Genomic DNA, 72,089 nt, shown 5'->3' on the forward strand with positions numbered 1-72,089 from the left:
TTGCTCTGTCATTCCTCCATCTATTGTCCACCTCTCTAGCTCCTCCTCTGTCCCATTGACAGTTGTGGCCTTCTCTCCTATGGTGTCTGCCTGTATTGCTACCTTGGTGTTAACGATCTCCTCCAAATCCCTGACATCAGTGGCCTTTTGGCAAGAAAGCTCCTTCTGCTTCTTGAGGCTTGCTCCCTTTATTTAGAGGGTTTCCCCATTGGAGAACAACTGAACTTTTAGTTACACTTTTATCCTCCGTTACAGCTCTGTTCTTCCTTATTGGGGTTGTAGCATAGAGGGAGTGTTATGGGAGGGTGCTGAATCAGGTCATAGCTAGGTAGTACCTCATATTGGATATGGAATCACTTTTCCTTGGATTTCCATTCCTTGCTGCATAGTTTCACCTATATTGCCAGACTTCTTCCTTCTGGTACTTTTTTTCCCCCAAGCTCCCCTTTTTTCTCTCCTTCCAAATCAGCTTCTACTGGGGTCTCCAGTCCATTGGATAGGTGTCGACCTACCTATAGTTCATTTATAAGCTGTGTTCAAGTTTCTCACCCATGGGACTTCTGGGCCCTAGACAAGTCAGACATGTGGCTGAACATTTATTTTCACATCCCTGATCATTCTGGTGTCATGAAAAGAAAAAACTGCCAAAATAGACTAAGAGGTGGGAAAATAACCAAGAGTGTGGTATTATAGAAGTCAAATGACATGAAACAATTGTTGGTGAGGATGTGGAGAAAAAGGAAACCTCATGTACTGTTGGTGGGAATGCAAACTGGTGCAGCTACTGTGGAAAACAGTATGGGGTTTCCTCAGAAAGTTAAAAATAGATCTACCTTATGATCCAGTAATTGCACTACTGGGTATTTACCTAAAAAATACACAAACGCAATTCAAAATGATATATGCACCCCTATGATTATTGCAGCATTATTTACAATAGTCAACCTATGGAAACAGCGTTAGGTGTCATCGATTGATGAGTGGATAAAGAAATTGTGATATATATATCACTGGGGATTAAAGACAAGGATAGATCTATCTATACATATATATATAGCTGTCAGTGGAACAGAGGAGGAGCTAGAGAGGTAGACAATAGATGGAGGAATGACAGAGCAAGATGTACCAGCTCTGATTCTCATATAGTCTCTGATATATATATTATTATATATATATATAATGAAATATTATTCAGCCATAAAAAAGAATGAAATCTTGCCATTTGCAACAAGATGGATGGAGCTAGAGAATATAATGCTGAGTGAAATAAGTCAGTCAAAGATAAATACCATATGATTTCACTCATATGTGGGATTTAAGAAACAAAACAAATAAACAAAGGAGGGAAAAAGACAAACCAAGAAATAGACTCTTAACAATAGAGAACAAACTGATGGTTATCAGAGGGCAGTTGGGGGGGGATGGGTGAAATAGGCACTGGGGATTAAAGAGTACACTTATGATGAGCACTGAGTAATGTATAGAATTGTTGAATCCCTCCTATATTGTACATCTGAAACTAATATAACACTGTATATTAACTATACTAGAATTCAAATTTTAAAAGCTTAATAAAAAAAAAAGTCAAGTGAAAATATGTTTAAAAAGAGAGTGATGAAGGAAGGGTGCCTGGGTAGTGGCTCAGTCCATCAAGCAGCCGACTCTGGATTTCAGCTCAGGTCATGATCTCAGGGTTGTGGGATGGAGCCCTGCATTGGGCTCTGTGCTCAGCATGGAGTCGGCTTGTACTTCTCCCTCTGTTCTTCCTCCCACGCCCCCCACCTCTCTAAAATTAAAAAAAAAAAAATCTTTAAAAAAGAGAAAGAGTAATGAACCATGTCACATGTATTGATAGATTAAATAAAATGAGGTCTGAGAATTGATAAAGCTTGGCAAAGTAGAGTTCATTGCTGATCTTGGATATTAGCATTTTCAGTGTTTTGGGCATGAAATCCTTATGAAGTGTGTTCAAATGAGAAAGAAAGAGTGAGAACAGTGCAGTGAGGGAAGAGAGGGAGAGGGAGAAACAGAGATCATTGCCTTTAAGCAGTAGAAGGGAACATGATTGATGACACAAGTGGAGCACTTTGTCTTAGAGAGAAACATGAATTGTTCATCCACTGTAACAGAGAAGGGAAAACAGGAAACAAGTACAGATGTTGGCAGTTTTGTTCTAAGTACTATAGGGATTCTCTACTGATTACTTTCTTTTTCACGGCAAAATAAAAAGCAAGTCACTAGTGTATACTTATGCTTAGGTTGAAGGTATATAGTTTATGACATCATTGGGGTTAAAGTCTTCACAATTTTTCCCTTTTAAGGTCCGAAGTCTTAGTATAAGAAACCACTTCTTATAATGTGAGAATTGCATTTGAATCAGGCGAGCCCAAATTAGATTGCAAATTTGTGACTCACCACCTGCCATTTAAACATCTTAACAGGTTAAACAGATATTTAAACATTTTAAAATTTGCATTTCATTATTTAAATATTGGGAGATTTTATATTAAAATCAAATTTTATATTTCTCTTTTTCTTATTCAAGTATAATTAACACAGTGTTGTATTAGTTTTAGGTAGACAATATAACAGTTCAACAATCCTACACCTTACTCAGTGCTCATCACCATAAGTGTACTCTTAATCCTCCTCACCTATTTTACACATCTCCCCATCCATCTACTTATATTTCTCTTTAAAAAATGGATCACCTACTAGCACTCGATCTATGTTCCTGCATGGTAATAGTAGGATGGAGGTGAATAATACTGACCCTTTAGATAGGGCACTCAAGTTTTCTCCAGTATCCAACACTCTTCATTATTACCTTATAATGGACTTGATTTATTCCTTAATTCATTTTCCTGCCTTCTGTAAAGGATTTGAAATTGAGGCATAAGCTGCAGGGTACAGCTCCAGGGGCACCATTCGTATTGTAGCCTCTACTAGTGGTAATACTGGAATTGTGCCCTGTGGAGATCCCTAGCATAACAAATATTTGCAATTCCTTTCTTGAATCCCACCTTGAGTTATCTATCTGAAGAGCATTCCTAATAGACTGGTTCATTCCTAAGTCTATTTCTATTTGTTATACATTTTTCTTAAGAGAAAGCTCTACTATGTCAGTGCCTGTAATGGGTGAATTGTATCCTTCCAAAAGATATGTTCAAGTTGTAACTCTCAGTACCTGTGAATGTGATCTCATTTGGAAATACGAACTTCATGGATGAAATTAAAATATGTTAAACTTTTTATTTTGATGTAGTTCTAACAGTTTACTTTTGTGTTTGTTTCCCTTGACTCAGGAGACATTCTAGAAAAATGTTGCTATGGCCCATGTCAGAGAAATTACTGCCTGTTCTCTCTTCTAAGATTTTTATGGTTTCAGGTCTCACATTTAGGTCCTTAGTCTGTTTTGAGTTTATTTTTGTGTATGGTGTAAGAAAATGGTCCAGTTTTATTCTTTTGCATGTAGCTGTCCAGTTTTCCTAGCACCATTTGTTGAAGAGACTCTTTTTCCCATTGCATATTCTTTCCTCCTTTGTTAAAGATTAATTGACCATATAAGCATGGGTTTATTTCTGGGGTCTTTATTCTGTTCCATTGATCTCTTTGCCTGTTTTTGTTCCAGTAACATACTGTTTTGTTTACAATAGCTTTGTAGTATATCTTGAAATCTGGGATCATAATACCTCCAGTTTTCTTTTTTCTTTTTGAGATTGCTTTGGCTATTCAGATTATTTGGCTATGAATTCTAGGATTGTTTGTTCTAGTTCTGTGAAAAATGCTGTTGATATTTTGATAGGGATTGCATTAAATCTGTAGATTGTTTTGGGATGTATGGACATTTTAGACAACCTACGAGATGGGAGAAGATATTTGCAAATACCATATTTGATAAAGGGTTAGTATTTAAAATATATAAGGAACTTATACCACTCAACAACCAAAAATCGAATAATCCAATTTAGAAATGGGCAGAAGACACGAACAGGTATTTTTCCAAAGAAGATATACAGATGGCCAACAGACACATGAAAAGATGCTCAACATCACTCATCATCAGGGAAATGGAAATCTAAACCACAATGAGATATCACCTTACACCTATCAGAATGCCTAAAATCAAAAACACAAGAAACAACAAATGTTGGCAAGGATTTGGAAAAAAGGAACCCTTGTGCACTGTTGGTGGGAATGGAAACTGATGCAGCCACTGTGGAAAACAGTATAGAGGTTCCTCAAAAAGTTAAAAATAGATTTATCATATGATCCAGTAATTCCACTACTGGGTATTTACCCAAAGAATACAAAAACACTAATTCAAAAGGATATATGCACCCCTAGGTTTATTGCAGCATTATTTAAAATAGCCAATTTACAGAAGCAACACGTGTTAATCGATAGATGGATGAATGGATAAAGAAGATATAGTACATACATACAATGGAATATTAGCCATAAAAAAGAATGAAATCTTGCCATTTGCAACACATGGATATCTAGAGGTTATATCACTGCTAAGCAAGATAAGTCAGAGAAAGACAAATACCATATGATTTCACTCATACGTGGAATTTAAGAAACAAAACAAAGAAAACAAGAAAAAACCAAGAAACACTCTTAACTATAGAGAACAAACTGATGATTACTAGGGGGAAAGGTAGAGAAGGGGAATGGGTAAAATAGATAAAGGGGATTAAGAGTACACTTATCATGATGAGCACTGAGTAATGTACAGAATTGTTGAATCACTCCACGGTACACTTGAAACTAATATAACACTACACGTTAACTATACTAGAATTAAAATTTTTTAAAAAGATATAAGATGAAATCATACTGGAATAAATCCAGTCACTGATGTCCTTATAAGAAAAAAAAATACATAATGAAAGAGAGAAACAGGCACAGATATTCTTAGGGAGAAAAGACCATAATGAAGACATTGGAGAGATGCAGCCAAAGATTACTGGCAACCACCAGAAACTAGGAAGAGGCAAGGAAGGGTTTTTCTCAATAGCTTCAAGAGGCAACAAGACCTAATGACACACTGCCTTTGGACTTTCAGCTCCCAGAACTCTGAGAGAATAAATTTCTGTTTTTTAAGCTACCCAATTTGTGGTAATTTGTTATGGCAGACCTAGGAGACTAATACACAGTCTACACTTTTAGCATTTTTTCCATTACTTTTCCCCTAAGACTCTTTGGAAGTTCTTTGGCATTTAATATTCATACTTTATTTTCTTATTTGAAAGAGCTTTGATTTGTAGGATTAAATAGGGATCAAGTATTTGAATTATGCTTATTGCCTTTTATCAGTGCTGAAGTCATTTAAACTCCCTAGGCAATCTATATTCACTTATTTTTCTCCAGTGAAATTGATACCTATTTTTAGGTTCCACATTACATACTTGTGGATTCCTGAAAATATGAGGTACCCTGATGTGTTCTTTAACTTTTGGAGCATAAAGTGTATATGATACAATTATGCCATTCAGTGATTAAGAGCAGAGCTTCATTCATTTAGTACATTTAGGGAAGACTAGGAATGACATTATTATTTTTAGTGGATGTAGATGTGGTCTATCAGAATTACCTATTTTGTAAAAATTGAACACTTAAAAGGTGACCTAAGACCATTTCACTAGATGTAGAATTTATACTAGAAGAAAGGATACTATTCTATTCAGAGGAAAGACTTGCAAAAAGATATTCATAAAATGTTTATCAAAAACCTTTATGTGCCAGTTATTTTTTTGGTTTCAAACTTTGGAAGTACCAGGTAGTAGCAACATTTTCTTTCAAATAGTTTGTACTATCACTTACAAAGACAGCAATAGATAAGGTAAAGAGTGAACATAAATATTGTAACAGATGACTTGCTTTAAGTCAAGAAAATAAGAACCATAGAGACCTCCTCACTCTCCAGTGAACAGCATGTTCCTTGAATTACGTGGAACTATACATTCAGAATCAGAAAGTAAATATACATTCCTGGTGCAATCAGCAAGTAAGCCATGCAAAACCAAATGCATTAGACATCAAGCTTTGTGGATTTCACTTACATTATTAATTACATGAAAAAGATATGAACATTTTATTAACATTTTGTTAACTGGAAAATTAATTGTAAGACGAAAGTCTCTTCTTTCAAATGAATGACTCCATTAAAACATTTAATAATCTCTATCTCACTGAAATACATTCCACTGTTAAAAATTAAAGTGTTCTAATGGTTACAAAATTAGATATTTTCTATTATTTTTCTAAATAGATATATTAACTGAAATACTGTAGTTTTAAGTGTATGAATATCTAACCTTAATGGAGAAATGATTTTCCAGAATCTAGTCAGCTTTCTCAAGAAAGGTGATCAAATTATAGACATATCTTTGGTAATGACATGTACAGTTACTTTTCAGAGATGTGTTAATATTCAGTCTAGAGTAATAAATTATTAGTATGGTACAGGGTTGAATTCTTTTATATTTAAAAGCTATTAATATTTCTTTACTATCATAGGGAGAGTTTTTTTTTAAAGCTACATAGACTCTTTTTGCTACTGACTTTCCACAGGGGAAGCAACAATTGAAGAACTATAGAAAAATATTTTTCTGCATGTAGTCTTACCGATATTATTATCTATAACAATTATAATACAATTATATATGATAAAATTATAATACATAACTCTCTCTCCATGGTATGATTGTATGAATCAAAACCAGTCTAATCCATTTAGTCAATTTACTCTAAGTAATTGTGATATGCTACAACTTTAATATGCCACAAACACAAAGGTGATACTTAATGAGAAATTATTTATTCTCTATTTATCAAATATTAACCGAATGCCTACTGTGTTCTCAATACCAGGGATATTGTTGTGAATAAAACCTGCAGCTTTAAAAAGCTTATCATCGGGTCACCTGGGTGCCTCAGTCGGTTAAGTGGCTGCCTTCGGCTCAGGTCATGATCCCAGGGTCCTGGGATTGAGTTCCGCATCCGGCTCCTTGCTCAGCAGGGAGCCTGCTTCTCCCTCTGCCTGCAGCTCCCTCTGCTTGTACTCTCGCTCACTCTCTCTCGCCCACGCTCTCTCTAACAAATAAATAAATAAAATCTTTAAAAAAAAATAAAAAAATAAAAAGCTTATCATCTATGGGAAAATAAATGAATGTTTCTACATAAGAGCTTCTGTTTTTCAGAGTTTTTACTGTACATATTAAGTGGGTGCTATAGACTGAATGCTTGTATCCTCTGCAAATTCATATGTTGAAACCTAATTCTCAATGTGATGGTATTTGGAGGGGAGCTCTTGGGAGATGATTAGGTCATGAGGGTGGAGCCCTCATGAATGGAATTAGTGCCCTTATAAAAAAGGCCCCAGAGAGCTCCCTCATCCCTTCCTCCATGTGAGAAGATGGGCATCACTGAGGAAGCTGGTTTTCACCAGAACCCAATCTGTAGGTGCCTTGATCTTAAGATTTTTCAGCCTCCAGAACTGTGAAAAATAGATTTGTTATAAGCCACCCAGTCTATGGTATTCTGTTACAGCAACCTGAATGGATCAAGACAGTGGGGCAGATATAAGTGCCAGGCCAAGTAAAGACATTCTATGTTCCTTGCTTCTACTGGATCTGACAGGTTAATCATTTTGCCCTTGTGTCAAAAATGCTCTTTACAAAGTCACACTATTACTTAATTCCTGACCCACTCCTCCCATCCCTGATACTGACAATGATAGTACAGGCAGTTTCTGCAGACTCTTTGCCTACTCCCCCTCCCCCCACCCTCCACCCCCCACCGTTAACATTTTACATAAACAGTACATTTGTCAATGTACAATGTACAATGACTATGAAGTCAACTTTGGTACATTACCATTAACTGATATGACTTTATTAGGATCTTACCATTTTTCCACTCATTTCCTTTCTTTTGTTCCAGGATTCAAGCCAGAATATTACACTGACTTTAGTGGGACATCCATTTTGTGATTTCCTTACTTTTAAATCATATATCTTGACTAGAGATAATACAATTTTGCTACTTTTCCTTCTTTCTATTCCTTTCTCGTTTCCTATTCATTTCAATAAAATTGCTGTGATTTAATTTTTTTTATTTTTTTAAGATTTTATTTTATTTATTTGAGAGAGAGAGAATGAGAGACAGAGAGCATGAGAGGGAGGAGGGTCAGAGGGAGAAGCAGACTCCCTGCCGAGCAGGGAGCCCGATGCGGGACTCGATCCTGGGACTCCAGGATCATGACCTGAGCTGAAGGCAGTCGTTTAACCAACTAAGCCACCCAGGCGCCCAAAATTGCTGTGATTTTAAAAAGATTCTTAATACCTGTCAAACCACTCAATAAATTTACAGTTCTGCTGAGTTTCAGGAGGCAGTTTAAAGGCCAAGTCAGAAAGAAAACTTTGGGAAGGGTGAATATGATCAACTCTTCTAAAGTTCATAAGACAAATGAACATCATAAACCCAGTAGAAGAAATTACTTTTCTAAAATTCCAGAAAATCGTTTTATACTTCAAAGTTAGAAATAAATTAATCTGATTGCTGCCTGACCTATAAATTCATATTCTTCACAGAGATTGAATTCCTGTTTGTAGAAAATCAAATTGAAATTACTTAAGAACTGTAAGATCAGTGTTAAAGAGAGGTCATGGTAAAAAAGGTCAGCAAGAGCACTAACTTTTTACAGGACACCTTGCATTGCCTTAGTCTTTTGACATCTGTGAGCACCATAAAGATTAGCAAGATATTGAGTGGCACTGTCTCTCTTATTTTCCCAAACTTCCTTGTGCATCACATAATTTTTGTAGCTTATAGATGAGTTTCTCCTTGATTTTACTTTAACTATGAAGATTTATGATCTATAAAAAATATCTTACTCCATTGAATTTCATTTTCCTAATGATGAACATTTTATATTGTTTTGTTTTATACTTAATTTTCTTCATTTTATTATTATTGTTTTTAAAAATAAGGCAGCTATGCATATGGTAAAAAATTAAATTTTACAATAGAGCTTCTAAGGAAAACAGCAGATACCTTCTCCCTTTTCCAGGCCCATACCCCAGAGATAAACTCTTTTAATCATTTCTCTTTTGCTTCTTCTGGTGGATACATTTGAAAATCTAAACAACATGTTTCTGTATTATTAGCAACTTATCAACTTAACTTTGGAAAATACGGAAATTTACTCTTTACTCAGGCATCTGGCTCTTCTCCAACCTGGTGTTTGTTATCCTTCTGGGTTTGATAGTCATTATCTCTACTTTTCCCACAAGGTACTTCTGTAATTTAATACTATATTAAATACCCAAATTCTTGTTCTACTGCTTTTATTTTTTATTTATTTTTAAAGATTTATTTCTTTTCGAGAGAGAGAGAGAAAGATTGCACCTGAGCTAGTGGGGGTGGGGCAGAGGGAGAGAGAGAAACTCAAGCAGACTCCCCGCTGAGAAGGGAGCCAGACGACACAACTCAGGGCTCGATCTCATGAACCAAGAGATCATGACCTGAGCCGAAATCAAGAGTCAGAGGCTTAACTTACTGAGCCCTACCCAGGCACCCATGTTCCATTGCTTTTAGACAATGGTTTTGTTTTCCTTTTCCCATTATGCATGATAAAGTTATTATACTCCTATTTCTTCCCCACTCCATCTTCTAATTTCTATTAGTGAGGCTTTTTTTATGTTGTTGAGGTTACTAACACTGCATTTTATAACTGTTTTTTATAATTTATATATAGGTTAATTAAAAATATAAAAACCAGTATATAGCATTCACATTATATTCATAAAGTAAATCTTATACCTTGTTGATCTTTGTAGGGGATGCTAGGACTACATTCCATCTTCTTAGGTCCAAAGTAAGGATCCCTGTTTCACTTAAAGGTGAATGTGGAATTTAAGAAACAAAACAGAGGATCATAGGAGAAGAGAGGAAAAAATAAAACAAGATGAAATCAGAGAGGGAGACAAACCATAAGAGACTCTTAATCATAGGAAAAAACAGGGTTGCTGGAGGGGAGGGGGTTTGGGGGGTAGGGTAAGTGGGTGATGAACATTAAGGAGGGCATGTAATGTAATGAGCACTGGGTATTATATAATAATGATGAATTACAGACTTTTACCTCTGAGACCAATCATACATTATATGTTAATTGCATTTAAATTTAAGAAATGAAAAAATAAAATAAAATTTAAAAAAGAGGAAAAAAGGTGAATGTGCTTAGAATTGATATTTTACTACTTATACCCCATGAATCCATTCATAAATTTACTTAACTAATATTTATTGTCCACTCTGTGACAGGTACAGTTTGAAAGCACTGAGGAAACAGTAGTGAATGAAACAAATAGAAATCTCTGTCTCTCATGAAGTAGGAGAGGAAGTGTGACAGGATGGTTGTGACTGGGCTTATAATTTAAAATAGAGTGGATAGAACAGACCTCATTGAGTAGCGGGTATTTGAGCAAGTAATAAAAGACGTAAGGGAAGGAGTGGTGAGTTCGTGGACAGGACATGCCTATCGGCAAACTTCAATTTGAAGTGTGCAGGACACTGAGACTCGTTTGAGTTGTGTTACAGTTAACCTTTTTGTACACAAAACACCCCAGACTCACGGGCTAACAGCCACCACCACCACATCGTACTTCCCATACTCTTTTGCTCATTTCACTGGGCTCACTCTGGTGGATTCATTCATTTGGCAGTTCAGCTGAGATGGATGGTATCGAGTTTTGAGACTCAGCTGGCAAGACTGGAAAGTTGGGAAGCCTGAGCCCCTCTCTTCATGTAGTCTTCCAGGGGGGCTTCTGCATCAGGTGCCAGAGGATTCCACAATGAGGAACACAGGAATTTCAAGAACTTGTACAGTGTCACTTTTGCCATGTTTTTTTGGTCAAAATAGGTCACAAGAAGTCCAGATTCAAGAGATGGGAAAAGAGATTCCCATTGGTTGGTTGGTTGTCTCCCAAATAATAACCTAATAAAAGATATGCACTGGGTATTAACAGTCATGTGAGTTCCTCTAATTTACTGTCACACAGATAGTTCTATTTATTTAGAGAAAAGAAATTAATTTTGGCCAATTTAATAGTTTCTGATTGATGCTATGCATGAGAATGTAGGTATGAGGACGATTGACTCAGTAATTAACAGAAAGACCTTCAGTTAATTTCCGTACCTTTACCTTTTATCCTCTGTATGTGTCCACCCTGAGGCTAATGCCTGTCCATAATTGAGCTCCAAGAATGGGCTACCTCATCCACTACCGATTATTTCCATATTCTAGATGGCTGCCTCTTTCACTGTTTCGTTTACTAGAACATTTCCATCTGATTTACATCTTCTAGAAATATGTTGAAATTTCTAGTTATTGATGACCTCTCGCCCAATCTATTTTTTTGGTTGTGTTATTCATTTCCACTGTTTGCTCTGCTTTGTACTCTGTCTCAGGGGCTGAAGTCTGGGAACTACATTTCTAGAATACTTTTGTTCAAAGTTTTTGATGCCATTTCTGTTCTTTTAATAATATGCACTCGTGGAAGAACTATAAAGAAAGAGAGAAGCAGAAACCATTCTTTGTCCTGCAGTTACATTAAACTCCAGCAGATGTGTGCTTCTGCAGCAGCAGCTGGATTCCATGTTCCACTGCCAGCCATTGGCTTGGGGGTTGGGAGCAACTCTGTGAACCTGTGTGGTAGTTTCCTGACTTCTTGATTGCTGTTTACTGCTGTGTGACCTAAAGAACTAGTAATTTATTCCTGATGTTTGCTTTTTGAACCTTTAGAATTATTTTGTAGACGTCTATTTTTCTGTATCAATTCCCCTTGCGCTTGAAATACCTAGAGTTGTTTCTAACTTCCTGATGGTACTTGGAGTTATTTCTTTAAGTATTCCTTTATTGTAATTTTAATCCAGTCAGAAGGAAAGGAAAGCAAATGTGTGCACTCAGTCTGTTGTCTTGATTTGGAAACCATTTATGTTTCTTTCTCACCTGTTTTGCTCAGTTGTTTGAGGTTTTTATCCTATATACTTTCCCAAGAAAAAAGCTAGGACATATGGAAGGGTATGAAAAGGGAATTTCTTAATTTTTTAAAATAACCTTAGCCTGGTGTCTCAGGGACGTTCCGATAACAGCTCTCTGAGGAGGACATTGTTTCTTCCTCGGTGATGGACAGTTTCTTATGTCAGCTTGGCTAGGTTTTAGTCCCCAGTTATTCAATCAAACGCAATTTGGGTGTTGCTCCGAAGACATTTTGTAGATGTGAAAATAAGTCCATAATTAATTAACTTTAAATAAAGGAGATTATTCTCAGGAATCTGGGAGGGCCTGAAATAATTAGTTGAAAGACCTTAATGAAATCTCCCTGAAGAAGAAATTCCACTTGTTAACTGCAGCTTCAGCTTCTGCCTGAGAATTTCTAGCCCGCCGTTCCTGATGGATTGTCCTCCAGATTTTGGTCTTGCCCAGCCAGGCCCTATACCCCATAATTCTGTAAACCAATTCCTTGCATTAAATAAATCTATCTATCTATCTATCTATCTATCTATCTATCTATCTATCCATCTATTTATCTGTCCAACTATCTAGCTATCTAGGTTCTTATTCCCTGATGGTACCCTGACTGTTACAACCTTCAGGCCCCAAATTGGAAAGTCATTATTTCTCCACATCCCAACCAAACGATGGGATTTTTGTCAAGTTTTAGTCTTTTTTGCACATTTGTTCTCTAGATATATTATAGTTTTATTTTTATTCTTAAATCTTTCATCTATTTAGAGTTTATTATGGAGTACAGAGTGAGGAAAGGTTCAAATTAATCTTTTTTAAGATAACTACTCAATTGCTCAATGATACTCATTAATATCTTAAATCCCTGTATAGATGTATTAGTTATTTTGATTTAAATAATTTCCTCTGTATTTTGTTTTAAGCTTTGAAAAATCTTTGCACAGAAAAATGTGTGAATGATTTAAAATTAGCATCTAAATTTGAAAGGTTAACATTTAAAAATAAAAATCAGGGGTGCTTCAGTGGCTCAGTTGGTTAAGTGACAGCATTCGGCTCAGGTTATGATCCTGGAGTCCTAAGATCCAGTCCCGCATAGGGCTCCCTGCTCAGCGGGGAGTCTGCTCCTCCCTCTGACCCTCCTCCCTCTCATGCTCTCTGTCTCTCATTCTCTGTCTCTTAAATAAATAAATAAAATCTTTAAAAAAATAAAAACAAAAATCAGTACTGATTTGGGTCAGGATGGAGGTAAAATTTTATTTTTTATAGTGACATATGAGAGGAAATATATTTTCAAGTGTTAAAAATCTATTGTCACTTATGTTGTTAAGAATATGCTTCAACCTGCTTGGTTTCTATCTTTTCTATCAATTACAAAACCTCCACCTTGAAAAAAGTTGAGAAAACCTCATTAAGAAATTGATGCTGGTGATAGCTGAGAAAGATGACAAAATCTTTCATTATCATTGTAGAAAAACAGATACAGCAGCCAAATCAAAGATCAGTTTGGAGCAGGTTTAGCAGTAAAGAAATATTGATTAACCATCCACGTTTTAATCAGTAACTTGAAAGGTGACAGAGAAACTATGCTATTAAAGTTTGTTGCTGACAAAAAGCTAGGTGAGAAATAGTTATGATGGGTCATAAAATGAACATTCAAAATGACCTCAATCGAATGGGTGAAGGGGGTCAAAAGGTACAAACATCCATTTATAAGATAAATAAGTCCTGGGGATATAACCTACAGCATGGTGATAATAGTTAATACTGTATTGTATTTTTGGAAGTTACTATGAGGGTAGATCTTAAAAGTTCTCATCACAAGAAAAAAATTGTAACTATGTGTGGTGATGAGTGTTAACTAATCTTACTGTGGTAATCATTTTGTAATATATATACACATCAGATCATTATGTTATACATCTAAAACTGATACAATCATATGACAATTATATCTCAGTAAAAATGATCTCAATAGTTTAGAATACAAGGCTGAGACAAATAAGATGCAATTTAATGGGATGAAAGTCAACATCAGTATTTTGGTATAGATATGAATTGTTACTCTATGGAATGAGACTTAGCACCAGTACAGTGATGCAAGTTTAATTCACCATTACCTGAATTTGAGCCAATGTTGTTTTGTTGGTTTATGCTATTTAAGTTAGCCTGTTCTTAGACTGAACTAATAGAAATGCAAGAAACATAAGAGGGACATATCTGACTAGCCTTTGTACTAGACAGACTCTTCGGGGATTACTGTATTCAATTTTGAGTCATATTTGTTTATTTATTTATTTATTTAAAGATTTTATTTATTTATTTGACAGAGAGAGCGAGCGCACACGCACAAGCAAGGGGAGCAACAAGCAGAGGGAGAGGGAAGCTCAGACTTCCCGCTGAGGAAGGAGCCCCATGTGGGGCTCCATCCCAGGACCCTGCGGTCATGACCTGAGCCAAAAGCAGATGCTCAACCAAATGAGCCACCCAGGTGCTCCTTGAGTCATATTTTAAGAGAGGACTTAAAACTAGAATTTACTGGGGCATCTGGGTGGCTCAGTCGTTAAGCATCTGCCTTCGGCTCAGGTCATGATTCCAGGGTGCTGAGATCGAGCCCCGCATCGGGGCTTCTCCCTCTCCCACTCGCCCTGCTTGTGTTCCCTCTCTCGCTGTGTCTCTCTCTGTCAAATAAATAAATCTTAAATTTTTTTTTTTTTAAATGAAAATTTGCCAAATAGCCATCTGGACTGTGAAGCTGGTCTAGAAACCATATCATGAGACGTACTGGAAGTGTCTGAATTTTTGAGTGTGAAGAATAAGACTGAAGGGAATTTCTCTTCTAGGAAGTCTTACATGAATCCCTGTGTTTGTCCAAAGATCCCTCTTCTGTGCCTGTCCCACATACTGTACGTTTGTTCATTCATTCCACTGAGAATTATATAGAATGCCTACTATATGCCCGTTCTACACTCTAGGGCACATAGTGGTAAGGAAAACAGACAAGATTCCTGCCCTTATGGAACTGACTCTGTGGGAGTCACTGACATTAAACAAGTACACGTTAGTGATTAAGTGCCGTAAGAAAGTAAAACAGGGCATGATAATAAAGAGTAACTAAAGAGGAGGTGCTTTTTTATACCTTAGTTATGAAAGGCTTCTCCAAGGAGGTGACATTTGACATGAAATGAATTACAGGAAGAAATCAGCCAAGATCAAGGATTGGCATCTTCCTTGCTTAGGGATTTGGGAGGGCAAAGGTCTTCTCTTGTAGGAATGAGCTTGGCATGTGGCATGAGCAAGGGATAGAATGGTAGGAGTTGAAACTGGAAACATAAGCAGGGCTATTTTTTTGTAGAAAGTTTAGACTGTAGTTGTAAGTTCAAATTTTATTCTTAGCGCATGAGAAGTTTATGGAAGGTTTAAACAGGGAAGTTCCATGGTCAGATTGGTAAGCGATGAGGCTGCTATAATGTATACTGATTGTAGGGGCAAGTATGAAAGAAAAGAAACACTTAGGAAGCACTTTATTTTTAGCATTTTCCCTATTATGTAGATGTTGTTTGCTTATTCATATTCATTTTTTTCTAAACTATTCTTCCTCAAGAGCAAGAATCATATCTTGTTTATTTTTGTGTAGCCAGCACCTAGAAAAATACCTGGGACCCAAGAGATACTCAGTAAATTCTTTCTTGAAGACTTTAATTTTATGCTCTCTTAAATCAAAGAAAATAATATTTGGAAGTTGATGAGGTTGATTTCTGCCATAGAAATCGAAGCAAAGAAAGCCATTTTGTAACAACAGTACAGTGAAGCAGACATAGAGAGAGAAGCAAAGAATGAGGTATGTCTTTGTCCCCTTTTAATTAGCTCCTTCCAGTTTATTCCTGGTTGTCTTCTGACTTTGAGGGTCCAGAGTCAATACCTGAATCCTTATAATAAATTACTTTTCATCTTTTTAAGTTTCATTAACTGGTATTGATGTCTGTTACTTTCAAGAGAAAAGAATTGTAGGATTAATTTATTTCTACTTATTTGCTAAATGATTTGGGTACGTTATTTAACTTCTTTAAGTTTTAGTTTTATATTTCCTTAAAAGAGGCTTGATAAAATTATAATATCTGATGATACGAGAAATCCAGATAATGCAATCAGCATTGGGTTCTTCTCTGTCTAGCTTCTATTAATCATATTACACATGGAGGGTAGCCATGATGATATTTGGATTGGAATGAAATGCCAGGGGAGTGAATGACAGGCTAGCCCATTTGGATTTCTTCTTCCAAGAAGTAGAGTGAGTCCCCAAGTCCCTAGCATTTTCTCAGCCCAATGTCCCCATATCTCTTTTGCCATATGGGCCCTGAAAGATTCCTGGAACTGATGCTTATCACCTAGGAGTCCAAACGATCATAGTGAGACACATGGAAACATTTAAGCCAGAGTTGAAAGCTGTTACCAGGTGATACTAAGCTATAATTGGGACCAGGATGGTTATATCTTGCATCTCAATCCCTTCCTCTACTTTGGCCCCTGACCCTGCATCAGAAATCTTGTGCAGGCTCAACCTAGTCACTTAATTACACTTGTAATAATATTGCTTCATACATTATGCAGTTTAAATTTTTGTACATCACTTACTACAGGGCTCTGCCATAGTAAAATCTACAAATAAATTATCAAGAGAATTAAATGAGATTGTATATATGAAGTTCTTGGTGTAGGGATTGCACATCCAATAACTATGAAACTAATATCAGTCATTAGTATTATAATGCTCAAAATTACAGTTATTAAAGTTGGAAGATGAGCAGATAAAGGAGCTGAAACTCAATATGGTTAATTCTAATATTTCATATATAGTTAGAGATTAGAGTTAATACAAATGGCTGAAGTGATAATCTGTGAATTTCATTTGTATAAGTTATTCTTTTCCTCTTCTATTCAGACTAATTGTGAGTTGGATACATATTTAATATTTTCAAAAGAGGAACTGGCAGTGAGTTTGTTCTGTTGGCATTTTTGCTCATACATATGCTCTATCTATGCCTAGAGATGGTATTATTTTTACCTTCCTGTCATCACATTGATCTCTTTTATAAGAGCAAACATTTCAAAATATGAACTTTTGGGATTTAGTTTATTCATTTTAAAACAGTCATCTTTTTAACTTGTATTCATTTCCCTTGATATATGAAGTCTGTAGATTCTATGCTACTTAGGATTTGTAAAGCAATTATTAAAAGTCTTTGGTATTTATAAAGGATCTGAAGCTTTCAGAGTGATTAATTATTGATTACCCAAATGAATCAACCTATCAGGCCATGATAAATATTTAATATTTTCTTGGAATGAAGTAATACATTTCATGAAGTTTTTTTATTGTATTGTTATTCTGTGTTTTAAACTTTCTTGCATGTTGTTTTGCAATTAGATGTAATCTACTTTTTGAAAAAAGACATTTTGGGTCTTTCAGCATGTTTAATTTGTTATTTTAAATAAACCAAGAATATAACATAGGTAATAACCATACATTTCTCATTCAAATCTAAATGGTTTTACATATATCTTTGTTTGGGATTTTTTGGAGTCTGATATTTATTAGCAAGCAAAATCAATCTTTCTTTCTTTCTTTCTTTCTTTCTTTCTTTCTTTCTTTCTTTCTTTCTTTCTTTCTTTCTTTCTTTCACACAAAAACAGGTTTGGATGTTTTCACTGTTCTGACTAAAAATGTCACTCAGTACAAAGTTACTTCTCAAAAATTGGTTGGTTCAGATTAATATTTGTAAAAAAAAATTGTTAAGTGCTAACTACAAAGTGCTGTTGCCTGCCTCCACGGAATTGATGTCTCCATAAACAAACTGCTGTTCCATTATGGAAAATGCCAGTCTAGTCAACAATGAACACCTTTGCAACAGCAACTTCATTCAAACAGTAAAACACTTAATGATATACTTTTTGTGTAAACATGTTCGAGAGAGTCATGTTAGCAGCATTACCCATTCATTCAACAATTAAATATTGTATATTCTGTGCACTATGATAGATGCATAGGATGTAACAGCAAAAAGGACATAGTGTCTCTATCTCAGAGCTTGTAGAATGAGAGATAAATGCAAGGCCAATTACATAAAAGTGCCATGATAATGAAAACATCCAGAACTAAGGCAGTGCATAGTGAATATACAATACCCTATATGTATATGTCTACTTGTTTAGAGAGGGGATAAGAAGGAATTTGCAAAGTGAAGAAGTTGGGGGAAAAGCATTTGTAGTAAAAATGAGGGTCCATAAAAATGCTCAGGGTTTTTAAAAAGGTAGTTAGAAGAGTGGGATGAAGGGGAATGAGAAATATGTTAAAGAAACTTAGTAAGCAGTGTAGGTGTTTTAAATATACATTAATGACTAAATAAATAAATGAAATAGTTAAGGGTATTAGAACAAGTAGAGGAATAAGAACTATGAAAAAATGCAAAAAGTTAAAAAAAAAAGGAATGGGAGGGAAACTCAGAAAAACGTAACATTGAAAATTAAAACACAAATTTAATGTCTAAAAGTAAGTGTGATAATGAAAGATAGTGACTGGAAATGTGTTTCTATGGGTGCTGTTGAATAGTACCTTAAAAAACATTTCATTGCAATATAAAGTTTGGGAGAAATTGGGCAGATTTATTTATCACAGGACTTCTCAGAGCCTTTGATATGTGAGTATACCCTGTGATTCTTGCAGAAAGCAATATACTAGGCAGCTTTCCCCATATTTCTTGACTATATATTTTTATTACTAGTATTTAGTAAGCATTTAGGATTAATATCCTGACAAATACAATGGGAAGTATTATGTTAACAGAGATTTATCAAAAATGGGCGGGGGGAGATGGGGAATAAGAAACCAACTTCACTTGTTTTTCCTGAATTTCACATTATTTCTCCCTGGGCAAACCCCTTTCTGTTTTAGTCATATCCCTTCCTACCCAGTTTCCAGTCTGCTGTAATTTATTTTTCAAGCATACAATCCCATGATGTCCTGTATGTATGCATGTGTGTATATATATGTACCTACACGCATACATATGTGTGTACACACATAAAATATTTGGTTCTCCTTAAAAATCAGTTTTCTAGGTTCAAAGGTAAATAGTACATACTTAGCAAAGATATCCAACAAGTCTGAATGCAGTTAAGAGTAGTATATGATACAAAAAGTAGTAATGAAGATCTCTTATGGTTTAAAGTAAAAATGAAAAAAAAAACTACAATAATAGGGAAAAAATGTAATAATGTGGAAAATGCTATAGGAATATTCCCCCAGTCTTCAAACATATTACAGCACAGAAACTCTTAAGGGATCAATAACCAGAGTGTTTATGCATGCCATATGGAAAAAATTCCTCTACAGTGTGCCTGCATTGCCATTTAAGTGGAGAATAAATGTTATGTTAGCAATATTTTTATATAGCCTAGAATTTTTATTTTTTTAATTTTTTTCTCCATGGCATCTGGATGGTGAATAAAAGATAAAGTTCAGCTAGAGAAATAGTTATTTATATAATCTGACACAATAATATGATTTTAAATGAAACTTTTACAATTTTATTCTTGAAAGGATAAGCAGCTTTTTCTTTTTCAAAAATAATAAGTTCAGCTGGTAGGTAAATATGTGCTCCAACAACAAAATAAAAGACTTTGTGGACTATTATTCTATAACTTTAAGCCAATGCTGGACATAACAATGAATCTTATACACTAAAATAGGAAACTTCCTAACTCAAATAGGAAAATTCAGTAACTTTGGAATTTCTAAAGCTATTGTGCTTGGATGTCTATCCAGAGCATTTTGATAATGCACCAATTTCTTTTTATGATTTTTATCTACCAAATAAGAGTAAAGATGAAAATCATCTTAACATTGTTAACTTTTCGTATTATAAAGCATTCTTCTCAACCATAGAAAAATTGGAAAACAGAAAATTATGGAAAGAATATTAAAATTGTACACATCCAGTTACCCAGTGTTAACCACTCCTATTTACCGTATTTGTCTACACATGGATTTGATAGGCACTGCTCTATTTATGATGCCTTCTAGATACACAGTTTTACTTTTCAACATGGCATCACTGTGTATATATTCCAAGCCACATTAATGTTGTTGTTTTTTTCCCTCAGTGGCACTGTAAGGAGATTCTCATGTTTACTCAGATGTGAATCCCACAGTCTACTACTTGGTACCCACAGCTTGTTTCCTTTCCTGACTCTCACAGCCCTTCTGTGCTGTCTGTGACTATCACTTTTCTTAGGTAATGTTATTGCATACTGTGCTGTATTCACACAACAAACCCTACTCCCAACTCCATGGGGCCCCATCAGCACTGATTTCTCTGAAACTCCTGAAGCATGAGCATCCTTCTATACTCTAGGCAGTAGGGAAGAAAAGGTCTTTCTCTAAATCCCTAAAATTATGTTTTCCTCAGTGTATTAAAGTTCTGAGGTCTGGGTTTCGATGTTATACAGAATTTTTTTTTTTTTTTTAGAAAAAAGCTTTTTAATTATGTGTGCAACTTCTTCCCTCCATGAAATGGGAGGGTAGGGCAGGAGTTACATCTAGTTGACAACTGTCACTGTATTGAGTATTGAGAATGGCCTCTCCTCTCGCACACTAAAAACTTTGCGACTTGCCCAAACTTACGATTCTTTGGTACAACCTTACACCTTTGTCAGTTCCGAACCTCCAGGATCTAATATCATGCTTGGCATATAATATGCCTTAAAATGTGTTCTGTGGGGCGCCTGGGTGGCTCTGTCTGTTGAGCGTCTGCCTTGGGCTCAGGTCATGATCCCAGGGTCCTGGGATCAATCCCCACATCGGGCTCCCTGCTCAGAGGGGAGCCTGCTTCGCCCTCTCCCGACACCTTGTGCTCTTTCTCACTATCTCTCTCTCCCTCAAATAAATAAATTCCTAAAAAAAAAAAAATGTTTTGTTTGTGTATATGTATGTGTGTGTTGGGGGTGGTTAGCATTTGTGTATATATATACGTCTATATGTGTGTGTGTGTGTTATTTTTTTATTGGTGATGATTGGTGGCTATTTTTTTCCTGAATAAATGTTGATTATATTGGTAAAGAATGTAGAGAGAAAGGTATATATCAGTTTAGTATAGAGAAGCATTGACTTGCTAGATGTAGTACTAATTTTTTCTCCAGGTAATTTCCATACATATTAAGACACCAAGGCACTCATATCATGGAGAGAAACTCAGTTCCTATTGTTTATCTGAAGACAGAGCTATAGTACAGTGTAGGTGCAAAGTTATGCCACGATAAGAGATATTATATAATAAGAATGTACAACTCCTGCTCAGAGTGAATTACCATTAGGAAAATCCCCAAAGATGCTTTCAGTGATGTTGTCCCATTCATCCTCTGTCTGAGAGTTTAGAAAAGGGGACATTTATTGAAACTTTAGAAAATGGCCAATTTATTTCTTGGAAGATAGAAAAACAGCTCTTAGGGGAACTCCTTTTTTTCTGAAATTTCTACTTCTCTTCAATTTACTTGCATTCTTTTCTGTTGAATAAGTTATACTTCACAGAGATCTTGGAAATTCTTTTAGTGACTTTGGGATATGCAGCTGGGTTCCAACTCATTAAATAGCTCTGTCAACTTCTAACAAATAACTACTTCTAGTCCCTGCCCAAGGAGTGTTGGAAAGTTCTAGAACTATCATACTTCTGGGGGCTACAAATGAAATATGCTTGTTTTCATCCCCAGAGCCACACCAACCAGGGATTTCCAATACTATGCCAAACCCAGCTGCCAACTGTTTGAATGGAAAAAAAAATCAAGCAAATTTCCCTAAATAGCAGACACTGGTCAACTTATTATCTACCATATTTTGAAATTTCCTAAAAGCATAGATGTAGATTTTGTTAGCCGTGATAAAATTAAGTAAAAGATACAATTCACATTTACAAAAGATATAGTTTTCCATATTTAATTAATATGTATATTATTTCTAAGATGTCAAATGTTCATATTTCTAAGTATCACCAAGAGTATTCCAGTTAATCTCATATTATTGCAAAAATTAAATAAAAGTAGAAAAGATAAAAAGATGTAATACCAAAATTTGTTTCAAAATACTCTTTAGAATAACTTTTTTAAAACTTTTTTTGTTATGTTAATCACCATACATTTCATCATTAGTTTTTGATGTAGTGTTCCATGATTCATCATTTGCGTATAACACCCAGTGCTCCATGCAGTATGTGCCCTCCTTAATACCCATCACCAGGCTAACCCATCCCCCCACCCTCTCCCCTCTAGAACCCTCAGTTTGTTTCTCAGAGTCCATAGTCTCTCATGGTTCGTCTCCCCCTCTGATTTCCCCCCTTCATTTTCCCCTTCCTGCTATCTTCTTCTTTTTTTTAAACATAGTAAGTCAATCAGAGAAAGACATGTATCATATGAGCTCACTGATACGAGTAGAATAACTTTTTTTTTTTTAAGATTTTATTTATTTATTTGAGACAGACAGAATGAGAGAGAGAGCATGAGACGGGGGAGGGGCAGAGGGAGAAGCAGACTCCCCGCCAAGTGGATCATGACCTGAGCCTAAGGCAGATACTTAACTGACTGAGCCACCCAGGCATCCCAATGTTTTACTTATCATTGATATTTTTGAAATTTTGACCCATTGTATTTTCATATGGGATAGTTCTCAACTTTATGCCCAAATAATTATGTTGCTTATAAAATGGCTTAGAAGATTTTTTAAATGATATTTTAAGACAATTATTTTTTTTTAAGATTTTATTTATTTGAGAGATAGAGAATGAGAGACAGAGAGCATAAGAGAAAGGAGGGTCAGAGGGAGAAGCAGACCCCCCGCTGAGCAGGGAGCCCGATGTGGGACTCGATCCTGGGACTCCAGGATCATGACCTGAGCCGAAGGCAGTCGCTTAAGCAACTGCGCCACCCAGGCACCCACGAGTAGAATAACTTTTAATCAGTCAAGTCTTGATTACTGAGTTCATACTTAATAAGGATGTTCGTCCTTATTCACTTAAGCTATTCAGTTACGTAGTGGCTACCCCTGAATCATTAGACATCCTTTTGACTTCTCATCAAGTCATCTTATCCAAAGATTTTTTTTCCCCAAAATTAATTTTTGTTCCCCATTATAATCCTTGAATTATCTGTAGGTGAACCTGAAACTCAGCTTTTTGAGGTCAATCCTGTCAGTGTTAGTGTTATCTTGTAAACGTTAAGAAATATAGGAACACATATTATTGTCTAAGTCTAATAAATAGAGCATCGGTGGAGAAACCTTAACTCCAAAAAAAACTTGATGCAGGATGGTCAAAAAAGGGAAGAAGTGATCTTGCTTTGATTCTGGGCTCATGAATGAATTGGCATTATAAAATGAAATAAGTCAATCAGAAAAAGACAATTACCATATGGTTTCTCTCATATGTGGAATATAAGGAATAGCTCAGAGGATCATAGGGACAGGGAGGGAAAACTGAATGGGAAGTAATCAGAAAGGGAGATAAACCATGAGAGACTCTTGATTCTGGGGACACAAACTGAGGGTTGCCCAAAGGGAGGTGGGTGGGGGGATGGAGCACTGGGTGTTATAAGCAACTAATGAATCATTGAACACTACACCAAAACCTAATGATGCATTATATGTTGGCTAATTCACTTGTATGCACCATGCCAGGATCCCCGAGATGGCAACAGTCTGTAGGACCCTAGCCCCAAGTGGGGTGCAACATACATTTCTGCCTGGCCATATTTTGGGGGCCCCCAATCTGAAAGTTGCCAAGCCAAGTTCTCAGGATATAGAAGGAGACAAACAAGGCAATAGCTGTCCGTGGTAGATAAAGAATCAACAACACATAGGTACTCTCTAAAGCTAATTCACGAGTCACAGTTCAAAAATCTAAGTCTTTTTTTTTTTTTTTTAAGATTTTATTTATTTATTTGAGACAGAGAGAATGAGAGACAGAGAGCATGAGAGGGAGGAGGGTCAGAGGGAGAAGCAGACTCCCTGCCGAGCAGGGAGCCCGATGCGGGACTCGATCCCGGGACTCCAGGATCATGACCTGAGCCGAAGGCAGTGGCTTAACCAACTGAGCCACCCAGGCGCCCTCAAAAATCTAAGTCTTACAAACGTGTTTTGCCTAAGAATCTGAATTTGGAAAGGAGGTGACAACGTGAAATTTTACCTTCCTCTGTCAACCAGGCACGCAGTCCACTAGAAATCTAGCAGAGCAGACTTCGGCAATTCTTACCTTTTGTGAGCTTCTGCCTGTTTTCCGAGGATCCTGTCCACAGGCTCTGGCGTGAGTGCAATGTCCCAGCAGGTATTATCCTGGTCAGGAAAAATGTAGAGTAGGAAAAATAATTTTCCCTCTCCCCTTTCTGCCGAGTGCTTGGCTGAGACCCCTTTTTGTCTAGGGCACCTCGTATGTAAATGGATAAACCTATCGAGGTTAAAAGTTCTCCACTGTGACCACTGTAATTCAAGATTATCTTTGGTAAGGTTAACCTGCTTGCTCAGCTTTTGAACAAAGTTTTATTCACCGGGGGCTTTCACGCTGGACCCAGTCCAGCTTAGCTACCACCGCCTCGGGCCGCAGCTGGCCTGGTTTCCGGTTTCCAAGTCGGAGCGGTCGGTCAGCGCACCCGGTCCGGTTTCTAAGTCAGACCCAATCCGGCCCAAAACCCGGTCCGGTGTTTAAGTCGCACCCAGCTTTTCTCGTGCCGGTTTTCAGGCCCAGCCTGGAAAAGGAAATGGTTGAATAAAGTCTAAAGCTCCTAAAGCGGAAGCTGTGGAGGACCGGGACTTAGCACCTCGTAAGGCGGCGAGCAAGCCGCGAGCTCCAAGGGCCCGGCAGGTACGCGGAGTTGGCTGGTTGTTCTCGGTGGGCTGGCGGGAGTTTTGTTAGGTTCCTTTTTACTGACAGAACTGTTAAACGATAAACTGAGTCATACTAAAAACTTTAAGAGTTTATCGGAGCAAAAACTGGGCAACGTCGCAATCCATCAGGTAGAGAGGAGCTCCGAGGAGCTGTACAAAATGAAAGACTTTCAGGCACAAGGGAGCAGGAACAAGGAGGTGTATTAGGCAAAAAAGCGCATTGGTTATTGCAGATTTACTTTCCTTTAGGGACTGGCAGGGGTCTGTGAGACAGAATACTTAAACGACACTGTTGAGGTGAACCCTGATTGGCTTAGGTTTGCATTTCTGGGAAAGCCGGAACTGTAATTGAAAAGTTAGGTCTCCTTTTGATGACGTGGCCTTTAATTAGCATAAGCGGCTCCATTTGGGGCCTGTTGTCTTGTTTTTCAATGAGCGATAACCGCGCCTCGGATGAACCGCATGGGCTGCGATACGGCCACCGCGCGAAATTGTCTTGTTTTAACACCTGTAGGCTAATATACAATGTCTTGCTTAAAAGATCTTCTGAATTACAGTCGCATTAAAAGTGTAGTGCTTTTTTTGTACGTTTCTGACCTTAATTAGTGTATCGGTTTTTCTTTTTCAAATTTACTGTTTTGTGAGAATACAAAAAAGATCGACGCGTATTTTTCCGTAAGACTAACTGATTTTCTCGACACCCTTCATTGATTTATCTGTCTTTTCCCCATCCATTTGTAATACGTATTTTTCAAATTTCCTATTTAACTGGTTCATCTCTGAACACTGTTGTGTTTCATTCATCTATTTGTCTATTACGGTGTTTCTCAAATTGTGTTTTAGAGATGATGTCTCCTTAGCCAACATGATTAGGAATAGTATTTTCTCTGTTAATAATAATTTTAAAAACTGGTTAAAGCAGAAAATAAAAAATATATAGTATCCTAAATATTTTAAATTAAAACATGAATGCACATTTATTTGCAGTCTCAAATTAGATCTTAGGCATTTTCTTTGACTATGGTTTTCTTAATTTTTGTGTCATCAGTTTTGCATTAATAATGTTTGTATCTTTCTCTGAGATGGGGCAAGATCTCAAAGACATTTATGAATAATCTGAGTGACAGTCCTTTTGCTTTTTATGATTTGTGTCCTAATCGGTTTTCTCATACACACTAGTTAAAAAGATTTTTTCCAACAATTTACTTCTATTATGTTTTTCTAAAATATTTATTTTCATAGAAATAATCTTCTTTTTGAACACACATTTCATGAGTTTATATAATGTTTAAATTATGTAATTATTTGGTGTAAATAGGCATAAACAGTTTTGAACACAACTTGTTAGTTGTGTTTTCAGTATGCAGAGGGCATCAGATGGTATGTTTCGTGGTGAAAGTAGAATTCCTTAGTTAAATTGGTAGATTAGTTAAGGAAGGATATTTGTACTTGTGTTATAATCATCTGGGACTCGTCATAAAAAATGCATATTTCCATGCTCTAGTCCTGACCTAGAAAATCAGAATTTTTAATGTTTGACCCACAGGGAAATTTCAGACTTAACATGCACCTTGGTGATTCTTCTGCATTATTTGAGAGGCATGGGTGTATTACTTTACTTATACCAAGCTAATTTATATAACTTTATTATATTTTAATATTCTGTAGGGCACCTCCCTCAATTTTCTTTTCTTAATTTTCTTGGCTAGTTCTACATGTTTATTTTAATAGATCAAACTTAAAATTTTACTTTTAAATATTTTGTTTCTGATCATAACTGCTTTACTAGATTAGAGACAGTATCTTTTTAATGTGAAATTTTGGTTTCCACAAACAAGTTATGTGTTTCTATTTATTCTTTTAACTGTGACTCAGTAGGGTTTTAAAGTTTTCTTTGTATAAGCCCTCTATAATTCTTGTTAAGTTTCTTCCTAAATGTTTTATCTTCTTTTGTTATTTCTATTGAAAATAAGGTCTATTTATCCATTAAATATTCTAACTCACTTTGGTTTATATATGGAAAACTGTTGCTTTTATATTTTGATTTTGTAATCCATCTCCTGATTCACGTTTTTTTCCCATTGTTTCTAACATGTTTTTCAGTTTGTTTTCTTGTGTTTTCCAAATATATAGTCATATCTACTGCAAAAATTGTTTTGTTTTTTTTTTCCTTCTTGCTATGTTTCTTAGTTTTAAGTGTACTGACTTCCAGAATGGCACTCTGTTGTTCTGCTGTATGGAACTGGGTCCCCATAGGGGCCTTGTTTACTCCTCCTGTCTCTGGCACATGACTATGTCTCTTATTAGGCCAAGTGAAGAATGCTGGGACCTTACAGAGCTGCATCATTTACTCCTTGAATATTCTTCCCTGAAATATGGAAGGTTGTATCCACCCTCATTTGCTCCAAAGAGCTTCATGTTTGGCAAATATTTTTCTTAGTTTTAAATTTGTAGCTGTTTATCTTATTTAATTGAAGATGCTGTATTTATTTTATTTTTGATGAGTTTCGTATAGAGTATGATTACTTTTATCTAGCTAATTTGCACAAGAGATCTTCTTCATCAGCTTTTTAAAGACCTAATATATATATTGGATCTTAATTTCTTTTTTCTTTTAACGTAAGTTTACACAGTCAAATATGTAGAATTTTTCTTGTACAGCTTGGTCTGTGAATGTCACAGAAGGTTGCAAAATGTAGTTAATTGCTGAAGTTGGATAATGGAAACAGGAATTTTTTTCATGCTATTCTCACTGCTTTTTGTGTTGATAAATTTTCAAAATTAAAAAAATAAAGGCATTAACTAAAAAGGGTATTTCTCTACTTTGAGCTCTGTCAAATCTTTACCAAATGTATTCTCGTTTTATGATCTTATTTTCAGTTAATACTTTCATCAATTTGGAATTAATCTTTTTGTATATTGTTAGGTGTTGTATGATATTCCCCCCCCCAAGAAGTAACCAATAATCTCAGCATTATATATTGAATAAACTTCCCTCTCTCTCTCTGTCCTCCTTTTCCCCAACAGATTTATGATGCTCCTTTCATTGTTGTCTAACATCATCATGAAGGTCTGTTTCTGGAAATTTTATTTCATTCCATTTATCTACTTTTCTGTCAGTTCTTACATAATAATCTACTGGTAACTCTTGCAGTTTTAATTATTTTTAGTATTGGTCATAGCAAATATCCCTCCTTACTTTCTTTTTAAAACTTTTCTTGTATCTTTTAATCCATTCACTCTTCTTGATAATTTTTGGAACCATCTTGTCAATTTCTAAAACAGTCACTTTGGGATATGATTTAAATAGCATTAAACCTACTTAATAATTAGAGAAAACTCTTATTTAAAGTCTTTCCTTCTCAGCTGAGTGCATAGTATGGTTTTCCAATTACTACAGTCTTGTTTTTAGATGCTTAGTGAAATTTTATAGATCTTTTTTCATATACATCCAGAATGTTTCTTAAGTTTACTTTTTATGTATTTTATAGTTTTTGTTAGCAATTGTGAACTAGATATATATTTTTTCTAATTAAAATTTCTACTTCATTCATTTTTCTTGTCTTACATAGCACCAATGATTTTTGTAGGCTTCTTTAGTGTATACCTCTTCATTGACTCTTCTATCAATTTTCCTTCTGTTTCTAGAAGTGTTTTTTTTTTTATTTATTTACTGGGACGATAACCATTTTCAAGGGATAATTGACTTTTACTTTCTTCTTAGTATTTTCATTGGGGAAGGGTCCCAGAATAATGTCATATTACAGTGATGATACTGGGTAAACTTTTACTGCCTCTAATTTTAATGGACATGTATCTAGTGTTTCACTGTTTTACTGTTAATTATGAGGTTATAGGTTGATTTCATGTTAAAAAATAATTTTAGAATTTTGCTCCCTGTTTCTTGTTTTGAAATTTTAATATTTCAACCTTGTCACATGTCAAAATGTCTTATTTATAATTTCTTACTTTCTCATCAATTTTATATTTATTTTCTCATTCTTAATTTTATATATTTATATTTACCCTTTATCTTGATTAGACTTGTTAGAAATTTGACTGTTTAATGCCTTTTTTTTTTTAAGATTTTATTTATTTGCGAGAGAGAGAATGAGAGACAGAGAGCATGAGAGGGAGGAGGGTCAGAGGGAGGAGGAGGGTCAGGGGGAGAAGCAGACTCCCTGCTGAGCAGGGAGCCCGATGTGGGACTCGATCTCGGGACTCCAGGATCATGACCTGAGCTGAAGGCAGTCGCTTAACCAACTGAGCTACCCAGGTGCCCCGTTTAATGCTTTTTTAATCTGGTCCTTAGATTCACTCTTTATTGCTATTTTTTCATTTATTAATATTTGTGTTCATCTTTATTATTTCTTTCCTTTTGTATTCCTTTTTTTCTTAAAAGTTTTTTTTTTATTTATTAGAGAGAGAGAGTAAGAGAGCATGAGCAGTGGGGGAGGAGCAGAAGGTGAGGGAGAAGCAGGCTCCCCGCTGAGCCAGGGCTTTATCCAGGATCATGACCTGAACAGAAGGCGGCCGCTTAACTGACTGAGCCACCCAGGCGCCCCTCCTCTTCTATTCCTTAGACTTTTTTTATGATCCTCTTTCCACCTTTTTAAGTTGAACATTTTGATACCTGCTTTCATTTTCATTTAACAATGAAAATATTTACTACTCTAAATTTTCCTTTTAGTATAATTTTGGTCGTAAACCATATACTTTGACAGCTTATCAGTTACTATTATATTCAGCCAGTAATTAAAGATAACTTGGCAAGTATTACTTTATTTAAGAAATCCTTATTTGGAATCTTTATTATTAGATTTTTCTCCTGAATGTTATCATTTACATGCATCTGGTATGTAATACCATAGGACCCTCTATCCTTCCATACCCATAGTTAGAGGACCCTCTATCCTTCCATACCCATAGTTAGAAAAACTAGTTATTGTTCTGATAACACACTGCACATTAATCAACTGCAAACTCCTATGATTTTTCAATACAGAGATTTTTTTTTTCCCCCACTCAGGACTTAGAAATCAGCCAAGCAGCTTTGCTTCAGGCTCTAGGTCAGGATCAGCTCTCTGCTCATAGCTGCACACTATCACTTTTACTCAAATTCCACCAGTCAAAGCAGGTTTATGGCCAAGCCCAAATGGGATGGGTAATTATATTCTCTCCACAGGGAAAGTATGGTAAGAACAGGGAAGGAAGGAAGAATTGTGAAACAGTAACATAGTAGACCCCAAGCATGATGATGAAACAAATGCTTTACTTTCCTGGTCTTTAGCAGAGTCCAGTGAGGTACCTGCTTAATATGGAATTAAGGACTAGAGTAATTCTTACCATAGATGTGGTTTAGCAAGGGAAGAGAGTTAAATACGAATTCATGCCAGAACCCTAGATAAAGTAACCAGAATGAATGTTAATTTATAAACTCAGGTGTGAAAGAAATACCGCATTTATTTCCACAAATTAAACTGTATTAGGGTCTGAGTTCCTATGCCACTTTGGGATTTACATCACAATCATATTCCATGTTTCCCCATTCCCTCACTGAAGATTACAAACAATCTGGGAAATTTATGTGGTTCCCAGAAAGTATGGTGAGGGTCTTTGATTACTAAGCCATCAAAATTGCTCCAGATATTCCTATTCTTCCACAAGCATAGCAAAGAGTCAGGAGGAAAATACAGCAAAAGGTTAATAATGTTTACATATAGGGTAGGGGTGCACAGGTGGAAGATGAGATTGGAGGGAGAGGGGACATCTTTTTCTTTTCTATGTATTTATAAGTAATGAGTTTATGGGTAGTTTTATTAATCATTTTTGTGTTTTCAGTATTTTTCAAGTAAAAAATAAAGATAAATATTACACTAATTTCATAATGTTGCTATGAAGTTTAAATAAATAATACATATAAAAGGTTTAGCACAGTGTATGCCTCATAATAAACTCCTTAACCTGATGTGTGGAGTTTTCCTACTGTTAACATGGTTATATCAGAAATTGTATTTCTTAGACCTAGAGTCTCCTTCCTTGTGTTCTGCCAGATTAGAGTTGGCTAAAAGTGAATTTGCCTGATATTTGAGAGGCAGAATCTGCAGCTATGCTCTGAAGGTCATTGGGTTAGAGATTATGAGGGATTGATGCACTGGTGTGGATCCATTTTTGTCCTTGCTCCTACCTAGTCCATGTCTAGACTCTCCCCAACTCTCGACCACCCTCTTAACCCAGAGCAGCTAGGCTCACCATAACATGCTTGATTATGAACTCACAAAGGTGGTGGCCACCGAAAGTCCCGCTCCTTTGATAGGCTTGTACTAGTTTCTCTTTTTGGTACTTCTCCAGTTTCAGGCTTTCATCCATCTCTCCGAGCTTCAGCTTGTTCCGCTGTGTCACAATTAGTTAGGGAACACATTTGTTGATTCCTTAATTTGTCTTTTCAGACTTTTCCTTCCCCAGCTCCTCCTGCAATTGTGTGAAGTATAATGTTTATAATAATTTCCTAGTTACATAATATTCATGGTGGACCTGTATCTCTAATTAAACTGTAACTGATATAAGTTATTGGTATCAGAAGTGGTTTTAGGGCTACAGAACTTTAAGATTGAGAGGAATTGCTTCTCTGATATAATCAGATTAAAGGCACTAATGAATCCTTTCCCCATGGTGAAGGATCGCTGGTGTTACGTGGCATGTGGTAACAAAATGGTTACTTAAATTATCACCTGTGGACACCTATAACCTAGTGCCTATAGAAATTTTGTCTTTGTGTGAACATGTAATTGTTGCAATAGAACATTTTAGTATAAATAAGGAATATAATGGGGATAGTTGATTTCTCCTAAGTATGCAGGAGAACTTGTAAAAAAAAAAAAAAAAAAAAGGTGACCTGAGGGCTTTAAATTTCCAGGCCAAGGGTATAGGACAAAGAAGTTTGTATAATTTCTCTAAAAGAATCTCTTATCAGGGCACCTGGGTGGTTCAGTCAGTTAAGCATCTGATTCTTGATTTCTGCTCCGGTTATGATCTCAGGGTAGTGAGATCAAGCCCTGAGTTGCGCTCTGCACTCAATGGGGAGTCTGCTTGAGATTCTCTCTCTCTCCCTCTCCCTCTGCCCCTCTCCACCCTCTTAAATCAATCAATCAATATTAAAAAAAAAAAAAGGACTCTTATCTCCTGTAACTGCAGGATGGTATTTTTGAAAAGAAAATCCAAAGTCTAATCCTGTATGTGGTTGAATTACAACACAAATTTAATTCACATTCTCAAAAAGTATCTTTTGTTATATATAGGGGATCAGTTGGGAAGGAGTGGGACACTGAAAATTAAGTCGAGGATTTCTAACAGATTACAATGAAATGGGTTACCTTGAACCCATAATGTCTGTTAAGCCCTCTTCTCCAGTAAAAGTAGCCTTTCCTCCCTGGTCTGAAGAGTTTATTCTTCCTTTCCTTAAAAAACTAAAATGGTTTTCCCTGTTATAGTTGCACTGTAGGAGACTGTTGATTCTTTTAAGGATCTACCTCTACCACTTCTCATTGCTTCTAGACCTATAACTGGGCTCAAGTTCTGGCAGTCTCCTGTGAATAATGTGAATACCAAAAGATGTGCTAGATTTTGCCAATTTACATCAACAAAAGCCTGAGGAATATGCATGAGAATGGAAGGAATGTACTATTTAATTTGGCATAAGTTAATATGGGTGCACTAAGCACAGAGTCTGGATTCAGTGTGTTAGCTTGAGTATCTGGGAGTAGCTTTAAGAGCTTCTTTTGTTGACTGATACCTGGACCTCAAATTGGACTTTACTGAAATGTACTTAAAATACCAGAATTTCCTAGGAATAATATAGAGGAAGGTATCAAAAGGCTGAGAGAGATCAGGGTGTTACAGTGGATTTCTATAAGATATGCTTACCAATTCCTTAAATGTATTTTTTGGAAGGTCAGGTGGACCCCCATTCTCTTAGACTTTGAGAAGTATACATATGAAGGGAGCACTGACATCCTTGATATCCCTTGGCACTTTGTCTGTAACTATTGATCTACTAATGCTTCTTTCTCTATACCTGTTAGCAAAGAACAGTAGTTTACTTTCAGCTGTCAAGGACAGTAAACACTTTCACTGTCCTACCTCAGGACTATTTCAATTATTTAACCCTCTGTCATAATCTAGCACACAGGGAACTTGATTGCTTCTCTCTTCAACTGTACATTACTTTGGTCCACTGAATTGATGATATTCTGTTTGGACCTGGTAGGCAGGAAGTAGCAACTACTCTATACATTGTGGTAAAACAAAATGTGACAGTAAAGTGGGAAGTAAATCTCATAGGAATTCATGGGCCTGAAGCTTTGGTGAAATTTTTAGAGGTCTAGTGTTTAGGGCATGTCAAAATATTCCATTTGAGGTAAAGGACAAATGTTGCATCTAGCTCTTACTACCACTAAGAGGTACAATGCATACAATGTTCAATATATTAGTTATAAATTTGCCGTTATATCAATAGAATTTCTTCATATTCCTAAGAGTATGTTAGTGATGCTACATTGTATAAGTGTACTACAATTGCTTAATGACTTTTTTAATGAACTACTTATGCTGTCTTTGCCTATTATAAAATAACTGAATGCACATATAAGTATTAAATTAAAAAAAAATCAATTGTCACCTTTCAGAATCACTCTTCATTAGGCCAGATAACCCCTACATAAATTCTCAGAGTGTCACATGTCTCCTTCCCTTTCTTGACTTTTGCTTTTCTAAGCTTTGTAGGACATTTTTTTTTTTTTTTAAGATTTTATTTTTAAGTAATGTCTAAAGCCAATGTGGGGCTTGAACTCCCAACCTGGAGGTCAAGAGTCACATGCCTACCAACTGAGCCAGCCAGGTGCCCCTTGGTAGGACATCCTAATTCTAAACCTTAAGGATATTTTTCATCTGTTATTGCTAAAAGTGAAGATGCTGATAAAATTTTATTTCAAGAGTATATTATAGAAAATATACAGAATTTATATTGATGTTGTCAGTAATGTGATGTGGAACACTATGGAATGTGATTGGATTATCATTCCAGATCAAAATTGATAAAAGTGTGGAACATCTTTATAATTTATCACATTTGTGTAATCTTTTGTTGGATTTGTAGGAATAATAAACATTCCTAAATTAGTGATAGAATAATACTGTGGTCAGTTATTATAGCTACATTATCAAGTGTTACTAGAGCTTAATTACCCATTTCCTAAAATTATTGTATTTTCTGCTTACAACTGCTTGGCTTAGAGCAAAAAGATTCTTCCTGTCTTTGAAAAGAAATCAAAGCATTCACATTAGGCATTCAAAACTTGAGAACCTGCACTTTTTCATGTGTCTGTTGGCCATTTGGATGTCTTCTTTGGAAAAATGTCTGTTCATGTCTTCTGCCCATTTCTTGATTGGATCATTTGTTCTTTGGGTGTTGAGTTTGATAAGTTCTTTATAGATTTTGGATACTAGCCCTTTATCTGATATGTCATTTGCAAATATCTTCTCCCATTCTGTCGGTTGTCTTTTGGTTTTGTGGACTATTTCTTTTGCTGTGCAAAAGCTTTTTATCTTGATGAAGTCCCAATAGTTCATTTTTGCCCTTGCTTCCCTTGCCTTTGGTGATGTTTCTAGGAAGAAGTTGCTGCGGCTGAGGTTGAAGAGGTTGCTGCCTGTGTTCTCCTTTAGGATTTTGATGGACTCCTGTCTCACATTGAGGTCTTTCAACCATTTTGAGTCTATTTTTGTGTGTGGTGTAAGGAAATGGTCCAGTTTCATTCTTCTGCATGTGGCTGCCCAATTTTCCCAGCACCATTTGTTGAAGAGACTGTCTTTTTGCCATTGGACATTCTTTCCTGCTTTGTAGAAGATTAGTTGACCATAGAGTTGAGGGTCCATTCCTGGGCTCTCTAGCCTGGTGATGGGTATTAAAGAGGGCACGTTCTGCATGGAGCACTGGGTGTTATGCACAAACAATGAATCATGGAACACTACATCTAAAACTAATGATGTAATGTATGGGGATTAACATAACAATAAAAAACCCCCAAAAAACCCTTGAGAACCTGCAGTGAGAGAATCACATCAACTTAATAAGAAAATATCCTCTGACAAGTAAGATTTCACCCACACAATTGAATGATCATGACCAGCTGTGATCAATAATACCAAGTATCCCTGGGAGTGTTTCTTATCTATTGTTCTATTTCTGAAAAATGATTTATAGTTCAGAATTCACTGACTTCAAAAGCAGATTTGAGGATCTTGATGAAGAAGCAAGAGATGGACTTAACTTATATCTCTTAGGGCATTAATACCTAAATATAATCTGTATGGCATTTGGCATTTCTGTGGACATTAATATGTATTTAATTAGCAGATACTAGATAGGTAATTAATATAGATTTTCTATGATTATCATTTAATGAATACTGCAAATTTATATGAAAAAAATCAAAGAAAAAAACCTTAGAATCTGAAATCCACTGGTTTTGTAAAACATGCTCCTTCACTCCTAACATTAAGAAAAATATATCATTGGCATAAGATAAACTTACATCATCACCTGTAAAAAATATTAAACTACACCAATATTAATGATCTGTAATATCTCTATAAATGGAGAAGAGCAGGGAAAATACAATCAAAATATATAGTATCCTAATAAAATATATTAAGGCACATCAGGATTTCAGTCACCAAGATAATGGCTTCATATGGAGTCATAATTAATTCATGTTCTGTCTCTTCTGTGCACATAAAAAGTACATAAACAAGAGGAGTTTTCATTCACAACTCCTCTTCTGCCAAATTCCAAAGGAAATGAAACCAAAGCAAGCACACTACAAAATTTGATTCAAAGGAAACCTCAGACACTGAAGCCATTAAGCACACATTTCCTAAATAAAAAATGAGTTGTCTGCAAGCTGTCTTGACACGGTCTGCAAAGTCTCACTGCATAAAACAACAGCTCAGCAGACTGTCAGAGAGCTCCTGAGATAAACAAAAACCAAATCAAACTTCCCCTTCCTGTCTTTCCACCATTTCAGCTTCATTTTGACAGAAGAAAAATGCTCCTCCACTCTCTAAGATCCCCAAATATCGCTGCACAGCGTATGGGCATTGCCTTTGATTTGGAATAGGTTTTCAAAAACTGGGAGGTAATGCCCTGATTGTATGCAAAAGATGCATGATTAATGATTCATGTAGGAGTTTAAAAATTAATTACTTTTATTAGATTTGTCAACTCCTGACAATGAAAACTCAGATTTCAGAAAAGACTTTAGAGTGATTGTAGTTGTTAAGAGCAAAGAATTTGGAATTGAACAGTTGGGTTTGAATACTTACATGTATTATCTTCATCTTTAGACAATATACTTGACCTGTCTAGGTCTCCGCTTCTTTATCTTCAGTGGGAATAATGATGATCTTTACCTCACAGAATTGTCTTAAGAGTTACATTAGTTAATACATATTATTTTAGAACAACAGTTCATGCCATGTAGTAAATTATATATGTGCTAACTCGAGCATGGTAATTATATTATTATTATAGTTTTGCATGTTTTAAAATTCCTAGGTGTTTTCAGTAACCTGTAACCCCTGCCACTGTACAGCCATCTGAATATCATTTAGCCATGCTGTATCATTAACATATTTTATAAATCTCTCTCTGGCTTTCTAGACCTATGATAAACAATTGTGTATATTCAGAGAGAAGAGATGGGATGGAAAGTGAGCAGCAGTTGGTGCCCTTAGCTTTTAAAATGTGCTAGAAATAAAAACTCTGTGTTTCTCTTTCTTAAGACTGTTCATAGGAAAAACTGTGAAGTTAGCAGATTGTTTCAGATTTTCTTCTGTGGTTGCTGCTCTTCGCTATACCCCTGCAACCAAGGTCTGAGAGGTGCTCCTGTCTTCATAAAGCCTGTTATGGGTTCAGCATCTTGACACAGTGGTTCTGCATCTTTCTCTTGTTCTTCAATTCATTTGCTACTATCCCATTCCCAGTGGAACATGCCCAAGTTCCATGTCTCTCATAATCTTGCCCTCTCTTAGAGAATGCTGGAATATAATGTGTTTGCCAAAAAAAATGAATCCATACTGGAACATTAGCTAAGTAATATGTTACCATTTCCAAATATTGCCTCAAACTCTTTTTGCTTTGGATGTCTCTTACACATAAGTAACACATATTCACTCATTTTTTAATTTTTTTGCATCAATTTTAAGGTTCATATATAAAAGATAATGTTTTATCATATACCTTTTGCATAAATATCTGAGTTTAGTTTTATTATTTCTTATTAATTTTTTATTAATTCTTGAACTTGTAAGTTTATCGTCTGTTGCAGAAATGGAAGAGACCTGGCCCATTCTTATATATTTTAAGATGAAATTGTCTTATTCAGCATTTCCCAATTCATGATCAGTGGTCCTTTAAAAGATTAATGATAAAAAGAGGATATTGTTGCCAAATTAAGTTGAGAAACACTTTTTACTCCACTTTTAAAGATTCATAATACACACTATCATATTAAACATGATGAGAATTTTCATTAAAAAGAAGCACATTTAACTTTATTTTAATCTAACATTTCCATTGTGCTTTGTATAGTATCCACCAGCATATTATGAAACAAGTGTTCCGTGGAATATCCTTTGGAAAAGACTGTTTCAGATGAGAAGTAGTGGAGTATATTCAGATGATTTAAGTGATTACATTTACAGAAAAACTTGCTATAAATGGATAACAGACATGAAACTAGAATTAACTTATCCTATAAATTGTTTAAAAATATTTGAACTAACCATTTATCAAACTCTCCTTCTAATGTGCACACTTGACTCTATAAATAGGCAGATTTTGATTTTAATAAGTGATAAATGAGAGTGAATTAAGATCCATACGCTAAGAGAATGGCAAATGGCTCATGGCACAGCCTCTATGTAGCTAACTGCATGAAGTGAGAAAATTAGTTTGTCTTATTCTACTGACTGTACAGTAGCTCATGCTGTGCTGGGAATTAGCCTAAATTAAATCTAGATCACAGAAAAGCTTTATATGCTATTAGCAAAACTGTAGTTATCAATCCTTTCTCTAATGAGAAGTCAGAATAATTGAAACTGAACTGGACTAACGTATCTCCAACTCTTAGTGCAACTGGTGAACACAGAAGCAGAAAGTCTACAATGACTATTATTTTTATTGTTTAGCAACTGCCAATTGTGCATTATGTTGGGAAAAAATGGGATTCTATTAAATGCTTTAGTTCCCCATTAGAGGCTGAAAGAATGTTAATTTACCTTCTTTTTATGCAGGGTCACAATTACTCTGAGCCTGAATCAAGTGGAAACAAGTTGTCCCCACATATCAATACCTACTGGAAAACTCCTCATGCTTCCTCTCATTCCCCTCCCAGAATATTTAGGGGCACCACATGCTTAAATGGAATAACATAATCATACCAACTAAACATGTTTTTGCATTTCCCCGAGTAATCATTTCCCAGTTTTTACATGTCTCCTACTGTCAGAAGTACCAGGTAGAATTGTGCTTCCAATGTCTTCTCTAATTTGTTCACCTTGGAATGCTCATCTTTCTCACTATTAGTCTAAATGACTAATTTGTAGCAAATTAGCCTGGTGTTAAGATTCATCCCAGATCCCCAAGAGTTGAAACCATATTTTCCTTTCCTGCTCCTGAATATATTCTCAGGGCACAGGAGAGACAAGAAAACAGAAATTTATTGGTTACAGAGCTTTCTGTTAACCATTATTATTATTATTATTTTTAAAGATTTTATTTATTTATTTGACAGAGAGAGACACAGCGAGAGAGGGAACACAAGCAGGGGGAGTGGGAGAGGGAGAAGCAGGCTTCCCGCTGAGCAGGGAGCCCGATGCGGGGCTCGATCCCAGGACCCTGGGATCATGACCTGAGCCGAAGGCAGACGCCCAACAACTGAGCCACCCAGGCGCCCCTCTGTTAACCATTATTTACTCATTTTCTTTTTCCTTTCTATTGTCTTTGTTAAAAAGTGAGCATTGGAATATTGAAAGCTTGAGAAATTTATGGTGAGATTAAAAAGAGGGACATGATGGGTATGAGGAGTGTGTAGAAACAGGGAAGACAATGGTGAGTAGAAAATTTCCTCAGTTTTAAGTGTGCTTCCAGGAGCTTTTCCAGCATATAACAAAAATCTGATTGAAGTTGATAGTTAAAAAAAAACAAAAACAAAACAAAAACAGTGAGATAGGATAAACTGTGAAGGAAATCATTGTCTAAAAATTGTGGGGAAAAAACTGATAGTAAAATAGACGTAAGTAGATAGAAGAATAAAGTGAGTACAAATGAGAAAGGAATGGATGCAGTAATAAGGAGTACCAACGAGGAAGGTTGAAAATATACTCACATTTTTTTGGACATTAAAAATTTTATAAAGTTATTTGCGAGTTGATAGTTTTAGAGTTTTGAGGAACACGATTTCATTTGAAGTTCAAAAATATTTGAGATGAAGGAGATATCCATGCGTAAGATATATAAGGAAAAGGATTATTAGTAAAGGTCTAGAAATTCATATAAATTTGCTATATTACCTTGAAATAACCAATTAACACCTAAACATATTTTTTCTAAGATAAAGCAGGTTAATGATAAAATATCATCCCCTTCCCTTTAAAAAGCACTTTGACTTTAAAAGCCTTCAGATAATATCAACTCATTTTCTTAAGCTTCCAAGCAATACAGAGGGGTGAGAAGTGGTGTAGAAGTGTATATACTTTCCCAAGCAATAAGATGGGTAAACTGAGTGACAGAACTTTAAGAACAAATGAAACTAGTCCAATCAAATTAAGATCATGATGGAAAGATATATCCAGGAGAAAATGCCAAAGGAACACTTGGAATTAAAGGGCTGAAGAAATGGGCCAAGAAATCAGTAATGGATTAGCTTTGAGCCAGTGCACACCAGATGGGAACCATACGGCATGTTATACTTACAGATATTTTCTTGAGGAAGAACTAGATCTGTAGACTTCTGAATTAGTTATTTTCCTTAATGCTATTACATCTGTCATATCAAATAGTTACAAGGAATGAGAATGATGATTATGACTTCCAGCTTCCTATAGGTAATGGCAGTTGCCTAAATTAAAATTTCTAAAAAAAAGGAAAATCCCCAAATTCCCCCCAAAACTATGCATGCAGGTCAAAGAGAAGAGCAAATAAAATACCCATAATTGATACTTAAGGCATAATTAGAACACCAAGACTATTAAAAATTTCAAATTATCTATAGGTAGTAAAGTAAACATTCAAATTCAGTGGCTTCATTCTCAAAACACATAACTGTGTAGGAATCAGTTAAAGATTAAACAAAAAGTAGAAAAAGTAGATAGGGACCTAAAAGTGATAAACACTGATAAAATCACAAGCAGTAAGAGTCAACACCCTGAGTAGAGTAATACGGAGAACAGGTCAGAGACCATATTGGTCAGAGCTCTGGCTACTGGAGGATAAAAAGGAAAAGAAATGGAAATGCATAGAACCAATAGTGGAAGTTTTAGAAAAGCACCAGTTTCTGGGGGTAGAGTGGGGAGACTTGGAGTAGGGAAGCATCCCTTGCAGTCTTGGTGAAAGAAAAGAAGGGTGCAAGCAGTGAGAGTTGAAGGTTCTACAGAAATAAAAAGACCTACAAAATCAGAAAAAACACCAGCCATTCTGACTTTCAGTACCTGCCAAAATAAATGGCACTGTCAATTAAAGACACTTCACTATAATAACAGAGGATGATGATCTTGATCTAAAAATTCTAGTAAACAACCCAAACTCAACATTGGCCCAGATAAACCTATTACTTTTGTGTATGAAAAGAAGAGATGAACAGAGCTGAACAAAACAGAAGACTGCATACAATATCCATATAAAGCTACTATAAAAAGAAAATTGAAAATAAAAATGGTGTATTTAGTTCTGGCTGCCAGAATAAAATACCATAGACTGGTGGCTGAAACAACAGAAATTTGCTTATCACAGTTCTGAAGGCTGGAAGTCTTGAGATCAGTGTGCCAGCATGATCAGGTACTGGTGCAGCTCTTTTCCTGGCTTGCAGATGGCCAGCTTCTTATATGTGATCATGTGACTTTTCCTCGGTGTGTGTTTATGGAAAATATGGGAGAAATCTCTCTCTCTTTTTCTTCTTATGAGGCCACCAGTCCTATTGGGTTAGACCCCACTTTTATGAACTCATTTAACCTTAATAACCTCCTAAAACCCCTATCTCCAAATACAGTCACACTGGAGATTAGACATAACATACGAACTTGGAGGAGACACTATTCGGTCCCTAGTAAGTGGAAATCTTTTTAACTGCTGCAGTCTTTCCTCAAAACCAACAATGAAGCGGGAGTCAATCACCTAACACTTAATCTTAATTAAATAGCCTAAGCAAGTGTTTGCAGGTATGAACAAGCACATCACATTAGAAATACAAAATCTTGAAATAAAAGTGGACAGAAAACAGGAATATATGAAATGAGAGTCAGAAATAAATAGAAGATAAAATCATCTCAGAAGTAAAAACAAAAGAGAAATCATCTCAGAATAACTTATGAAAAGCTCAAGGAAAAATTGATTTGACTGAAAATTTTATAAAGTTTAATAAGGAATTAAATAAAAATTGAACACGGAATACATTTAATTGCAGCTTTAAGACTAAAAGATGGGGACAAGGATGGAAGAAGCACATGTAATTACAAAGTAGAGATAAGGTAACAAAAAATGGGAGAAGGGTGAAATAAAAAGTTGAATAAGCTTATTGCTTGTCACATAAGTATTAGGGGTATAATTACATTTGATAAATCAAATAGTTGAAGCCTAGGTAAGGAAACAAAGTAATAAAAACATTTAAAAAGTACTAGCATATTAGAAATTTGCTAGGAGAGTAAATCTTCTTTTTTTTTTTTTTAGATTTTATTTATTTATTTGACAGAGAGAGACACAGCGAGAGAGGGAACACAAGCAGGGGGAGTGGGAGCGGGAGAAGCAGGCTTCCCGCCAAGCAGGGAGCCCGATGTGGGACTCGATCCCAGGACCCTGGGATCATGACCTGAGCTGAAGGCAGACGCTTAATGACTGAACCACCCAGGCGCCCCAGGAGAGTAAATCTTAAAAGTTCTCATCATAAGAACAAAATTTGTAATTATGTGTGGTGAAGGAATATTAACTAGACTTACTGTGATCATTTCACAATATATAAAAATATGGAATTATTATGTTGTACAAGCAAAATTAATATGTGTGCCAGTGAGATCTTGATTTTTAAAAAGTATTAGCATAAAGATAACCAGTAAGGATAAAAATACAAACCTTCCTGTACATCATAGGAAATACAAAAGAAGAGCAAAAGAGACTACTACCTAGAGACAAAAAAACAGGGTAAATATTACGTAATGCACTATAACATAGTAGTATGAAGCTATATAATATAAATGGCCTTAGGTCACATAGTAAAAGATTTTTCAGAATAGCTCATTATGAAAATCCAACTGTTTCCTGAATATAAAAGATGCCTGCAACAAGTGATTGAAAACAATTACAATAAAATAAAGTTTTATCAGATAAATGCAAACAATGAGAAGATAATGGTTTTAATCCTTACATCGGAAAAGTATATATCAGGTTAAAAGCCATAAAATAATGATAAAGAAGGTACTTAAGTTTCCAGGCCAAAATTCGCAATGAAGATACAATAGTAGTGAATCTATATCAAGTAATACAGCATTTGCCTTTAAAAACAGATATGGAATCATTTCTAGGATATATTATTAAGTGAAGAAAATGGTACAAAATAGCAAATACAGCATGTTGTCTTTTTTATAAAATAAGGGGAAATAAGATGTGTGTGTGCATGCATGTCTGTGTGTATCTGTATATACATGCTTATGTTTTAAAAAAAAATCTCTGAGAAAGGAAAGAACAAAAGAGAAACTATGAACAATATGTGAGAATTAATTGGAAGGTACAATAGAAATGAAATTTATCTTATATACATTTATATATATTTAATGTATTTACATATTTTATGTGTAATATGTATTTATAATTTTGTATATTTTGACTTGACTTTGAAATATGTAATGATTTATATTTTCAAAAATTGAAAAAAAATAAGGATAAAAGAAAAATTATATAATTAATTATAGCAGATACAAATAAAGTCAAGCATGTATCAAACTGATAACATAGCATATAAGAAAAGGAGTTAGTTATTCAAGGAACTTTTGAATGAAGTTCTCTGAATACCCTTTGTGAGTGATAGATGTGAGTAAAAAAGGAATTAAAACAAAAACAACAACCCTGTATTCATTTAGTAGGTTTGTTCCTACTGATATTGGTTCAATAGTTCTAAAATTATTTTGTATGTCCTGAAGGATAAAACAGATGAGTAAATATATTGATGCTGTTGGGAAATAGGGTTCTCATTGTGGGAAAAATATAAGTAAAATCCACAGATAAAGAGAAACCTTGTGGATTATAAATATATTTCTTACCACTGTCCATGGAACTGAGCCAGAATCAAAGACCAGTCATTGGCAATGGAAACATATAGTCCTAGATCTTGGTTTCTAAACAATATTTCACATTAAAATAAACCAGGGTTCAATGGAGAAATGGGTGAATCTAGGTTTCCAATCAGGAAAATGGTAATGTGAACCCAGACTATTTTGATGTACCAGAAAACTAGAAATCAGTACAATTTTGCTGAAAAAAATACCATGGGAACAAAATTCTGTTTAAAGTAGGAGCAGGTTTGAAGGACCTCACATGGCTTAACTTGGGACAATTATAATACCAAAAATGATGGCATTAATGTGTTATGTATTATGTAGTAATGTATTATTAAAAATTGACTTTAAAAATCATGTGCTTTTAGTAATGAAAAAGAGGCAAAAATATTTTAAGAACTTTTATGAATAAATCATGATAACTATGTACTAATCATAGTTGAAAAATAAGATATGCCTTTAAGATTAAAATTTTGGAAAACTCAATCAAATCACGTCATTTATTAATTTTCAAAATTAACAGTGAGTGCTTAGAATGCACTTTCAGCACTGTTCTAAGCACTTTTACATGTTTTATCTTATTAATTTTCTTAATGCCCCGGAGAGGTTAGCTTCATTTTATAGATGGCAAAATTTATTTGGAGAGTTAAAAAGTTAAAAAAACAAAACAAAACAAAACTAGCCCAGAGTCACAAGAAAGCCAAGATTTTAACACAGATCAGTGTATTTTTGAAGTTTACATCACTGTTCTTTAACCTGTCATTTGTCCCACTTAATAGTTTTAAGGGACCTTTTAAGTCACCAACTCATTTGGTTATCACAACATTCTGTGAGCTAGTCAAATTGTAGACTATTTATTAACCTTTGTTTTACAAGTGAAGACATTGAGATTTACAAATGTCTTGATCTAATTCATGGTATAGCCAGAACTTGGATTTAAACATTTTGAATCCTACTCAATATTTTTTTCATAGTAGCATGCTGCCAAGAAGCTACTATCTGGGGAAGTTTTGAAAAAATAAAATCTTTCCTGATGAATAAAGGTTGCTTTTATATGGGTTTTCAGGAAGAAGTACTGAAGAACTTTTAGAACCTACAGAAGGCAGCTAATGGTCCCCAAAATATGATCATACACATTTGAATTCCCAGAACCTCTGAGTATGTTAGGTTACATGGCAAAGGGCAATTAAAGTTGAAGATGGAATTAAGATGGCTGCTCAGCTGGTATTAAAACAGGGAGATTTTCCCAGTGAGCCAAATGAAATCACAAGGGTCCTTAAAAATGGAAGAGAGAGATAGAAGAGTCAGAGTCAGAGATTGTTATGATAAAGGTCCAGGTGAGAGGGACTTGCTGGCTTTAAAGATGTTCAAAATGGGCCATGAGCCAAGGAATATGGGTCTCTAGAAGCTGGAAAAGACAAGGAGAGAGATTGTTCTCCAGAGCTTTCAGAAGGATTTCTTCCAACAGCTTGATTTTAGTTAGGGAGATCCTGCATTAGTGTTCAAACCTCCAGAATTGTAAGATAATAAATTGGTATTGTTTTTAGCCACTAAGTTGTAGTGATTTGTTATAGTAGCAATAGAAAACTAATACAGAAACAAAGGATTTGAACAGGAAGAAAGTAAGTTGATAAATAGTAGTGGGTTATTTTATAGTCAGTCCTCATGAGATGGAAATGGATGGATATACTGATACCATCAATTTTGAGAAGCCTAGAAAGTTATAGCATGTTTGAGGTTAGAAGTTACGATATCTGACTGGGGAATTATAAAACATATCTAGGTTAGGAAGGATTGTAACTCTTCCTCAGTTTCAATAACTTTATCATTTGCTCTCTCATCTTTGGAGAAGAATCGAAGCCTTTGTAAAGAAATGTTATTGTGTTGAGAAAAGAACATGGGAACAAAATTCTGTTTAAATTAAAATGAACTGAGAGAAATTTTATAAAGGTGCATAGAAGGGCAAGGGGCTTTGTCTGATCTCACCATTTCTTCTCAGCCCATCTGACCTGCTGTGCCTACCGGGTCAAAGAAGACTGTTTAGCATTCTCTTTTGTGAATCCGTTTGAAAGAGAGTAAGAACAAAGGCATGCTGTGCCCAAAATTTCACTAAATCTTTTTAGGAAAATTTCAGAGGCCTACACACAAGTGAAGTGGAGAAATTTTACGATCACTTCTTTGAGGATTGCCAGATAAGATTACGTTTGGCTGACCTGTGTGGTTTCAGTATAACTGAAGAGAATTACTTGAAAATGAGTAGGTGATTGATTCAAGTCTCTCACTTTCATCCTTCAATGTATATATTTTCCTACTGTACTGTAAAATCTTTCTGTTAAGGGGTTATAGGTCTGCAGAAAATTGACATTTTGGATACAATCATTTTTAATATTGACAAGTGGTCATAATGTAGTTCCATTTTCCATTTGGAAATATATATCAAGGGTTAGTTTCTCTAAAGTTGGAAAAATTACAGTATTTTAGTCATGCTTATTACATCTAGACATTATTCTCTTGGGGAAAGCTCTTAGACTACTAAACTCTAATTATGGCAATGACTGAATCTATAATGATGCAGTATTGCCATAATGTGGATCCAACAGAGACGTTAAGGCAAATGAAACATTTAGCCCATCATTATTATGGAAAAAGAACAACTGCCCCATACTAGGCAGAAAACAATTTGATTTGCCAAATAGATAAGACCACAGTGGATAGTCTTGAATTCTCACTAATTGCATTTACATACTCAAGCCCTGTTGTGGATGATCTTGATGTTAGACTGGGAAGTTTCATTGTTAAGTATAGAGTAGTAACAAACCATCTAGTATGTGTGCTTTTATTCGGAGGAGCCTGAGTGATACACCAAACCCGACAGAGATTTAGTTCATAGCATTTGCAGATTCGAGTCCACTTTTAGAATCACGCCACTGTCAACAGTTTTTTCTAACTAATTTTTTTTTTTAAAGATTTTATTTATTTATTTGAGACAGAGAGAATGAGAGAGACAGAGAGCACATGAGAGGGGGGAGGTTCAGAGGGAGAAGCAGGCTCCCTGCCGAGCAGGGAGCCCGATGCGGGACTCGATCCCAGGACTCTAGGATCATGACCTGAGCCGAAGGCAGTCGCTTAACCAACTGAGCCACCCAGGCGCCCCTCTAACTAATTTATATGAAACTGCAACTCAGGTAATACACTTTGTGGTTTCGGGCGCCTGGGTGGCTCAGTTGGTTAAGCGACTGCCTTCAGCTCAGGTCATGATCCTGGAGTCCCAGGATCAAGTCCCACATTGGGCTCCCCGCTCAGTGGGGGGTCTGCTTCTCCCTCTGACCCTCTCCCCTCTCATGCTCTCATTCTCTCTCTCAAAAAAAAAAAAAAAAAAAAAAAAAAAACCACTTTGTGGTTTCACTTGGCCCCAGTACATCAACCAGAACAAAAATGAATTCTAACTTCATGAGAAGGATATGTATGTGTAAAAAAATCCTCTTTGGCAAGGTTGGGAAATGGATTATTTTGTACTGTACCAGTCCTGATTTACAAAGTCTCTGGATTTATACAAACATGTTTTCTCCAGTTTTTTGTATGAGAGCACACTATAGTAGCAAAGGACTGCTGGGTATAATTCATCAGAAACACAAAACCATGAGCTATGCTTGGGGCCTCCTAGAAAACTGAATGCTAGTTTCTTGGCATTAACTGAAAATGTTGGGGCTTTTATTTGCTTCTTAACTGCCAACCTGTGATCTGAATAGGGCTTTAATGAAGCTTTAGTGACTGTTCATCTCAGGTGAGTTTAGTTAACTTATATTCAGTGTCATATTCTTAAATCATTTCATATACAGCTAGGTTCTCTGGGGGAATCCTCTGTTCGCCCAAGGTTGATTTCCTCATCACTGTTCTACATCACATCCTTCTCACATTTTGACTTTGTTTCAATAATTATCCTCTTGCTTCTAGTTAGCATATAGATAAGCTCAAGCTAATCCCATCTTTAAAAAGCAAAATAAAGTCAAAACTTTGACTGGACCCAATCATCCTTTATAGAAACTTACATGTTTCTTCCTTTCAGAGTTCTGTATGTTATACCTGGGCCTCACATTCAAATGTCTGCACAGATCAGGCTTTTTCGATGGAAATGAGAGAAGTGAAGCCTTGGGGAGACTATAGAAAATTGAGAGTATGTGTCCATATGTAATGATGATCCCTGCCATGCAAAAATGCAGGTTCAGATGCCAGAGCTTCTCATTTTCCAAGAGAACCTGGAAATCGGATCTAAAATGTTGTGAGTGCTAAATACTACTGACTAACGGGCGCCTGGGTGGCTCAGTTGGTTAAGGGACTGCCTTCGGCTCAGGTCATGATCCTGGAGTCCCGGGATCGAGTCCCACATCTGGCTCCCTGCTCAGCAGGGAGTCTGCTTCTCCCTCTGACCCTCCTCCCTCTCGTGCTCTCTCTCATTCTCTCTCTCGCAAATAAAAATAAATAAATAAATAAATAAATACTACTAACTAATAAAACCAAACCAAAATCAAAACCAAACACTTGGCAGGTCTGTTAAAATTTCCTTTGGGCTGAATTCCCGTAGGAATCACTTGCTAGTTTGGACTAATTTGTTCTCTGTAATATTCTTATTGTCTTCACTTTCTCTCTTCTCACCAATTCTTCAAGCCATTTTAATATAGCATTATATAAATTAAACTGTAAATAAAACTCCACATAAATGAAACTGCTCCTACTAAACTCACTTGTGATCTCCTAAATACCAAACTCAATGGTTACCTCTCTGTAGCATTTGATATTCAGGATCACTCCTTTTTCCAGGTGTGGTCACTTGCACTGATATACCTGTCACTCCTTAGTGACTTCCTCATTGCAAGTGCCTTCTTATTTTCCTTTGCAGACTCCTTTTCTTCTACATTTCCTTAAATATTGATGTCATTAAAATTTCCATGGTCTTCTATATTATTATTAATGTTATTATATATTAATATATATGCAGTCTCTTCTGACTGTTGTCATCTGAATCCATCACTTCAGTTTCTACCTGTATTGTATTTCCAGCTCATGTTTCTTTTCTTGGTTTCTAAATTTATACCTAAATGCCTATTTATAGGCATCTATATTTAGCCTGTTCTCAAGCTGCTCTTGCTCAACTAAAGACGTTTTGTCTTCTAAATTTCGGGTGAATAGCCATCTGGTTTACCCAGGACTGAGGAGTGTCCCAGGATGGAGGACTTTCAGTGCTAATACTGGTACAGGCCCAGGCCAAACAAACAAACATGCAGTGATTGGTCACCCTACCTTTTTTTCCTACCTTGTTTCTTTCCTCTCTTTTTAATTTCAATTAATGCAACTACCAAAAGGTCAATTCCTCAGACCAGAAAACTGAGAATCATTCTAGACCTATATTCCTAAAATCGGGTCCTTAGAACCTCTGTGCCACTAATTAACAATGAAGATTTCAAACACAACTCCTGTCCTATACCAGCTGAAACAAAATGGGTCATTGGACTTGTCTCCCAAGAAATGGTTAAACTCATTTAGGTTTTAAAATTCCTGTTGTTCACCTTTTCCTCTCTTGTTCTGCCCCACACAATCAATCAATAGGCATTACCATTCCTCTGACTGTAAGTCTCTTTTTTCCCTCATTCTTACACATATCTCCTAGATGAGGCTCGCATCACTTTAATGCTGTTAGAGTAATTATCTCCTAGCTGATTGCCTCAATTCTAATAATAACTGTTATTATTATTTGCATGGTATATGCACCTATTTGGGAGCTAGTTTCTCATATGCATCCTTAACAGCACCCTGACACATTCCTATGTATAGCTGGGTACCACTGGGTACCACTATCAATCTATGTGCTTTGGGTGGAACTGGAGGGAATTGGCTCTTCCTTGAGAACTAGGCATGGCCAATCAAATAAAACTTTCTCAAAGCAACATGATTGGAAAGGCATGTCACATCATCCAAATAAATCTGGTCTAACCAAAGCCAATGGCAGAATACTGCATGCATGAACAGAAGAAAAAGAGGCATTCTTTTCTCATGGCCTTGAGCCTGGAATGTGGACCTGGAGACTATGAGCTTTTAACCTAAGAATGAAACCAACATGGAGGAGAGAAAAGTTAACAGGTGGTCCCTCATGACATCCTTCAAGTTCTTGGGTCAGTCCTGAGCTGTGCTGGTGATTCACTTAATATTTCTTAGCTCTAAATCCATACTTTTAAGTTTAGGAAACTGGGACTTCACTAACTTCAGACTCTCTGGACAGCCAGCTTCCCATTGGGTTCTCCCACTGGGAGGCATTAGAGTCAGAGTGAAAGGAAGACAGAGGGACTTCTCTTCCTGTTCATAGCTCCTAATAGTGTGTCCGCAGCAACTGAAGACAACCCCAGCTGTAGCCTCGAATTTATTTATTTTTATAATAAATATTTTTATTGTAGTAAAATATACTTGACATAAAATGTACCATCTTAATTATTTTTAATTGTATTATTCAACAGACTTTAAAGAAAAAACCTATATTGGCATACCTTGTTTTTGTTTTTGTTTCGCACTTCACTTTTATTGCACTTCACAGATACAGTGCTTTTTAGAAATTGAAGGTTTGTGGCAACCCTGCATTGAGCGAGTCCATCAGTGCCATTTTTCTCACATTTGCTCACTTCGTGTTTCTGTGTCACATTTTGGTCATTCTTGCAGTATTTAAAACTTTTTCATTATTCTGTTGGTTATAGTGACCTGTGATCGGTGATCTTTTATGGTATTATTTTGTTTTGGGGTGCCACAAACCACACCCATATAAGATGGTGAACTTACTCTATAAATGTGTGTGTTCTGACTGCTCCACCATCTGGCTATTCCCCCATCTCTCCCGCTCTCCTTGCGCCTCCCTTTTCCCTCAGACACAACAATTCAAATTAGGCAATTAATAACCCTACAATGGCCTCTAAGTCTTAAAGTGAAAGAAATAGACACATGTTTCTTGCTTTAAATCAAAAGCTAGAAATGATTAAGCTTAGTGAGGAAGACATGCCAAAAGCTGACAGGCCAAAAACTAGGCCTCTTTGCCAAATAGTTAGCCAAGTTGTGAATGCAAAGGAAAAGTTCTTGAAGGAAATTAAAGATGCTTTCCAGTGAACACACAAATGATTAGAAAGCACAGCTTTTTTTTTTTTTTTTTTTTTTTTTTTTTTGCTTATTGCTGATGTGGAGAAAGTTTTAGTGGTCTGAATAGAAGATCAAACCAGACATATATTTCCTTAAGCCAAAGCCTGAGGACAGAGGATATCTGGGTTAACTTAGCATCCCTTTTTGCTTCCACCATCAGAGTAACTAATTCCCTAAAGTAAATGCTTTTGGTTTAAACTGCTTAACATAGTTTCTGATTTTATATCTGGACCTTGACTGGTCTAGGAACTAACATCTTTCTCTCTCTCTCTCTCTCTCTCTCTTTTTTTTTTTTTGCTTCAGCCAATTTGGGTTGTGTTTCTCATCTCTTGTGATTAAAAAGTGTTAAATAATATAACATATCATTGCCTTTGCTTTTCTCTCTGCCTAGAATGTTGTTGCTTTCATTGCCCATGTGGAAAATTGTCAATAATTCTTTGAGATTCAGTTTAAGCATTATGTTTTCTGCGACTTTCTCTTCCATGCCTATCTCCTAGCATCACACCAATGCCACTGTACCCTTTCAGCCAGAATTATGTATACTTCTTCCTCTTTCTTCTTAGAAAGTCTTCTGAATATTGAATTTTCTTATTGCATGACAGTGCATCAGACATTAAATGAATTGTTTAGTAATTTATAGATACCTCTTTATATCTGAAATCCCTTAATGTTTTCATTTCTATGTTTTACGTAGTAGAGATATGATTCTCATGAACATCTCTTTCATGAGGCATATTCCATTCATTGCTTAGTTGAAAAAATGTTTCTAGTATGTCTTTTTTAGTCAAAGAAAGATGCAGTGTCTTAAATATTGATACTGAACATTTTTTTTCACACTTACAAAATTTTTGTGTGTTATCAAAGTATAGAATTCTGCCTTTTGGTATATTGCATATTATTGTCCTGAGGACTTCTGCTAAATTCAATCATGAGAGCATAGGTTCCATGATTTGACTCCCTTGGACTTAACTTGTATTCTAGATTTTTATGTATCATTTTAATTTTGACTGTATTCCAGAAGATCTCAAAGCTCTTTCTATATTTGCCATTTATAATTCCCTCTGGAAAAAAAATCCATTGAAAGTAGTTTACATCCATATGAGCTTTCAACTACTCTGATATTGCTAGGGTTGCTTTTAAAGTTACCAAAAATAATAACACATTTTATCCTGCATTATGAATGTATTTAGTGCCATTTTATTAAAAACTTGATAACATATGGTCCTTACATCATCAAGGAAACATTCTGAGGACCTTTTGATGAAGGTATATCAAATGAGATGTTCCTTTCTTCTTTTTTTATTGGAAAATTATGTAATTATGAACCAGTGAGATCATATGTCAGTATGAGATCTCTTTAATTTTATAAATGTAAGTCAGATTTAGACTACAGATCTCCAAATCCTGATGGTGTTTTTGTGGCTCTGAGGTTCTGTTGAAATGTCTTGGGGCTGCCCTCTCCAGAGACTCTCAAGGAGTGTATCACTATGTCTCATCTCTATAGAGGAAATCCACTAAAGTTGTTGCAGATGTACCTGTACTAGAAACACCATTAATTAATTAATCAATCTACTAATTCATCAATTCACTTTTGGAGTGCCAGTCATATGGCATGAACCATATAGATATGCACTGATGTTATAGACAATGAAGAGAAAATTGTTTTGTAGGATGAAAGTACAAGGAGAGTGATATACACAGAGCAGCTAGGAAGCATTGTGTCAAGGCAACCGAGCTTCATTTCGGGAAGAAGGGAGGAGAGGGCCCATAAGAAAGCATTAGTACCAGGTTACTAAATCTCAGGCCATTTACACATGATTTTGCCTAGCCAGATACTTAACGGATGTGGCCAAGAAAGAATGAGGAGGGATAGTTTCACACTATGGACAATAAATTGACATGTAGGAAAGAATTCAGAAAACTAGAGCAGGACAATGTTAGTATCCTGTTAGCCCTAATCTGGCCTATCTGTCTTCATTACAGAAAGTCATGCTATGCGTGTTTCCACTGGGGGCTACCTCACCTGGTGACGGTCAGCCACAGTCACTGGAGTGTCTTCTGTCCTATCAACATAAGTTTGTTACTAGTAAATAATTTGATGTTGCTAAACTTCACAGTTCTGCTGGAACTACCACCATTGCAACCTGTTAAAGAGTCTAAAATGCCCTTTTTGGAGCTTTTAGTGTATATTTGATATGAGTAGAGTTTACTCACATCATTATTTATATTTATTTTTTAAAGATTTATTTATTTTAGAGAGAGAGAAAGAGAGCACACGCATGTGCACATGCACAAGTGAGAGGAGAGGCAGAGAGAGAGAATCTCAAGCAGGCTCCATGCCCATGTGTGGAGCTCAGTGTGGGGCTTGAACTAACAACTCTGAGATCATGACCTGATCTGAAATCAGGAGTTGGATGCTTAACCAACTGAGCTGTCCAGATGCCCCTACATATTTTAATAAACATTTTACAGCTGGAAAAAAAAAATATCATGAAGCTCAGAGAGTTAAACATTTGGCCCCAATCACACAGCTGATGAAAGGTGGAATTAAGAATTCATTCCAGGGCGCCTGGGTGGCTCAGTTGGTTAAGTGACTGCCTTCGGCTCAGGTCATGATCCTGGAGTCCCAGGATCGAGTCCCGCATCGGGCTCCCTGCTCGGCAGGGAGTCTGCTTCTCCCTCTGACCCTCCTCCCTCTCATGCTCTCTGTCTCTCATTCTCTCTGTCTCAAATAAATAAATAAAATCTTTAAAAAAAAAAAAATTCATTCCAAAACATGTTCAACTTTCACTATTTCATGCTCCTCTGCAGGGAAAAATCAGCATCCTCTGTGTTGTCAAAAAACATAATCATTCTTTTTAGCTCTTAAAAGTATGAAATGTTAATTTTGGGGTTAGCTTACAGCAGTAAAGCCACAGTCAAGGACAAATTCTGTCAGTGTAGTTTATCCTTTAGGCATTAAATTCTTGGATTACATTCAGAAACCCTCTCCTTTATTATAATTAACTGCCAAATTAACTTTCATGATGAATAATTTAACACAATTATTCACATGTACTTCAGGAAGATTCTTACAAAGAAAATTAGGCAATGCCATGACATTTAAAAGAAAGTTTCCACAACTGCTTTTTAGAGCTGAAACAAAGTAATAATACAGTCTTGGAAACTAATCATATAATTTTGAACTTAGGAACCATTTCTAAAATGACACTGTATTATTACCAAGTATAAGAATGGCATATGAAACTAATTACTGAATTATTTAAGTGCATCCATGTGCTATTTCACGTTTCTAATAATAAAGACAATATATTTGGGGTCAGGTTCATAAAGTCTTGGAATATTTTCAAGTGATTTTTCCCATTTTCCCAATATATAAAGAATTTTAAGTTACAAGAAAATACACCTTGTTCCTATACATTTAAGAATAAAATGACTGAATTTTATCCAGTTTCAATAAATTTTTTTAGAATTTATAAATCAGTTTTAGTGTCATATGCATCTTTAAACTTATGTATACATTTGGTGGAACTCAGGTTTTCAAGATATTGTTTATATTTATGCTATGTTAAAACCTGACAAAATAAAAAGTAGATGCAAATTGAGAGTCCAGAAACCAGGTTTCTGGACTCACTGCAAAAAATACAATTTTTGCATGTGTTCTTTGTGTACCTCCAGTAAATATCACAATTAGAGAACATTCTTATTTCTTTTACATCCATCTTTTAGTATCTAGTATAATGAGGGGTATAGGGTGAACACTAGATAACTGTCCATATCTGGAAGGAATCTTGGTACTTGGCATCATAGAAAAATACTTTTCTGTGTCTAACTGAAGTTTCCATCTTGTAAGACTTCAGCTTTTACAAAAGTCAGTTATAAGGAATTGAAAAGAAAATAAAGGTATTATAAGTGAAGTGGTAACTTACCAATGTTTATGTTTCTTTGCTTTGGGCAATCCTTGTACATGGCTTTAACAGAAGAGAACCATCTTATGTGTATTAGATACGAAACTAGTTCTATTAGATATCTCCTGTGGCCTCTGGAGCATCACTGGCATTATTAGGCTGAGGAGCACTCTCTGTGTGAATTGTTGGGATGTAAAAATAGCAAATGTCAATGTGCTCCTTTTCTTTCTTGTCTTAACCTTCATGTGTTGATTCTGAAAAATCATTACTAAGCTGTATTTGCTACCTTCGTATGGTTTCTCGGAAACCTAGACAGAGGATCTAGAGATAAGTAGCAAGCAATTTCATTCTTGACTTCCCACTGAGTTTTGCTATTGCAGCTGAAATGGTATGTGACCCCTGTACTGCCTAGTCACAGCAGGGTAACTTTAAAGGACTAGGAATTTGGCTGAAGTTAACACTTCAACCCTTGACATTCAGGTTATTATTTATGTAAAACCAAGTATACACAACTGTTACTGGCTGAACACAGACTGATATTTTTTCCCCCTTTGCCTTTTTTTCTCCCCTTCAGTTTGGATAAAATTTACTCTTTGTACAAGAATACTATCTTAAAGTCGCTTTGCCTCAATTTATCCATTTTCCTCTGGAAATAATTTCTTTCTGGTTATACCAGCAAATCAGAACACTTTGTTATTTCTATTAGGTACCCTTGGCTTATATTTTATCACATGGGATCCTTGAGAATGAGAAGCATGTGTTCTTTGTTACTAGTATCCACAGAATTTGTATTACATTTTGTCCTTTCTAGGTACTTGAAAAATAATGGAAAGTTAATTGTTTGATTTTTATGTCTCTGTATTTACATGAGTGCTTAATATCACCCTCCATTTCAAGCAATAACATTTACATATTATTATGATGAATAAAAACAGCAGCTAATAGGTCTTAATCATTTTATGTCAAGCGCTGTATTTGTGCACATGCATCACCTGGGGATCTTGTTAAAATGCAGATTCTGATTTAGTATGCCTGGGACAGGTCCGAGATTTTGCATTTTTAATGAGTACCTAGGTGATCCTGATATTGCTGGCTAAGGACCACACAACAACCATATAAATTAGGTACTCATTTTTCAGATGAGGAAATTAAAACTTAAAGAGTTGAAGTAACTTGCCCAATGTCATACAGTTAAAAGTTAGCAGAGTTGCGACTCAAGACAATTTCTATTTATTGCCAAAATTCATCCTTAAACAAGTGCTTCTAAATCTTACCTGTAGGAAAAGACTAATTTTTCTCCTCCCAAACTATTATAGCCCAAAGATAAAGTACGGTATAAATGAATTACTAGAATTACTAGAGAAATGAAATGCAAGCTTGTGTGTTTTATTTTTAGATTCAACAGATGTAAAATTACACTGTTACTATAAAAATTTCTAAACATTTACTCCCAATTTCCATGTTTTTTTTCATAGCAGATCAGGAACAATTCTGTGACCAGCAGTGATTTATGAGGACACTTTGAATAGCATTGCTCTAAACTACTGTGATACTCGGGAAAGCAGACCTTTTTTTTTTTTAAATAATCTCTATGACCAACAAGGGGCTTGAACTCACAACTCCAAGATCAAGAGTCTCCTGTTCTACCGACTGACCCAGCCAGGTGCCCCAGGAAGGCAGGATTTTTAAATGCACTTGTCAAATCAATGGAAATGACAGTGGTAGTTTTTTAAATTAAAAAAGTATTACTTTATTTCCTTTAACACATAGATTTTATAAAAAAGAAGAAAAAAGGAAAGAAGAAAGAAAGAAAATACCAACAAGAAAAACTGAATTTAAAACATAATTCTAGGGCGCCTGGGTGGCTCAGTTGGTTAAGCGACTGCCTTCAGCTCAGGTCATGATCCTGGAGTCCTGGGATCGAGTCCCGCATCGGGCTCCCTGCTCGGCAGGGAGTCTGCTTCTGCCTCTGACCCTCCTCCCTCTCATGCTCTCTGTATCTCATTCTCTCTGTCTCAAATAAATAAATAAAATCTTTGAAAAAAAATAAATAAATAAAACATAAAACATAATTCTACCTCTTCTGGATTTTTAAATGAAATCTTACAGATCAGCCTTAGGATATAAGAAGACTTTTGCTCTAATAAGCAAAAATGAATTGATCTTTTTATCTTGTCCCCAGTTATTTAGAGAAAATATTTTTTTTCCCAAAAGATTGCTATTTATTTCTTAATTCAATTGAATTTTTATACCTTCTGGTTTCTCTGTTAATGTGTAGTGGCATTAGGTACCTTATACTTGGCTCTGAGTGTAGAGTCAGGCAGAGGTTATGTCAATATTTTTTTTCTATCATTTCATAAAAATAACACTGTTATTTATTGATTTTAAACATTCCTCCCTTCTTCAACCATCTGGGAAGAAAACAGAAGATAAAGCAGCACTACTTGTGAACACATTATCCTTTTCATCGATCAGTATGGAGAATGTCTGGTCTTTCTCCTTTTATCTCATTAATCTGGAGTGTTTGCATATCTTTTTTAGAAGAAAATCTGCCGCAGTTTCAGAATTGTCTTACTCCAGAATCATTTAAAATCAATCTCTTTTTAGGGAGGATGATTAGCTTTTGTTCCTTCATGGTGTTTAAGCTTATGTTGAAGTCCTAAGGTTATTTTCTGTTGTGACTGTTGATCTAGCACCTAAGATCCAATATTTTGTGTTTGACATAATGTTAATATTTTTGCCTACCTGCTAAATATAGTCAAATTCCAATGTTAAGCAACTTAAAACCTTGTTCCTTTGTTCAGAATGTTTAACTTTTTCCCCACTATGTAAAAACTACCAAATAATTGCTCTGAATCTATAAAAAAGAGATAGGAATTAAAAATTCCCCAAAGGCTGCAATAATATTCTCTAGGAAATAAATATATAATAAGTTGACTAATACCTGAGCTTGTACCATGATATCCTAAGGGAATCTGTATATCAGATATGAAGAAAGAGTTACTTAATTTTCTTAAAAATCTTTCTTTTCAGGAGTCAACCTCACATAGCAAACCCAGGCAGACCTGGTTTGCACATTGGTTCTGTTGCTGGAAGCTCCCTGGACTTAAACAAATTGCTTAACTTCTTCCATTATTTAATTATTTATTCATTTATTTTTGTGCTCTCAACTATAAAATGGAACTAGTAATATATCCACCTCACAGTTGCTTGGAAATTACCTGAGAGAGCATACGAACAGAACCTAGCATGTGTAAGATGTTCAAAGGTATTCATTTCTTTCCTTTAAATTTTATTTTTGAAGGGGATATGTGTGGAGAAGCCACATGGACAACTTTGTATTCAGGAACAATATCTGTTCCTTATATAATAATTTTATATAAGACTAATTCTTTATTTTTGTGGTGAGGTATTTTATACCTATGTCTCTATTAGTATTTCTATATCTATTCCTACATCTATATATTCAACCTCATTTTCACCTTATATCTTTATTGATCATCTATACCTATATATTTCGTATATTTGTATCTGTCTATCATCATCTATCGGTTCATCTATTGTTTTGATTACTTTTACATCTGTAGTGAGGAGGTAACTAACATTTACTCGTATTCCAAACCAGATGTGCAAAGAAAATGTAATTTTTTTGCCTCTGTAACAGTTTAATCCTCCTTTCTCCCTTTAACCCCACAGGGTGTTAAATTGGAAGAACTTTAAACATGTCAACTAAGTGTCACTTTTTTTTTTTTCTGTTTTTTTCTATTTTTTCTTCTGTGGATGACTTGATCTCCTTTAGGCAAATGCTTGGCTTTTCATATCTCCCTCCCCCCCCCATAAACTGCTTCTATGCAAGATGACATGTGGGTACAGAGGGGGTCTATATGATTTGGGGGGTGGGGAAAAAAAGGGTGGTGTTTCCTGAATTCCCTGTCTATGTTTTGGGTAGCTCGTGGTCTGGTATTCTTTGGTCTTTTTTGAGTAGTGGGTAGCAACTATGGCTAAAACCTGTATTTCTATCCATGTTTCTCCTTCACTTACTACAAGCTGTGATCCCTCCTACACACTTCTTGTTCCCTTACCAGGGTACATGGGGACCTCTAAATCTTTAACATGCCTTGTGTAGGCCATGAGGATACAGGGTACTGCATAGACTCTTTTTTCAGATAACTTTCCCTACCAAAATTTTACTAGTTTTATGATAGACAATAAAATGAGCTGGTTGCTAGACTTCTTCCAGAGGGCTGTAGCTTCCCCAGATATGTTAACAGTGGTCACACTCTTTTTTGGCCACCTCTGTATATAATTGTATAGGAATACCACCCATGTACTGCTTAGTCATGAGAAGTGGAGAAGTAAGAACCCTGAAATCTACCCTTTTATCACACTTTTATCTCTCTTATCTTCCTGTATTCCTATTGAGAGAGAGGAAGAAAGGGACCAATTCTCTATTTTTTCTCCCTTACAAACCCAACTCCCTTTATGTCATATCTGCTACTTCCTACCATGGATTCGGGGAAGAATGGGTATCATTATAGAGATTTGATATATATTACTAATTATTCCAAAAATATTGGGATAGATAGATACCCATAGGGCCATCAATCTCCTTTGAAAGGGAAAAATTGTAACTGAGACTAAATTTATATAACCCCCTTTATATCACTTCAGAATATTTAATGACCTAGGAATTGGTTATTGGTAAATACATCACTGTAAGGGAGTTTATCTGTAGGTATTATTTGAATCTTCTGGCAAACATTATGACCTATAGTTCTTCTTAGTTGATGTGTCCTTTTTATCCGTGATTTTGCCAGTATTGTAATGTAACCCCCAAATGCCTGGAACTATTGTATCACTTCAGCTTAAAAAATTAAACCAGTGCTATTGATGTATCTTTTTCAGCTTTCTGAAACCGAGACATTCAGTTATTGAGGCAGATTCATACATTATCACAGTGATGAGACTAAGTTCAGACTGCCATTTCATTTGTGGAACATGTGGGGATAGCCATACTGTATGTATCATCATGGATATTTAGTATGCATAGATGTTTTTTTCCAAAGACATGAAAATACATTGTCGTATTTATTTATTTTTTCAATAAAAGATCTGTTGAATATTACTAAAGACAAAGCAATGGGCTGTGGCTGCATAGATAAATTAAAAAAAAAATTTCCCTACCCTTCTCTTGCACATACAGCCAAGCAAGATAATTAAGTATGTAAATAAATAATTTAATAGGATGCCTTTTTGTAATGTATCTTTAATATACTTACCAGTTTCTTTAAAGTCCCTTTCCAGTAACCCCAACAAGTGATTTTTCTCTGGTTCTGTTTTTATTGGCTATCTCTTCTCTTAATAATGGATAACATTTTCTTACATCTTGTAATTTTTATTGTATGCTTGACACTATGGGGTAAAAGAATAGTAGATACTGAAGTGAATATTTACTCCCAGAAAAAGGAATGCCTCTCCTTTTGTTTGGTTGCTAGTTTGGAGATGGGATGAGTCAATCTAATATGTGGGTAAGCTGTATTTAGGCTTTGTTGCACCTTCACTTAAATTTAGATCACCATTTGCTTCAAATATTTTGGGAGCAGAATTGAGATTTTCCTTTTAGCAGGGCTTGGAGTCTGATCACATATCAAGTGATTACTTTATGCCTTATTGCTAACTAGGAAACTTTCTGCAGCATGGAGTTCCCTCTCTCTCTTATTGACCAGCTCCAAAACTTTGGAAAACCTCTAAAAGTTCAGAGTGCTGAGCAGGCGTTTCTCTCAGATTTTCTACTCAGGTTTTAGCCTTCAGATGGCTGCTGAAGTGCACTTTGCAATGAAGCCTGAGTGCTTTGGGAGGGATTTCTGTGAACTCTCCTGCCTTGCTCTCAGTTTTTAGTGAGCTGTAATAAACACAAGAAAGTGTTAACATTGAGTTATCATGGTAGAGTGCTGATGGGCTGGTAAGACCTTAATGTGTGACACATGAGTTGGCCGTGAAAGACAAACAGGATTTGGACTGAGAGAAGTGGTAATAGAAAGACCCTAATCCACATGCTTTAACATTGAGATTGATATCGATAGATCTGCTTTACCTTATAACATCACCAGGAAAACTGATCCTTAGCTTATATACTTTTCTTTTACTTTATTTATATTTTATAGGCAAATTTATCATCAGGTAAATACTTTCTATTTTATATATTATTGTAAACACTATTTCACATATTATTTCCTGACAACATTTACTTTTTTACTGACACAAAAAAAATACATATTTTAATCAACACCTTCTTTCTAATTGCATTTTTAGACTCATTGAGATTATCATTGTGTTTTGATAGCAATAGCATAAGGTGGCCCAGAAGTAATCACAGGCAATATTTAAAAGGTACTTACTATATTTCAGAGGCTGGTGTGAATGTTTTATAGGAATGATCTCTTTTAGAGCAACCGTTTGGATGTAGGAACTAATATAACGGTCATCTCATGTATAAGAACATTAAGACTTAGAGCAGTTACATGACTTATTCAAGGTGATACAATTAGCAGTTGGTGAAGCCAGAGTCCTAACAGGTTATTTGAGCCTGCAGTGAGGGATGTTAATCACTTAGTTCCACTCCTTTTTGCCAGTAGAAAGAGATAAAATCAGCAAGTCCTAACACTTGTGGAGTATCTTTCCTGTGATCTAATAATGAAAACAGCCCTGCTGATAGAAAATTAAAGATTTGAGCTTAAGTACTATGATCCAGCTATTAACCTTGTATATTACACAGTATCTCTTGCTGGGTATTTATATAGTGTTTGATAAAAATGATATTTAACTTGCTTCATTTTCCACCATTCTTCATTTACCTGTTTAGCACTAGCTAATCTATTTTAATCATCTAATTCTGTATTTCTCCTTTTCCTTTAGGTATGAAAGAACATTCAGAGTCCCATTTACTTCAGGATTACTTTTTTAAAATACTCAACATATTTATTTTTTTAAAGATTTTATTTATTTGACAGAGCGAGATAGAGCACAGACAGGGGGAGGGGCAGAGAGAGCGGGAGAAGCAGGCTCCCCACTGAACAGGGAGCCTGATGTGGGACTCGATCCCAGGACCTTGGGATCATGACCTGAGCTGGAGGCAGACGCTTAACTGACTGAGCCACCCAGGTGCCCCAATACTCAACATATTTAATTAAAAGTTGGTTAAGAAATACGAAAATGTTTCCTGAAAATAAGATTGATAAAAATATTTTTCTTTAATTTACACACATTAATTTTACTTATTAAATATTCATGGTGAGTTGAAAAGTAAAATAACACATTTATATGTATTTGTATATGTTTATATATGTATATATTTGTAGTTTATATTTTCCTGAGTTATAAGTTGAAATGGCAAATCTTAGAAAAATTCTAGAGGACTAGAACCTGTTTTTGTATATATTTGATATAACATTTAACATTCATTATTTTTTATAGGCTGCCATCTGTGTCTACTTGAGTGCTTTCTTCATATGTAACATTTTGAACCCTACACATATATTTAAATCAGAGTTATTTTTTAAAATGTTAGATCATGTCACTTTTCCCATTTTCAACATTTTAATAGTTTCTCATCATGTTTAATATGATATCCAAAGTCTTTACCATCACCTGCAAGATCTCATATCAGCTGGCTTCTCTGACATTATTTCTAAAAAAATTTATTTATTTATTTATTTATTTATTTATTTATTTATTTGAGAAGGAAAGGGGCAGAGGGAAAGGGAAGGAGAGACTCCCAAGCAGACTTACTTCGTGCTGAGCACAGAGCCCGACATGGGGCTTGATTTCACAACCGTTAGATCATGACCTGAGCCGAAATCAAGAATCAGATGTTTAACCGACTGAACCACCCAGGAGCCCCTGACCTTGTTTCTGACCTCTCTAATCTTCACTCATTCTGCTCCAATCAACTAGTTTACTTGTTGCTCCTTCAACATTATAAGAAAGATTCAATGTCAGGAAATTATAGATTGTCTTCTATTGTTATGGAATGCTTGTCTCCCAGATAATCACATGGTTTGCATCCTGATTTCTTCCTTGTCTCTACTTAAATAACATCTCTTCTGTGGAAACTTCTGGTTATCTGAAGTAGTACTCCTCTTTACTCTGTCTTCACATACTGCTCCTACAGTGGTGGGACCCATGCTCTTGCTAGAAGTCTTAGCTCTCTGGAGATTCCACTGGCTAGAATACTCTTTCCACCTTGAAAGCAAACTTCTCTATATGTAAGAGGAGCCTGGTCTTTTACTGGGGATTCCTTTCTAGCAGTTGCTCAAAGTTTAATGCTTACTGTCTAAATTCTTTCCCAGATGGGATGGGAGCTAAGGGAGTAATACAATGTGTTAGAAATGGAGGAATTTGGGGGTGCCTGGGTGGCTCAGTTGTTAAGCATCTGCCTTTGGCTCAGGTCATGATCCTGGCTTCCTGGGATCGAGCCCTGCATCGGGCTCCCTGTTCGGCGGGAAGCCTGCTTCTCCCTCTCCCACCCCCCTGCTTGTGTTCCCTCTCTTGCTGTCTCTCTCTGTCAAATAAATAAATAAAACCTTTAAAAAAATATTAAAAAAAAAAAAAAAAGAAATGGAGGAATTTTTCACCTCAAGCTGAGAAAGGCTACAAATTAACAGGGCTGAGGAGAATGTAGCAGAATTCAAAAACCTAACCAAAACTAAGAGATAACAACGACAACAACAAAATATATATCAAGACAGAGTACAGTAATATAAACATAAAAGTGAGGTAGATAAGGGTGAGAACAGATAGTTGAAAGTTAATGTAAAGTTGCTGATATGGGTAAGTGTCAGTTATGGGGTTGTGGACCCCAAGACAAAAAGTGCCAGGAATATGTCTTATCAGGTGCAGTGTTCAGGGTTTAAAATATTTCCATCACAATGATCTTGTACCGTTTATAGATGGAGAAAGTATAACAGAAAATCATAAGCAGTTCTATCATATGTCAGTGTTGTGGACATGATGTTATGCTTTGTGGGTGAGGTATGATTTGAGTTGGGCCTTGAGTACTGGATAATAGTTGCAGGCAGGAATGGGTGGTGAGATGGAAAAAGATGTACACAGGCCATGAAAGAATATCATCAAAGCTCAAAGGTAGGGACTTGGGGAACATGTCATAGGAATAAAAAGGCCTTTTTATCCCATCTTACTAATGTCAGATTAAATTCAACATGTGTAAAATTAAACCTTAGCTGTATTTTGGTCTATATCCTGGGCATATGTGAAGGTTTGATACCAACTGCTGTCAATTACTCAATTACTGAGAGGAACAAAAATTATAAGGTTTTCCTGACTCTAATCACCAATTCAGTAAGCACTTGGGTATGGTTTATTTGGACAAACGTTTATTGAGCTCCTATGTGATAGGTAATATGTTCAATGACAGGGTTACGAAGATAAATAAGACATAGTCCCTCAAGGGGCACAGTAGCGGGAGAGACAGAATGTTAGATAATTATAGCCTTCTACATGTACTGGTATGTGCTCACCAATACTGATACTTTCTCTACAGTTGCAGTTATTATTCAAACCAATAAGGAATTGATTGTTAAAGAAAAGTACCTCTGATTTCTGGTTTTTTTGTTTGTTTGTTTTTGTATTTGAGCAAGAAAATGTACATTTTTTGTTTATGTTATACATATGTTTAGACTTTAAAAATGATTTACAGATATTAAGGGATATTTTATGAGCTGGGCATTAAATGTATTTTTTAAGTTAAAGAGAAATAAGGCAATCATAATAGAATATGCTGTTAGGTATAAATAAGGATTCCTTTGGCTGAATTTTTTTGTTGTTCGCGGTTGATGCCAGGGTGTTTGCCTACCGTCTCATGTGTGTTTGAGTTAGCATAAAGTGGACAATTGGTTCCAGACGTAAGTATCCTCCAGGTCAGTGTTTCTAAGTGGCATCAAAGTCAGAAAAAACAACAGTAGTTTGATTTTTTGGAAGATCTTATTTGAGGATAGCCAATATTTTTAGAACCCTCTCAATTGAATGAATTAATATTTATATGTACAAGTAGGAATTTGATCCTAGGAGCAACAGTAGTGAAAATCAGAAACTATGATTCTGTAATAATTTCTGCTTTGTGCCTGATAAATTGAGCTTAGCAATAATAAGGATGGGATGCAAGTCCTTTAGCTGCTTGACAAAGGCATACGTATTTCAAGTCAGTGAGGAATGGGATACAGGTATAGTCATGGCTTACATCCTATAGGAGAAACCACAAAATAGATTTTACAGTTTCTGTCACTAAGGGTTTTATCTTCATATCTGTCTAAACCATCAGAGAATATGAAGCTTATACTTTTCTCACAGAGTAAATCACATTTACTGCTGTACTTTGCTGAAATCCAACTTGATGGACTATAAAAATGAGAATGATTTATTCTCGGTATATTTTAAATGAAGCAATAATCATTGCAAGCCTTGAACATGCAGAGGCTATTTTCTTCTGGTGAGCATATCTCAAATCAGCACAAGAGGGAGCAAAGAAATTTAGAGATGTAGCTAAGATGGGTGGAGCCACTCAAAAGGTACTAAGTGAGTGTAGTGTGTTCATGTGGTACTAGGTACTGTGCACTGGGAAAGAAGAATTAGGTGGGAATTTAAAAAAGTGTCAGAGGGGATATTAATAGTGTTGAAATTTTAAGAAGACAAGACTGAGGACAAACCATATATCTTACGATATTTGATTTCCGTTATCTGGAAGACCATACACAAAGCGGGGAGATACATTGTTGTAGAGTAGAGAGACTAGCAGGCTTTAAGTCAGGACCTAGAGGCTAATTTTGTTCTGGCATTAATGTATGTTTTCAGTTTATACAATGGGCTTTAAAAAATTGAGTTTCAGTTTTGTCCTCTGTACAATGGCCTACTCTATGTATGAGTTCTTTCAGGTCTGACTCTGTGATCCTTAGGTTCTTTCTCTAGTTCCACTGAGGAAAAAACCAGAGAAACAGAATTTAGATTATAAAGTGTAGGGAGTTAGAAATAAAGATACATTTTCTGGTGATGAGAGAGACTCAGTATCGAGAAGTACTTTTAAGAGAAGTTAAGATGCCACTGTTTCAACAGATAAGTGATAATGTGTGGCTTTCTACACTGCCCAGATCACTGCCTGAAAGCAGTAGGGACAGATGATTTCCATGGGCTTCTTTCAGTCTTCTGAATCACTTCCTAGCTTGCCAGTTTTGAAGTGCCAAAGAGAAACAAAGGTGGATTTTGTTCAAGATGGCAAGACGGATTTTATTCAGACAATTGCAATAGAGGAGAGACACTTCAGTATAAACAGCTCAAATCCACGGAAACAAAAGGTGGGAAGCTTTTTTAAATGCTAGGGGCTGCTTAAGGAAAAGTCCTGAGGGATGTTAGGGTAGGGGAGGTTGGTCAGTATGATCAAGCCACTGTGTCTGCTAAGTGGCACTTACTGTAGGCACCTACCCTCCTACAGGGGCCCTAGCCTTCTTGATTACATTTCAAAGGGATGACTCCTAAGTCCTTGAGAAAGACGTTTCTGGGTTGTAGAAGATACGTCTCTAAGGGACAGAGAGAGGATTTACAATAGTATACTTTCTACACTTGATCTTAGCCAAAGTAAATGCTCTGAGAGAAAGGAGATCAGGGTCTGAAGTCAGGTTTTGTTTAGAAGAAAGAGTAAATTCTTTTGGCAACACTGAGCTTTCTCAGGCAGATATTTTAAGGGGCATGGGGTTGTCATTCTAGGGACATGACCTTGAGCTGATAGAAGCTATGCTGGAGTTTGGTCAAGTGCCTTAGTGTGTGAGAGAGGGAGGTAGATGCAGTCATCTGTGCTGAGAATCTGTGCAGCGAGAGTGCAATTCTCAGAAGACAAACAGGGTAAATATATTTTCTCCCCATGTTGTTCAGAAGCTCCTGCATCAGAACTACAACTGTCTTCTTATATCTTAGTTTTTGCTCTTGCAACTCACTTGGTTACCAAAATGATGGAAAATTAGGAAACTGTGTTGTTAGAACTGCTGAAACACACCTTGTCTAATGCATATCCCCACTAGGTGGCACTGTAATCATAGAACTACCATTTAAAAAATCAATAATATCGACTTTATATATGAAAAATTCCACTTACTTTCTGTCTTAAAATTGTTTTCCCCTTACCACTGAAATGAAAAGCCTAGCTCTCAGAACACTTGAATTTTTTATATGTAGTTTTAGAAAATTGTCAAGTTCAGTTATTTTGTTTGGCATTCAATAATTTATAAGGCCTTTTTATACATCATATAACAAGAAGCAAAATTCAATAAATACATGGGTGGTATGAAATATTAGTTTATGTTTAGTTGGTTCAGTTTGGTTGTTGTAAAGCGAATTGTACACTTCTTAGACTCTACAATGTGATGAGGTGATTAAAAATTTTAAAGTGTTTCAAAAGTGTAAGGGAGGTGTGAAGGGAAATGCTATTGCTGTGAAATAAGCCAGAAGAATGGCCTTTTTACATCCCTGTTTCTACATCTTTTTGTATTTGTTGCTTATAACTATGGGTATATCTAATGGAAAGAAAGAGGCTTTAAAACACTTTCTGTAAAAACCTCTTTTAAAAATCTCAGTTCCAAAGATGGGTAATTGTCCTCTCTCCTCTGCTTGGTCTTTCAGGAGCCTGGCTTTCACTGATGAACAATGGATTACTTACATATGTATTTATTAGTCAATAGCAGGAAGCTTTTAAAAGTAGAATGCAAAATGACATTTCCATTTCTAGAATGACCAATAAGACCAGAACCCAAAACTAAATTTACCTGTGGTTTAGCTTAGTTGAGCTAGGAAGAAAAAAATAACATTAAACAGATAAAGTATGCATTATAAACATGATTCCTTTTTCAGGAATAAAACAAAAGATTTATAGCGAAATAGCAAAGAGCCCAATATCTAGGGTTGGTTTTCAACAGGAACAACAATCCAAATTATGAAAAGAACAAAATAGGAAATAAATGTCAAGCAATGTACATTTTCTTTTATAAAATCGATCCCTCAAAAATATGACTTTTCTATACATTGATAAATTTCATAAGATTTTTTTAAATTGGAATATGAATGCATCCTGAGGAACATTATCTGATTTTAAAATGTAGATTTAAAAGGCAGATAACTTAGGAAAAAAAATATTCTTTGTAAAAGGATTAATTTCACCCTCCTGGAGTAATTTACTTACCCTTCCCTCTTTGTTTTGTTAATATTTAAAATTTCTTATTAAAGTTTATAATCTCCCTGTGTGTTATATAGTAGATATCTGATAAATGTGTGAATAAATTGAAGAATAAATATTGTATGAAGAGACATTACCTTACACAGCTATGAAAACAGATGATTAAAATTTATAATGTAGTTGAAAGAATAAAAAATTCTCTTCCAAGTAACCAAAATGGCCTTAATATTCCTTCTTAGCTTGACTGAACTTCAGACAGCTTTCTTCCTGATTGTAGGCACCTGACTTTTTTTTCTTAGAGCATTCACTTTAAAAAAAACTTCTATTGTCAATTCTTTCTCTGTCTCTTAGATACAAGTCTTCTCTCAGTCTTGAGCGTTTTTTCAATCCTAGAGTGTCTTTCTTTCTCTTGGACCTGGGAACCATCCCTTTGAAATGTAATCATCAAGAAAGATAGTACAGCTACCACCCAGTCTCTGTGTAAGGGTGGGAGCCTAATTTAGGTAAGTGCCAATCAGCAACATTGATGGCCTGATCCCACTTCCTCGCCAGAGTTCTTCCTCCAGTACTTTTCCATTAGCTCACCCCAGTGCTTAAAAACTCTCCCTCCTCTTTTTGTTTCATGGAGTTGAGTTCAATCCCTCTACCCTATTATAGTAGTCTTGAATTAAATCTTCCTTGCTGTTTAATTTGTCCTGTGCGATTTTCTTTGACACGTTTCATTTTTAAGAATCAAATAGATACTGGAACAATAAATACAATAAATACAAGGTCACAGTAGTGGTCATTTGGGTCAGTAGTATCAGGGATGTTTCTGTTGTTTTTATGACTATCATTCAAATGTTTAAGATCTACTGCAGCCATTTCTATGATTATTACTATTTTATCTTCTCTTAGAGATCAAAATTTTATAGTACATAATTACTCCAGTAAAAATGTTAACAGAGGTCTGGTGTGTGTGTGTTGGGGGGTGTGGTGTGCATTTGTGTGATGGGGTCATGGATGTCATTCAGGGAGGGAAACCAGAATCAGAGGAGCATTTCGTCAGAGTTCCACATCACATCTTCAGGTATATCCATTCACAGTCAATATGCTTGAAATTAAGGTGGGGTCCTATTGATAATAGAACTGCAATCGATGATTGAGGATCCAGAATTAAGAATTCCACATACTTGATCACAGTTTTTGTAGCATTCATTATGTTCTAAAAATATTTCTCTAAAGCTTTAAGGGATAAGTTTAATTCTGTGTTTCCAGTATTTGTTAATGGTTTATGCATGATGATACAGACTTTGATCAAATACACCTCAGATTCTCCCTCAATGCAGCTCTACCATTCTATAAAGATCAGATAACTATGTTCCTAGAGCAACTGACTATGAATTTTAATCCTGGGAGGGAAGGAAGCTTCTCTTCCATTGCCCTGAACTCACTAGTCAAGATTATAATATAGTTTTGTATTTTTTTTTTTTTTTGACCTGATTTTGAAGTCCTGGCTAGAGGTTGATCCTTTCTCCTTAATTGAGTCCATACCCCAACCACTTCTCTTATTGGGTTTTCATATTCCAGGTCCACTATATTTCCACTCTAATTTCCCCAGAGCCAGGTACTGATAACTGGGGACAGGCCCTATGCCCTTGTCCTGGGAAACTGAAATTATGCAAATTAGCCCCACTGGGAGCCCTAGAAACCTAGATAACTAGGAGCCACACATACACTGCCTCTTACTACTCCAGCTTGCTGTTACCCTATTCTGGGATGCAACCCTCTGTGTAGCCCTGACTGGCAGGCTTTTCTTTTTTCTCTTTTTTGAAGATTTTATTTATTTATTTGTCAGAGAGAGAGAGAGCGCACAAGCAGGAGGAGGGGCAGACAGAGGGAGAAGCAGGCTCCCTGCTGAGCGGGGAGCCCAATACAGGACTTGATCCCAGGAACCTGGGATCATGACCTGAGCCGAACGCAGCTGCTTAACCAACTAAGCCACCCAGGCATCCCCTGACAGGCTTTCCTACTTTGGAGCTATAAGTAATAGTTCTGTGTTTCATCTATTCAAGTATCAATGCATTGTGTCCTGCCGTGAAAGAATCTTTAAACCTTATAAAAACGATGGCAAAGTCAGTAAATTCCGTGCTCTCTGCTGTTGCTTCCAGACCATTGATTTGACACCAGAACTGACCCATCCTTCTTTCTTCATGACCCATGCCATCTAAGCATGACACTTTTTTACTATAATTGTCTATCAGCATCTATGTTTCATTTTTATCTCAGTAAATTAACCACATCTTATTTCCATGTTTCCATATTATTCTAATGTTGGACATTATTTCAGTAATTAAGAATCAATATTAAGTCTGGGATACCTTGTTTTTAGAGTTCCTCAAACTTTGCAACCACAGTCAGTTTCAAAACTCAGCCACTCACTTTCCTCACCATCCTTTCATTTGATCGGTTTGCTGGATAGCTACACTTTTAAGATCCTGAACTGCAGAAATTCCTCTCTATCTTCAACCTTACGTTTGTTCAATTAAATTCAGTTAACACTGCTCTCTACAATATGTACATCTTTAAAAAACCGAGGAGGGTGCAAAGAGATGCAAGAAGCTGTCCTTGTTTTTAAATACCTTATAATCTGAAAGAAGAGGTAAGTACACTAATTACATGACCAGGGAGAATTTACACAAGCCATGTTGAGGTAAAAACCAAGAACTCAAGAGATTAAGTGTCACTATTAGAGAAAGTATAGTTCATGCCCGCACTCTTGCTTGCCTTACTTGCCTTTTTTACTTAATGTACCACTTAGCAGTTTTATTTCTCTATTTTCCTGGTCCATTACCTTTTCACTTGCCTCACTAACTAACTGGAATCCATATATTTCAGTAACACCTAACACATTTAATGCTATATTAATGGGTAGACTGGGGGTAAGTTGCCCAAGATAGCAATTTATAAAGATCTTTAATGTATTGTTGGAATGCCAAGGTCCCATTGGAAATGTAAGGGGATGGAGAAAACATTGTAGATAACAGAAATTCTCTTGGGGAGCGTATTATATTTGGCTGAATGAATATTTGATAAACCCTTTGAGTTTGTGTTTTTGCTTGAGTAAATAAATGGTGGCCATTCTGAAAAGGAGAACTGGTCCAAGGAGCTAGGGACTTTCATTTTTCTTAGTGGGAGATGCACATTTAGAGCCTGAGTTTAATTTCTTGCAACAACTGAAGTAGTTATTCTCTTAATTGTTCCTTTTCTCAATGTGGCCATCAGCCTTTTTTCTGAGCATAGATTGAAAAAGTAGTTTAAAAATAATCTGCCTGAAGCTTTCCTCAGGACCTCACATGCTCCATTCCAGTCCTGAGCACACAAAACTTCCTATCTCTTTAACCTTCAATCATGCTTGCTCTGCCATTCCTCAGACTGAGCAATAGGTACTAAATTATTGAATCAGAGGTAAAAATGAATCACTAGACTAAAGTCTTCAGAAGCAAATTAACTTTTGGGAGGACTATAAACATGAAAAAATAATCTGGTTTTATGGAGAGTAAATTTTTTACTAAAGTATAAAATGAGATACATCTATCATCTATCTATATCTATATACCTACCTACCTACTTATCTAGACTATCTATATCTAAACTAGTTTAATTGAATTCAGGTTGTATGTCTACCTAAATCTTCCAGTACCAACTTAATGATTTTAAACTCATAGCTTTCTTATTTATTTTTTTTTAAATAACATATATTATTTGTTTCAGGGGTACAGGTCTGTGATTCATCAGTCTTACACAATTTGCAGCGCTCACTATAGCACATACCCTCCCCAATGGCCAGCACCCAGCCACCCCATCCCTCCCACCCCCTCCTCTCCAGCAACGCTCAGTTTGTTTCCTGAGATTAAGAGTTCCATGGTTTGTCTCCCTCTCTGGTTTAGTCTTGTTTCATTTTTTTCCTCTCTTCCCCTATGATCCTGAGTTGTTTCTCAAATTCTACATATCAGTGAGATCATATAATAATTGTCCTTCTCTGATGGACTTATTTCACTTAGCATAATACCCTCTAGTTCCATCCACGTCGTTGCAAATGGCAAGATTTCATTTTTTTTTTTGATGGCTGCATAATATTCCATTGTATATATACACCACATCTTCTTTATCCATTCATCTGTTGATGTACATCTTGGCTCTTTCCATAGTTTGGCTATTGTGGACATTGCTGCTATAAACATT

Source organism: Mirounga leonina, unplaced genomic scaffold, assembly GCF_011800145.1.
Source record: "Mirounga leonina isolate KUSES-001 unplaced genomic scaffold, KU_Mleo_1.0 Mir_418, whole genome shotgun sequence".
NCBI classification, from domain to species: Eukaryota; Metazoa; Chordata; class Mammalia; order Carnivora; family Phocidae; genus Mirounga; species Mirounga leonina.